The 72,089-nt window shown below is 39.3% G+C and overlaps 1 protein-coding gene and 2 pseudogenes across 1 annotated transcript; 2 read left to right on the forward strand and 1 right to left on the reverse strand.

Moving 5' to 3' along the window:
• Positions 1–5,707: 5,707 nt before the first annotated feature.
• LOC140628452 (CTD small phosphatase-like protein 2 pseudogene) lies at positions 5,708–6,260 on the reverse strand (annotated as a pseudogene).
• Positions 6,261–32,956: 26,696 nt separating this feature from the next.
• SERPINA7 (serpin family A member 7) lies at positions 32,957–51,287 on the forward strand. Its single transcript, XM_072815486.1, has 7 exons — positions 32,957–33,102; positions 33,419–33,461; positions 47,452–47,498; positions 47,623–48,258; positions 49,314–49,587; positions 50,325–50,472; positions 51,005–51,287. The coding sequence occupies exons 2-7, from the start codon at positions 33,451–33,453 to the stop codon at positions 51,206–51,208; spliced, it is 1,320 nt and encodes a 439-aa protein (XP_072671587.1). The 5' UTR covers positions 32,957–33,102; positions 33,419–33,450; the 3' UTR covers positions 51,209–51,287.
• Positions 51,288–57,133: 5,846 nt separating this feature from the next.
• On the forward strand, positions 57,134–57,230 carry LOC140628905 (U6 spliceosomal RNA; annotated as a pseudogene).
• Positions 57,231–72,089: the final 14,859 nt, after the last annotated feature.

Consider the following 72,089-nt stretch of genomic DNA (forward strand, 5'->3'; position numbering starts at 1 on the left):
CTTGGTTGACCCATTCATTATTTATTAGCATGTTATTTAACCTCCATGTATTTGTGCTCTTTCCAGATTTTTTCTTGTGGTTGATTTCTAATTTCATGATGTCGTAGCCATAAAAGATGTATGGTATGACTTTGATTTTTGTGAATTTGTTGAGATTTGACTGCTGCCTAGTATGTGATACATCCTGGAGAATATTTTGTGTGTGCTTGAGCAGAATGTATATTCTGGTGTTTTAGGATGGAATGTTCTGAATATATCTGTTAGATCCATCTGGTCCAAGGTGTCACTCAACTCCAATATCTCTTTCTCTTTTTTTAAGATTTTTATTTATTTATTCATGAGAGAGAGAGAGAGAGAGAGAGAGAGAGAGAGAGAGAGACGCAGGCAGAGGGAGAAGCAGGCTCCATGCAGGGAGCCTGACGTAGGACTCGATCCCGGGCTTCCAGGATCACGCCCCGGGCTGAAGGCAGCACTAAACAGCTGAGCCCCCGAGGCTGCCCTATTTCTTTTTTTTTTAAGATCTTATTTATTTATTCATGAGAGACACACACACACACACACACAGAGAGAGGCAGAGACACAGACAGAGGGAGAAGCAGGCTTCATGCAGGGAACCTAATGTGGGACTTGATCCCAGGACTCCAGGATCACTTCTTGAGCTGAAGGCAGATGCTCAACCTCTAGGCCACCCACAGGTGTCCCTAAATCCAATATCTCCTTGTTGATTTTCTGTATGGATGATTTGTCCATCAATGTAAGTGGGGTGTTAAAGTTCCCTAATATTTTTGCATTACTACCAGTTAGCTCCTTTACATTTGTTATTAACTGCTTTATGTATTTGTATGCTCCTATGTTAGGTGCATAAATATTTACAATTGTTATATCCTCTTTTTGGAGGGTTCTGTTTATGTTTATATAGTGTCCTTTGTCTCTTGTTATAGTTTTTGTTTGTTTTAAAATATATTTTGTCTGATATGCATATTGCGACTCTGGCTTTCTTTTCATATTCATTTGCATGATAAATGGCTTCTCTGTCCCTACACTTTCAAACTGCATGTATCTTTAGGTCTGAAACGAGCCTCTTGTAGACAGCATATAGATGGGTCTTGTTTTCTTTCATTCTGTCAGCCTATGTCTTGTGATTGGAGTGTTCAGTACATTTGCATTCAAGGTAATTATGATAGGTATGTATTTATTTCTGTTTTGTTACTTTTTTGTGGTTGCTTTTGTAATTCTCTTTTCCTTTCCTCAAATCCTCTTCTCTCATGAATAGGTGGCTTTCTTTAGTGGTATACATGGATTTCTTTCTCTTTATTTTTTGCATATATATTACGGGCTTTAAATTGTGGTTACCAGATTTGTATGAAAACTCTTCTGCATATAGCAGTCTATATTAAGCTGGCTTGAACCAAATCTTTCCCCTCCCCACATTTTAAGTATATGGTATCATACTTAATATCCTTTTATTTTGTGAGTCCCTTGACTGATTTTTACAAACATACTATTTTTATTGCTTTTGTGCTTTCTACTTTTCATACTCAGTTATGCTCTGTCCTTTACACTCAGAGTCCCCTTCAGCATTTCCTGAAGGGATGCTTTAGTGCTCAAATGTTACTTTAACTTTTGTGTGTATGGGAAATTCTTTTTCTTTCCTTCTATTCTGATGCATAGCCTTGCTGCATATAGTATTCTTGGTTAAAGATTTATTTTCATTTCAGCACTTTGAATATACCATGCCTCTTTATTCTGGCCTTCAAAGTTTCTGCAGAGACATCCACTGGTAGCCTTATAAGGTTTCCTTTGTATATAACTGTCTTCTCTTTTATTGCTGCTTTTAAAATGTTCTCTTTATCTCTACTTTTTGCCATTTTAATTACCATGTGCCTGGGTGTGGATTAATTTCGGTTGGTTTTGTTGGGGAATCTCTATACCTCATAGATCTGGATTTCTGTTTCCATCCCCAGATTTTGGAAGGTTTAAGCTATTCAATGAAATATTCATGAGGTGGGGGGCAAGGCAGAAGCATTAGCAAGATATGGGGCAGGCTTCTTGGCACTATGCGGTTTCCCACAGATGGCCATGTGTTTATGGTGGGGACAAGGGGAGCAAAATGTGCTGCCAGCTTCTCTGTTCATGGAGGCGTCTGCCAAGGATCTCTGTCCCTCCAGTATCTGTTGTGAGATGAGTGAACAACTTTCCCTCACATATGCCTAGGCATTTTTCAAAGTGTTACTTCTATACTTTATCTCCATGAGCTGTTTATTGTGGTATATTTTAGAGGGCAGGGAGTCAATTTCTTATCACCCTGCTGGCTCTCTTAGACTTGAGCCCCTTGGTTTTTAAAATTCCAGGTTTTAAGGCTCACCAGTTGTAAGAACTCATAAAATGTAACCTCTCTGTTTTTTTAAAGGCAGATGTTATGGGATTCATCTTTTCTGTGTTATGCTACTCAGTGTGATATATGTTTCTCTCCCCTCTCCATGCCTGCAGCATTCCTCCCTCCTAAGGACAGTCCCATGGGACTATTTAGCTCCATCAACTTGTCTCATCCCTTCCTACCCTTTCCATGTGGCTTTCTCTACCTTTAATTGTGGAGTTGTTCTGCTATCTATCTATCTATCTATCTATCTATCTATCTATTATTTATTTATTTATTTATTTATTTATTTAATTTATTTATTTATTATTTATGACAGAGGGCACAAGCACAGAGGAGTGAGAGAAGCAGGCTCCCCACTGAGCAGGGAGCCCAATGCAGGGCTTGATCCCAGGACCCTAGGATCATGACCTGAGCCAAAGGCAGACCCTTAACTGACAGCCACCCAGGTGCCCCAACAATCTTTTTTTGGATGAGGCATTGTCATCATACTTTTGTGTGTACTTTAATAGTGGTTCCTGGGCAGCCTGGGTGGCTCAGCGGTTTAGCGCCGCCTTCAGGCCAGGGCCTGATCCTGGACTCAGGATCGAGTCCCAGGTCGGGCTCCCTGCGTGGAGCTTGCTTCTCTCTCTGCCTGTGTCTCTGCCTCTCTCTCTCTCTCTCTGTGTCTCTCATGAATAAATAAATAAAATCTTTAAAAAATAGTGGATCTTTTAGTTTTTGAACATACAGTGGTTAATTTGTGATAACTATTTGTTAAATATGGCATCAGGTCAGTCTCACAAGCAGTCCCTTTATTTGAAACTATGAATTTTTTTTTTCTTCAGGAAAGATGGAGACTAAAAACATAAAGATGGCTAGATATCTTAACAAAAGTACATATCAATGATTATCATTAAAATAAATCTGTAATATTTCCAAAATACCTTGATGTAAATTTAAAAATGGCATTCTGAATTGCAAATGATTTCAATTATTTTTGAAGAAAATCTGCCATAATTATTTTTTAAATAAGAACTTTCTTCAAAATAAGCTTGCTGAAGTTGCTAATTTTTAAAAAAAGATTTTATTTATTTATTCATGAGAGACAGAGAAGCAGCCAGATGCGGAACTCGATAACAAGACTCTGAGATCACACCCTGAGCCAAAGTCAGATACTTAACCACTGAGCCACCCAGGCATCCTAAACTTGCTAATTTTTATACTTTAGTAAACATGCTGACTACATACACAACAGGTAATATAGTGAGAAAATGCTCAATCTGATGAAATGTGAAAATCTTAACATACTGATAATTGCTATAACTAGTGGTTTTAAAATAAATAATTCAAAGTTAAATGTTCTCCTTGTTTTAGGATTCATTTGATAACAAAGCTGCATCTAATATGTAAAAAGTACAAGTTTTATTAGTAAGCAATTAATATAAATAATAACTAGTTGAAATATTCAACTTCCACTTGTCCACTCTTAATTTCTAATACTATACTTTCTTAACAAGCATAGAAAATATCAAACTTCTCTCTAGAAAAAAGATTTTTTCTTTGACACTCTAAAGAAAAGCAGTCTGAGTCTGTGGCACCCATTATAGGAAAGCAGACTGAGCTTATGGCAAGTTAACTCAGTTAATAGGAAAACATTCTATTACATATTACACATTTGAGTTTCAAATAAAAACTCACTAAAAGCAGAATAAAAATTACTATAAAAGTATCAATCACTTATGGTAGCTCTACCAGAGAACTGAGCCTTAAAGACCACTTTCTTGTCACAGAGAAAACCACTGTAAAAGCATATTAAGTACGTTTATGGCTCGAATGTGTGCTATGCCACAAGATTATGTATAGAATAAGTTATAACCAGAACTGATGCACAGAGCTTTAACTAGATTACCACTGAGAACATAACAGAGGTACTCAGCCCATGCAAATTAAGTGAAAATATTGAGTCACTGTGCTGAATGCTTCATTCCTGGAGAAAGCTAAAGGGAGCAGCAATCAAATTAAATGCAAAAGGTGGCTGAATTCACTCTCCTTGAAGATTCCTGATGTCCGAGGCATACCTTCATCCATTAAATCTGTGTGCTGTTGGAAGATATTACCATTTGGGACATATGCCATCACAATGGTTTACATCTTATGAGTATTAGTCATTTATATATTCTTATCTACTCGATGTCTTCATTTCTGAAAAGATTTCAACTACAGTGAAATATTTAGGAAACAAAGTGTAAATGCGCATCTTTCTAAGTGAAACTTAGATGGACTGAAATTAGAGAGAATTTTAAAACAAATACACAATATGCAGGCAGGCAGAACAAGTAGGCAAATGGCATTCAAGTGTATTGTAAAAAGCAAAATTGACCATTTAAAAAAGGCTATGAAGTGCTTCAGCTAAAATACATAATGAAATTCTGACACAGGTCAATAAATGTAAAAAGAGTTATAAACCTTAACAGGAAAAATAAAACAACTTTTACTGGCAATTTCTATTAAGATGATAATCTTAAAGTAACAGAAAAATGGCTTTGAATCCACTGAGAACACCAAATGGTGAGAGAAATACAAGTCCATTTTCATCTTTTTTTATTATAAAATCTTTTATGACTACAGGTCAAAAGTACTTGTGGCAGAAGCATAATTCTATGTAAACTACATATGTTCTGTATGTAAAAAATTTCAGAGTTGCATGAATTCCAAGGACATTTTGCCTCAGCCTCTCTATGTATTGAATCTGAGATAAAGTCTCTTTCTGTAACCATTGATTATCACTGAACACCACAATTAAGAAATGCAAGATTTGCTAAAAATGAAAAATTTCAATAGTAATAACAATGTTTTGCCTTCATCCAATAGGGCCCTGTATTCTCTCTCCCTTAAGCGATTTGACAAGTCTTTGTATTTAATCTGAAGACAGCAAATCATGCAAGCAAAATTTTCCTCTGATGTGAGGTCGAAAATCTCCATTCAAGACTACAAGCTTCTACAAAAAAGGAATCACTTTTAGGAGTATATTGTAATATATTAACTACAAGCCTGCTTTTTGTAACAATTCCATTGAAAAGCTGATATGTAAAGGCTTGTGGTAGTTTGTCAACAATTACAATTTTGAAAGATGTCTTCTGAGGGTAAATACTTTGTATATGTTCCTTGTAAATTAAAATAATGTTCACAGAAAGGTTAGTGCCTGAGCAATTGCCTTTTAGGGTCTAACACTTTTAGGTGGTATTGCTAATGCTGTCTGAGGAATAATAAAAAGAACAACCTCATATTTTGAGATAAACTGATTTTCAGGATTCCTGGAAGCATAGTCTTAAACTAACCAAAATCTGATCAAGGATATCTTGCAAATGACTGGAAAGTAAGGTCAACATCTCCAAGGTCATTTAGACTACAGTGCATGTAGTGTTTTATACAGGTCTAAAATTAGGCAGAATTCTGGTGTGCTCCTTTCATTCAGGAGAAAAGCAGATTTACTATTTAGTTGTTCTTCTGTTAGTAGCAGAGCATATTTCATGACATAATAAAGGTCAAATACTTTCTAGTCTGACTCATAGGTGGCCTCTGCATGACCTGATGAATAACTGCTATCTAGAATTACTGGTGCTTAAAGGGTGAGATATCCCAAAGAACTGTTTCTTCCTCTTCTTCTAAACCATTATCAGTTGCCTCACTTGAACTGCTTGATTTGAATTAACTGCTCCATTAGTTGATTCAGCATTACCAGAAGCGGTCTCACCCACTTGTGCCATATCAAGTGGTTTTACCGTCTCTTCAGTTTTACAGCTTGTCCTGGAGAATCTAGGTCTGATGTGTCAGTTATTCAATGTTAAAAAAAGTGGAAGACATGAGAAAATACAGACCCAATAACATAGTCCACCAGAGATTGCCAGAGGGAAGATTATGTTCTATTTTCCATTTTGCTTTACATACTGATTTGTCATTTCATAACCACCAGCTTTCTAGATACTTGTTAGACTTTCTTCTGCTCTTGGTATTGATGTGATCAAAGTAATATCTATATCAAGTCCAATTCTACTTTGTTTCATGGATTTCTCTTTTGTGTTTATACTTCCTATAATTTAATAAATTGATGTCAACAATCCAGTTTCATTCTTTGGTGGATTTACTCCTCCTGAATGCAGGCTTTCATAAAATCTGAATATTTCCTTTTTGCTCTGGTAAGACATTGTGCTTGGATTTAGTTTGATTGCTAAGAAGCTTTCTTTCTCTTGGCCTCACCTTTTTTTTTAAGATTTTTATTTATCTATTCATGAGAGACACAGAGAGAAAGGTAGAGACATAGGCACAGGGAGAAGCAGGCTCCCTGTGGGGAACTCAATGTGGGACTCAATCCCAGGACCCCAGGATCAGAACCTGAGCTAAAGGCAGACACCCAACAACTGAGCCACCCAGGGACTCCCCGGCCTCATCTTTTATGAGTGCTTCATGTAACACTCTGATGCTAGAAATATACCCTCAGGCTCCTATGACAGTCCTGACTGCACAATCTTTGTTGTCTTTCCTACTTAGCCTGCAGCAGCCACTTCAACAATTCACAATTTCTCACTTACTGATCTGCAGTCCTTCACAAGCAGAGATCCACAGGGAAAGCCAGGCAGTTCCTTTTGATGAGTTTTTTCCCACTGTTTAGGTCTATATTGGAAGGCTTAAAAATCCATGTGCTACTTTGACATGTGGACTCAAAAGCCTAGCTGTGTGTCCTTCTGCTATTACCCAATATTGCCCCCCAGCCAGTGGGAAGACCTGTCTAGACAGACAGGTCCCCTAAGAGCCAGATCGCTATACTCCACCCAATCCTCAGCCTAATATTTTTCACTTCCTTGTCAGATTGCAAAACTATTCAAACCAATCACATCCTCCCATAAAATTAAGGGTCACATTAACCTCTTGTTTCTACAAAGCCTTTCCTCCTAAGCCCCTGCTTATTCACTCTGTTTCCAAGTACAACTCTCAAGTGGCCTTGGGTAGACTGCCATGATTTCCTTTGGAACTGTACAACTGATTAATAAACTTCTGTTTTATTTCATCTGTCTTGTGTTTGGCCATCCCATCCCATTTAGGGTGGAGCATCTCTTTCTTACCAGTGAGGTGGAAAGCAGTAAATCAAAACTGGGGTCAGACTTCCCTGTTTCTTTGCACATCTCTTAATTTTTTGTGGAAAACTGTGCATTTGAGATGATAATTGTAGCTATTCTGCTACTGGTTCCCCCTCTGGTGCTTGTTATTGTTCTTTGCTTTTTTATTTGTTTGAAGACTGGTTGGATTACTTGGGCAAAGCCTATTACCCCTCCTCTAAAGTGTGAAACCTCTGATTTTCCACCCCAGAGAACAAAGCACAGGATTTTATATGCCTGCAATCATCCTAGGTTGACTGTTTTTGAAAGGCTCCCTTTGATTGTCTCTTTCTCTGACCAGACTCAGCTGGTAAACTTCACCATTTACTGGATAAGGCACAAATTGCTCAGTAGACTGAGCCAGTTAAATTTGGGTTTCTTTGATGGGACAGTTTTGGGGTCAGTGTTTGAGATTTGTTCTCACCCCATAGGGCTCTCCTTAGCTGTCTCTTTCCCCGGTTCTCTCTGGTAAGCTACCTTTCCTACAGTTTAAATTTTAATTTGAATAATTCTACCAATTTGCTTATATTTGCACTTAACCACAAACTCCATTATTTTTGAGGGAGTCTCAGGCTTCAACTTCTTCATAGTCTGTTGCAAATTGATTCATTTCCATTGAGAAGAGATGCAGCACCCCTTGTTTAATGGCCTGCTTCTTCAAAGTAAGAAAAAAATCTCTGAGCTATACTTGTGAAGCTGGGAATGCTGAACTTTTCAATGAATGACACTCCTGCTTTAGAACCCGGGTATTCATTGGAGGGGTGCAGTAGTTTCAGGTCTTCTTGGCTTGCCTCCCCCAGTGTGGAATCTCTTACTAAATTGGGACCCCAATATTCTCAGCAGTGCTACAACCAAGGTTATCTTATATGTGGAGACTGAATGGAATATAGGAGACCCTACTTCTGGACTATTTTCACCTAGACTTAGTCCCAGGCAATAGGTAGTTTGGGGCAATATGAGAAAAACTGATGCTCTGCCTTTTTGGACAGATCACTCTGGGTGCTGCAAGGAGAAGGGACCTTGCATTTTGGCTGCACCAATCTGGAGTGGGGTTTCTGTCTTGTTGACTGGGCAGGGGAAGGGAAGGTATAGGCCTTGGCTAGAATGCCATAGATTCTCACTGTGGTTTCCAAATTTTAGTGAATATTCCTGAATAAATGTTTCTTTCCATGCTGTATGCTTTCAGGACGATTTCTACATAATTTAGTTTGATTTATTTACAATTATTTTTTACTAGTTTCATTGGGGAGGAGATTCATAGAACTCCTTAAGTTATGATGCCGCAAGTGGAACTTCTTGCAATCTTTGTCACCTATTTATTGTTTTTGCATATTATTTATTGGAGTTCAATTTGCCAACATACAGTATAACACCCAGTGTTCCTCCTGTTACGTGCCCCCTACGCCCCTCACCCAGTTGCCCCATCTCCCAGTCCACCTCCCTTTCCACCACCCCTTGTTCATTTCCCAGAGTTAGGAGTGTCTCATTTTCTGTCACTGTCTCCGATTTTTCCCACGCATTTTCTCTTCATTCCCTTATAATCCCTTTCAATATTTTTTTATAATCCCCATATGAGCGAAACCATATGAGGATTGTCTTTCTCCAATTGACTTACTTCACTCAGCATAATACCCTACAATTCCATCCATGTCGAAGCAAATGGTGGGTATTTGTCATTTCTAGTGGCTGAGTATTATTCCATTGAATACATATACCACATCTTCTTTATCCATTCACCTTTCGATGGACACTGAGGCTCCTTCCACAGTTTGGCTATTGTGGACATTGCTGCTATAAACATTGGGGTGCAGGTGTCTCAGCATTTTACTGCATCTGTATATTTGGAGTAAATCGCCAGTAGCACAATTGCTGGGTCATAGGGTACCTCTATTTTAACTCTGAGGAAACTCCACACAGTTTTCAAGAGTGGCTGTACCAGTTCACATTCCCACCAACAGTGCCAGAGGGTTCCCTTTTCTTCATATCCTCTCAGACATTTGTTGCTTCCCATTTTGTTAATTTTCACCATTCTCACTGGTGTGAGATGGTATCTCATTCTGGTTTTGATTTGTAGTTCCCTGATGGCAAGTGATGTGGAGCATTTTCTCATGTGCTTGTTGGCCATGTGTATGTCTTCTTTGGTGAAATTTCTGTTCATGTCTTTGGCCCATTTCATTATTGGATTGTTTGTTTCTTGGGTATTGAGTCTAATAGGTTCATTATAGACCTTGGATTCTGGCCCTTATCTGATATGTCATTTGCTAATATCTTCTCCCACTCTGTAGGTTGTCTTTTAGTTTTGTTGACTTTTTCTTTTGCTGTGCAGAAGCTATTTATCTTGATGAAGTCCCATAACTCATTTTTGCTTTGTTTCTCTTGCCTTCATGGATGTATCTTGCAAGAAGTTGCTGTGGCCAAGTTTAAAAAGGGTGTTGCCTGTGTTCTCCTCTAGGATTTTGATGGATTCTTGTCTCACACTTAGATCTTTCATCCTGCACTTGGCTGTCCAATTTTCCCAGCACCATTTAGTGAAGAGACTGTCCTTTTTCCAGTGGATAGTCTTTTCTGCCTTTGTCGAATATTGGTTGACTATAGAGTTGAGGGCCCATTTCTGGGTTCTCTGTTCTGTTTCATTGATCTATGTGTCTGTTTTTGTGCTAGTACCACACTGTCTTGATGACCATAGCTTTGTAGTACAATTTGAAATCCAGCATTGTGATGCCCCTGGCTCTGGTTTTCTTTTTCAATATTCCCCTGGATATTTGGGGTCATTTCTGATTCCACACAAATCTTAAGATGATTTGTTCCAACTCTCTGAAAAAAGTCCATAGTACTTTGATAGGGATTGCATTAAATGTGTACATTGCCCTGGGTAGCTTTGACATTTTCACAGTATTAATTCTTCCAATCCATGAGCATGGAATATTTTTCCATCTCTTTGTGTCTTCCTCAATTTCTTTCAGAAGTGTTCTGTAGTTTTTAGGGTATAGATCATTTACCTCCTTGGTTAGGTTTATTCCTAGGTATCTAAATGATCCCATCAAAAATGCAGGGTTTCCACTGGATAATAAAGCAAGACCCATCTATTTGCTGTCTACAAGAGACTCATCTTAAACCTAAGGATACCTATAGCCTGAAAATGAAAGGTTGGAGAACCATTTACTAATCCAGTGGTCCTCAAAAGAAAGCTGGGGTAGCAATCCTCATAGCAGATAAATTAAAGTTTATAATGAATACTGTAGGAAGAGATGAAAAGGGAAATTATATCATACATAAAGGGTTTATCCAACAAGAAGACCTAACAATCGTGAATATTTATGTCCCTAATGTGGGAGCTGCCAAGTATTCAATCAATTAATAAACAAAGTAAAGGCATACTTAGATAATAATACACTAATAGTAGGAGTCTTCACCACGGCACTTTCTGCAAGTGACAGATATTCTAAGCACAACATCACCAAAGAAAAAGAGCTTTAAATGATACACTGGACCAGATGGATTTCACAGATATTTACAGAACTTTGCATCCGAATGCAACTGAATATATATTCTTCCCAAGACCACATGGAACTTTCTCCAGAATAGAACACATACTGGGGCACAAATCAGGTCTCAACTGATTCCAAAAGATTGGGATTGTCCCTTGCATATTTTCAGAGGAAAATATTTGAAACTAGAACACAATCACAAGTAGAAATTTGGAAGAAAATCAAACACGTGGAGTTTAAAGAGCTTCCAACTAAAAAATGAATGGGTGAACCAGGAAATTGGAGAAGAATTAAAAAGATTCATGGAAACTAATGAAAATGAAGATACAACCGTTCAAAATCTTTGGGATACAGCAAAAGCAGTCCTAGGAGGGAAATACATCACACAGCAAGCATCCCTCAGAAAGTTGGAAAAAACTGAAATACACAAGCTAACCTCACACATTGGAGAAAGAACAGCAAGTAAAACCTACACCAAGCAGAAGAAGAGAGTTGATAAAGATTCTAGCAGAACTCAATGAAATAGAGACCACAAGAACTGTAGAACAGATCAACAAAACCAGGAGTTGGTTCTTTGAAAGAATTAATAAGATAGATAAACCATTAGCCAGCCTTATTAAAAACAAAAGGGAAAAGACTCAAATTAATAAAATCACAAATGAAAGAGGAGAGATTACAACCAATACCACGGAAATACAAACGATTTTAAATAGAAATTATGAGAAGCTATACGCCAATAAATACAGCCATCTAGAAGAAATGGATGCATTTCCGGAAACACAGAAATTACCAACACTGGAACAGGAAGAAATAAAAAACCTGAACTGGCCAATTACCAGTGAGTAAATTGAAGCAGTCATCAAAAACTTCCTAAGACACAAAATTCCAGGACTAGATGGCTTCCCACGGGAATTCTATGAAACATTTATAGAAGAAATATAATACCTATTCTACTAAAGCTGTTCCGAAGGATAGAGATGGACGGAACACTTCCAAATTCATTTTGAGGCCAGCATTACTTTGATTCCAAAATCAAACAAAGAACCCACCAAAATTTGAATATAGAAGAATATAGCTGATGAACACGGATGTAAAAATTCTCAGTAAGATACTAGCCAATAGGATCCAACAGTACATTAAGATGATTATTCACCATGACCAAGTGGGATTTATGTCCGGGATGCAAGGTTGGTTCAACACTCGTAAAAAAGACCATGTGATAGACCACATAAACAAGAGAAAAAACAAGAACCATATAATGCTCTCAGTAGATGCAGAGAAAGCATTTGACAAAATACAGCAACCGTTCTTGATCAAAACTCTTCTGAGTGGGGAGATAGAGGGAACATTCCTTAGAATCTTAAAACCCATCTAAAAAAAGCCTACAGTGAATACCATTCTCAATGAGGAAAAACTGAGAGCCTTTTCCCTAAGATCAGGAACATGACAGGGATGTCCACTCTCACCACACAACTATTCAACATAGTACTAGAAATCCTAGCCTCAGCAATTAGACAATAAAAAGAAATAAAAGGCATTCAAATGGGAAAAAAATTCAAACTCTTGCTCTTCATAGATGACATGATACTGTACCTAGAAAACCCAAAAGACTCCACCCAAGATTGCTAGAACTCATATAGCAATTCAGCAATGTTTCAGGGTACCATATCCATGCACAGAAATCAGTGGCCTTTCTGTACACTAATAATGATACTGAAGAAAGAGAAATTAAGAAATCAATCCCACTTCCTTCTGCATCCCAAAGCATAAGACACCTAGGAATGACCCTAACTAAAGATTAAAGTATCTGTACCCCAAACAGTACAGAACACTTCTAAAAAGAATTTGAGGAAGTCAGAAAGAGTTGGAAAAACATCCCAAAGTCATGGATTGGAAGAATAAATATTTTGAAAATGTCTATGCTACCCAGGGCAATTTATAAGTTCAATGGAATCCCTATAAAAATACCATGGAGTTTCTTCAGAGAGTTGGAACAAATCATTTAAGATGTGTATGGAATCAGAAAAGACATGAGTAGCCAGAGGAATGTTGAAAAAAGAAAACCAATGATGGTGGGATCTCAATGCTGGGTTCCAAGCTGTATTACAAAACTGTGATCATCAAAACAATATGGTACAGGCACAAAAACAGACACATAGCTCAATGGAACAGAAGAGAGAAGCCAAAAATAGACACTAAACTCTATGGTCAACTAATCTTTGACAAAGCAAGAAAGAATAGCCAATGGAAAATGGACAGTGTTTTCAATAAATGATGTTGGGAAAATTGGACAGCCACATGCAGAATAATGAAACTAGACAATTCTCTTACACCATACACAAAGATAAACTCAAAATGGTTGGAAGATCTACTTTTTTATTGTTTAAATTTTTATTTATGATAGTCACACAGAGAGAGAGAGAGGCAGAGACATAGGCAGAGGGAGAAGCAGGCTCCATGCACCGGGAGCCCGACGTGGGATTTGATCCCGGGTCTCCAGGATCGCGCCCTGGGCCAAAGGCAGGCGCTAAACCACTGCGCCACCCAGGGATCCCTGATTGGAAGATCTAAATGTGAGGCAAGAAGCCGTAAAAATCCTAGAGGAGAACACAGGCAGCAGCCTCTGTGAGGACCCTGGCCACAGCAACTTCTTGCTAGACACGTCTCCAAAGCCAAGGGAAACAAAAGTAAAAATGAACTATTGGGACTTCATCAAGATAAAGTCTTCTGCACAGCAAAGGAAACAGTCAACAAAGTAAAAGACAACCTATGGAATGGGAGAGGATATTTGCAAATGAAATATCAGATAAAGGGCTAGTATCCAAGATCTATAAAGAACTTCTCAAACTCCATGCCCAAAAATAAACAATCCATTCATGAAATGGCCAGAAGACATGGACAGACATTTCTCCAAATAAGACATGCAAATGGCCAACAGACACATGAAAAAATGCTCCATGTCACTTGCTATCAGGGAAATACAAATCCAAACCACAATGAGATTCCACATCACACTGGTGAGAATGGCTAAAGTTAACAAGACAGGAAACAACAAATCTTGGAGAAGGTGTGGAGAAAGGGGAACCCTCTTGCACTGTTGGTGGGAATGTGAACTGGTACAGCCACTCTGGAAAACAGTGTGGAGGTTCCTCAAGAAGTTAAAAATAGAGGGATCCCTGGGTGGCGCAGCGGTTTGGCGCCTGCCTTTGGCCCAGGGCGTGATCCTGGAGACCCGGGATCGAATCCCACGTCGGGCTCCCGGTGCATGGAGCCTGCTTCTCCCTCTGCCTATGTCTCTGCCTCTCTCTCTCTCTCTCTCTCTCTCTGTATGACTATCATAAATAAATAAAAATTAAAAAAAAATAGAGCTACCCTACGACCCAGCAATTGCACTGCTGGGTGTTTACCCCAAAGATACTGATGCACTGAAACCCTAGGACACCTATACCTCAATGTTCATAGCAGCAATGTCCACAACAGCCAAACTGTGGAAGGTGCCTTGATGTCCTTCAACAGAGGAATGGATAAAGAAGATGTGGTATATATAGACAGTGGAATATTGCTCAGCCATCAGAGAGGACAAATAACCACCATTTGCTTCGACATGGATGGAACTGGAGGGTGAGCCTAAACTCAATGACTAATATGACTGTAAGATAAAAGAGAAGGAAAATTAAGTCACAGACACACAGGGAAGGTCATATGAAAACGGAGGCAGATATTGGAGTTATGCTGCCACAAGCCAAAGAATTCCAGGAGTCACCAGAATCTGGAAGAGGCAAGGAATATTCTCTCCTTGACCTTCAAAGGAAATGTGGCTGTGTCCTCAACCTGATTTTACCTGAAAACAGAATTCCAGAAACAGAGAACTGCCAGTGTCAGCCCCCAGAGTGTGAGGGTATAAATTTCTGTTTTATACCAACTATTTTATGTAATTTGTTATGGCAGAAGTAGAAAACTAAGATATCCTATCCCCAATTTAATTATCCTCTAGCCATCTACACAAGACATAACCAGTATCCTAAAAAAGATCTTTATTGTTCCACTACATGCCTTTCTGCATGCTACATATTTGTGCATTGCTCCATCACTTTTTACTACATATATATGTATCCATAATCTATATGTTTATTTTGCATGTTTTGAAAGTTCATATACATGGTGTCATAGTGTTTGTGCATTTCTGCAATGAACTTGTTCCCTTATGCATTATTTTGCACTGCCATCATCTAATGTTTGTCCTTCTAAAATGTCGTTCTCTGTGTCCCAGGTCTTTGAGAATTCCATTCTCATTCCCAGCTCAGACCTTACAGTCTACCTGAACCAACCTCACATCACTGAATTAATGCTGTTCCTACCATAGATGCATTCATTGCTTGAAATGAGTGGTTCACAAACATCATTGAGATTCAGAATCACCTGGGGGACTTCTAAAACTATGACTGTGGCCCAGCATCAGAATTACCAATTGAGGCCTGAGTGAGGCCTGAGAATTTGCATTTCTGACAAGTTCCCAGGTGATGCTGCTGCCACCGGTCCACATCAGTGCAGTACAACCCAGCACCACTGGTCTCCAGGTAAGGTAGGTCATCCATCAGATAACTTTAAAAGAATGCAGTAGGGACAACATCCTTTATATAAGTTGTTTATAAGTTTTTAATTAATTGTAGTATATATAAAAGAACCTAAAACAACCAAATTGTTGAAAGTAGTTCCTTTCAGTAATAGTCAGGTGGGCCCAAACAAAAAGATACAAAGATAGATCTGAGTTGGTGTTATATATCTAAAAAATCTGCGGATTATTCATTTTAAACAAACATTTATTTTTAATGTGAACAACTGCTGTCATAATTCTGGAATATCTGAAGACATTGGAATAAAATGAATGGTGATAAAATTTCATGGACAAGTGAAAATTGGAAAATCTTGATTCCATGAAGAACAAACACATTGTTGCTTTCTTCATTCATGTCTTCTTCTATGCCTCCGAACTGTAGATGAAATAAGATACAATTAAAAATTGAACTTGACTAACATGCAACAGTGACTTTCTTAGTCTAAGAATAGGCAATCCTATGTACTTCTGAGCTAACAGGAGAAATCATGTTTTCCTCTTGTAACCCAGAACCCTGGGTATCAGGGCGCTCTTGCATAATCTAATGTCTTCAATTCTGTGACATGTCAACCTCATCTGTTATTTGCCAAACACCAAAAAGGCTTATTCATTTTGTTTTGAGGAAACATTCTGTATTTAGCCATTTCTTTGATTTTAAAAGCCTGTACTCTATCCATAAAGTATACTTGTTTACCTCCCAGAATCCAAGTTCCAACATCTGGGAAAGGAGAAATTTAAAGGAAAGGACAAAATATGTTGGACATAGATCAACTTGTGTACCAATCCAGTGATAAACAGTAATCTTGCCAGGACTATTTTCTTTCTTTTCACTGTCCCCTGAAATATAAAAATTATAACTGAACAAATGGCTAGGCATCACTCATTAAATGTGGTCCTACACACAATTCTTATGATACCTGTGTAAGTAGTCACATTCTCAAAGGAATTATCTCTACTTCATATAGGAGGTCACATTACTATAATTAAATGATGAAGGCGCAGCTAGTGTTCATATAGGCTGCTTTAGCCACCTGTTCTGGTAACCATGTTCTAAAGAAACATTGGTCTCTGCTACCAGGGCAGACACATTTCCCACCTGTAGAAGACTTACAGCTGTAACTGGAAGGACTTGTAGCTGTGAATGAAGTACATTTCAGAATATGCTGCATTCTATACAAATAGACATCATTAACATTACACTGGCTCACCGAACTACGTTTTAGACATAGATCTTGTGGTTTACTGAGAACGTTTAGAAGCACAACTGATGTATGTCAGGCATGGCTGGGTGATACACAAAACTACACACACATACCTGGGTTCTTAGCAACTGCTCTCTTCTGGGTCCAGATCTTTTCCAGCCCTTTTGTCAGGTTTTTCATTTCTGATCACTTCTTTCTTTTCCTCACTTCCAGCTTCTCGGGCATCATCGTCAGCACTTTCATAGTTATAATCTCTGGCTTCATTAGTGAAGAATAACACAGACTTCTGGACCAGAACTTCATGGAAAAAATAGCCCAATTTATAATCGGTGGCAACATCCATCTCTCTGACCTCAGGAGAATCAGGAGGATAGAAGTAGGTGAAGAAAGAAGAGCCAGAAAAAAAAAAAAAAAAGAAAGAAGAGCCAGGCATCTTCCTGGTGGTGGATGCAAAACTTCTGCGGACCTCACCTCTCTGCAGCTTGCTAGTTTTCATGGTGACATCTTTCCCCTCTTTCCAGTAGATCTTACACCCTGTGCTACTGATAATTTCTGGCCCTTTGGAGAAGAAGGGATCAGAATCACCTGGGTCTGATCGCAGTTGGTAGGTTTTCGTCAGGACTTTGTTGAAAAAGTATTCATTTGACTTGAAGATGAATTCTATGATGAAGCTCATTGGTTCCTCGAATCCTGAAATTTTAATTTTTACATCTTCCAGGTGCTCTAGTACAAGCTCATCACTTTTTTGGATCATCCTGCTGAGGATCTTCACGTTTTAAAAAGCCGTCAACCAAAAGTGAGGTATTCCATTTGTGTGCCCTTCTCCCACAGGCTCTCTTTCCATATCTCCGCATGTGCCTTCATGAACACCTACTTGCCACTGACATTCACCTTCTGTGGGCTCATGGATTGCATTGATGATCTCAGATCTCTTATCAAACAGAGGTTGGTAGAACGCAGCATACTTTTTCTCTAGATCGTGAAAATCTCTGTAGAATTGAGCTTCTACTTGGGCATACTGGGCCTGAAGGTTTTTGAGAGCTTTCACCTGCTGCTTAATGGCTAAAAGCAAGTGCTGAGTACTGCCTGCCTTTAAGCTGGGTGCCCCAGTGGGGGCTTCAAGGTCCTGAGGACTTGGCCGCCACTCACCATCTTGGAACTTGAAGGATACACAGTCCCCATCTTCCTAGGACTCAGAGGCATCTCCCAGGGCCTCTGCTGCAGGTTCCTCTGCCTTTTGGGATGCAGGGCCCTCTGTTGGTGCCTGTCGCCCTCAGGGTGGGGTGCCCTCTGCCTGGTATTCGCCCACCCAGACTTCTGCTTCCTCTCTCGGGTGCTCCTGATCCAGGACTCTTCCTGGCTCTTCCACATCTGGAGGCACCGGTCCCTCTCCACGGTCCTGGGCCTCCCAGGAGTGGCAGCTGATCACCATGCAGCATGTGTGGGGCCGGACCAGGACATGGTCATTATCATGGATACGGTGTAGCAGGGAATGAATCAAAACCCTGAAGAGGGACCAAAATCGAGTCATGGGGGCCTCAGGAGGCCCCGCAGCAATTTCTGCATGCTCTTGGCCTTGGCTGTTGCCTTCCTCTTGCTCAATCACTTCCTCTTCCTCCTCATTCTTTTCCTCGTTGGCCTCGCCCTCTTCTGACTCAGACTCCTCCTCATTCCCAAACTCATACTCGAAATCTGGCGACTGGTACTCATCGACTTCCTGGTCCCCGAACTCGAAATCAAACTCCTCTTCTTCCTCTTCCTCCTCCACTTCCCCCTCATGCTCCTCTTCTAGCATCTCTACATCCCAGATCTTTTCTGCGGCTTGGGCAGCGTCCCGCCCACCCTCCTTTTCAAGAAGGGCTCGGGAAAGCCCTTCAGAAGCTAGGAAGGCTGCACTCTCCCTGACTCCATCCACCCCTTCTGAAGGTGACAGTGGGACCCTGAGGGGCCTGGGGTCCTGGCCACCTGGCATCAGACTTGGATCCTCTGTGGCAGACATGGCAGGAGGGGCCCGCAGGTCTGTGCCTCAACTGGAGCTGTGATCAGGCCGCAGCGATAACTGCGGCGAAGATGGCACCTGTTGAAGTGACTTCCCCCAAGGGGAGGTTGTTGGCAGAAGCACCTGTCAGGAGGCTGTGGGGGCGGCAGAGAGGATGGCTTCAGAGGGCCCAACAGTCCATGAAGGTGCCTGTGGAAGCCCTGTCACAGCAGGCACAGAGGGGCACCCCAAGGAGCCCTCGAAGAAGATGGCGCCTGAGGTGGTTGTGGACAAGGCACGAAGGATTCCGTTGGCCTGAAGACGAGAGGTGGAACTTGGAGGAGTCAACAAAAGGCCACTTCCTCCACCATGAGCTCTAAGCTGATTTGCTGAGAAGGAATGATTGACATGGCTGGGGTCCAATGGTGAGCGAGGCCTCAGGTTACCCCTAGACCCGAGGGTACTACTATTTGAATTCTTCTTTAATCCCACAGTACTCCCCACCCTTATATTCTACCTTTGAGACAAATCAGTGTCCAGATATGAGAGCACTTTGGGGCATGCAAACTGATTTGTTTCCCAGTTACCTCCTGGGGTTGGTTCATGCCAATAGAGACCACTCATTATTATTATTTTTAATGGATATATCAAACAGCAGCAACGGTAGAAACCTCCCATAAGAGAGGGAGAGGGAATTTGGATATTTTCTCACCATTAAAACTACTTGGGACAGAGGAGGGAAGATGGTGGAAGAGTAAGGGACCCTCGTTTCATCCGATCACTTAAAGTCAGATAGATAGCTTTCAAATCATTTTGAACACTTGTGAACTCAAGCTGTTATCTAAGAAAAGAATTACTGCAATTCTACAAATAGAAAAGTGACCACTTTTTGCAAAGTACGAGGTGCAGAGAAGTGAATGAGGGGATATATTGGAAGATAAACTGAGGGGGGGAAGGGATCCTCCATATTCCAGCTACCAGTAAGTGATACAGCAGTGGAGTGCAAAATCAGAACTTTCAGAAGCTGCTCTGATGAGGGATGTTCCCACCTGAAAGGTGCTTAGCTGGCACAGTGGGGCAAAATCCTATGTGGGACAGTGTGGTCTCAGGATTCCCGGGGTCACAGAAAGAACAGGGTGCCTGAGTGTTGCAGAGTCCCCAAGCATTGGAGCAGGGAAGCTGGTTGTAATCAGGGAGCCTAGGCATGGGCTTTCAGCTTGGTGTTGCCATAAACTGTGAATTACCAGCAAGGTCAGGAGATCAAATTAATAAGACTGATAAACCCCTGGTCAGACTTATCAAAAAGAGAAGAGAAATGTCCCAAATTAATAAAATCATGAATGAGGGAGGGGCAAGATGGCGGAAGAGTAGGGTCCCCCAAGTAACCTGTCCCCACCAAATTACCTAGATAACCTTCAAATCATCCTGAAAATCTACGAATTCGGCCTGAGATTTAAAGAGAGAACAGCTGGAATGCTACAGTGAGAAGAGTTCACGCTTCTATCAAGTTTGGAAGACGGGGAAAAAGAAATAAAGAAACAAAAGGCATCCAAGGAGGAAGGGCCCCACGAGGAGCCTGGCTAAGGCCAGGGCGAGTGTCCCCAGGACGGGAGAGCCCCTTCCCGGAGAAGCAGGAGCTTCACAATCTTCCCGGACAGAAAGGGGCTCACAGGGAGTAAGAGCAGGACTGCGGGAGGGCGGGGATTCCCTTAGGCTCCCAGGGACACTAACAGACACCTGCGACCCAGGGAGGGTGTGCCAAGCTCCCTAAAGGGCTGCAGCGTGTGCCCGGCTTGACCCGGGAGCAGCTCGGAGGGGCTCAGGCGGCGGCTCTGCGGAGAGGGGGCTGCCAGGCCGGGAGCGTGAATCCAATAGCCCAGGCCCGGGAGCACAGGGCGCCAGGGACACAGCCCAGGATCCGACCTCCCCCTGGGACAGGCAGAGGCCAGGAGGGCCCAGGACAGCAAGGACGCTCCTGCCAGGAGCTGAGCAGATCAGCGGCCTCGCCCCCGGAGCATCCAGGCCCCTGCAGACTGAGAGCTCTGTAGTTCTGCGGGAGCTGAATCCAGGGTTCCAGAGCTGGCCGCCGCCACTGTAGTTGTTCCTCCTGGGGCCTCACGGGGTAAACAACCCCACTGAGCCCTGCACCAGGCAGGAGGCAGAGCAACTCCCCCAAGTGCTAACACCTGAAAATCAGCACAACAGCCCCCTCCCCCAGAAGACCAGCTAGACTGACAAGTTCCAGGGGAAGTCAAGGGACTTAAAGTATACAGAATCAGAAGGTATTCCCCCGTGTTTTTCTTTTCTTTTTGATTTCTGTTTGCTTCCCCAACCCTTTTTTCTTCTCTTTTTTTCTTTATTCTTCCTTTTTTCTTTTTCTCTTTTCTTTCCTTCTTTCTATCCTCTCTTTTTCTCCTTTTCCCAATACAACTTGGTTTTGGCCACTCTGCACTGAGCAAAATGACTAGAAGGAAACCCTCACCTCAAAAGAAAGAATCAGAAACAGTCCTCTCTCCCACAGAGTTACAAAATCTGGATTACAATTCAATGTCAGAAAGCCAATTCAGAAGCACTATTATAAAGCTACTGGTGGCTCTAGAAAAAAGCATAAAGGACTCAAGAGACTTCATGACTGCAGAATTTAGAGCTAATCAGGCAGAAATTAAAAATCAATTGAATGAGATGCAATCCAAACTAGAAGTCCTAACGACGAGGGTTTACGAGGTGGAAGAATGAGTGAGTGACATAGAAGACAAGTTGATGGCAAAGAGGGAAACTGAGAAAAAATAGACAAACAATTAAAAGACCATGAGGGGGATCCCTGGGTGGCACAGCGGTTTGGCGCCTGCCTTTGGCCCAGGGCACGATCCTGGACACCCGGAATTGAATCCCACATCGGGCTCCCGGTGCATGGAGCCTGCTTCTCCCTCTGCCTGTGTCTCTGCCTCTCTCTCTCTCTGTGTGTGTGACTATCATAAATAAAAAAAAATAAAAGACCATAAGGATAGATTTAGGGAAATAAATGACAGCCTGAGGAAGAAAAACCTGCGTTTAATTTGGGTTTCCAAGGGCGCCGAAAGGGACAGAGGTCCAGAATATGTATTTGAACAAATCATAGCTGAAAACTTTCCTAATCTGGGAAGGGAAACAGGCATTCAGATCCAGGAAATAGAGAGATCCCCCCTAAAATCAATAAAAACCTTTCAACATCTCAACATTTAATAGTAAAGCTTGCAAATTCCAAATATAAAGAGAAGATCCTTAAAGCAGCAAGAGACAAGAAATCCCTGACTTTTATGGGGAAGAGTATTAGGGTAACAGCAGACCTCTCCACAGAGACCTGGCAGGACAGAAAGGGCTGGCAGGATACATTCAGGGTCCTAAATGAGAAAAACATGCAACCAAGAAGACTTTATCCAGCAAGGCTCTCATTCAGAATGGAAGGAGAGATAAAGAGCTTCCAAGACAGGCAGGAACTGAAAGAATATGTGACCTCCAAACCAGCTCTGCAAGAACTTTTAAGGGAGACTCTCAAAATTCCCCTTTAAGAAGAAATCCAGTGGAACAATCCACAAAAACAGGGACTGAATAGATATCATGATGACACTAAACTCATATCTTTCAATAGTAACTCTGAACGTGAACAGGCTTAATGACCCCATCAAAAGGTGCAGGTTTTCAGACTGGATAAAAAAGCAGGACACATCTATTTGCTGTCTACAAGAGACTCATTTTATTTTTTTTATTTTTTTTTTATTTATGACAGTCACAGAGAGAGAGAGAGAGAGAGGCAGAGACACAGGCAGAGGGAGAAGCAGGCTCCATGCACCGGGAGCCCGATGTGGGATTCGATCCCGGGTCTCCAGGATCGCGCCCTGGGCCAAAGGCAGGCGCCAAACTGCTGGGCCACCCAGGGATCCCAAGAGACTCATTTTAGACAGAAGGACACATACAGCCTGAAAATAAAAGGTTGGAGAACCATTTATCATTCAAATGGTCCTTAAAACAAAGAAGGGGTAGCCATCCTTATATCAGATAAACTAAAATTTACCCCGAAGACTGTAGTGAGAGATGAAGAGGGACACTGTATCATACTTAAAGGATCTATTCAACAAGAGGACTTAACAATCCTCAATATATATGCCCCGAATGTGGGAGCTGCCAAATATATCAGTCAATTAATAACCAAAGTTAAGACATACTTAGATAATAATACACTTATACTTGGTGACTTCAATCTAGTGCTTTCTACACTTGATAGGTCTTCTAAACACAACATCTCCAAAGAAATGAGAGCTTTAAATGATACACTGGACCAGATGGATTTCACAGATATCTACAGAACTTTACATCCAAACTTAACTGAATACACATTCTTCTCAAGTGCACATGGAACTTTCTTCAGAATAGACCACATACTGGGACACAAATCGGGTCTGAACCGATGCCAAAAGATTGGGATCGTCCCCTGCATATTCTCAGACCATAATGCCTTGAAATTAGAACTAAATCACAACAAGAAGTTTGGAAGGACCACAAACACGTGGAGGTTAAGGACCATCCTGCTAAAAGATGAAAGGGTTAACCAGGAAATTAAGGAAGAATTAAAAAGATTCATGGAAACTAATGAGAATGAAGATACAACCGTTCAATATCTTTGGGATGCAGCAAAAGCAGTCCTGAGGGGGAAATACATCGCAATACAACATCCATTCAAAAACTGGAAAGAACCCAAGTACAAAAGCTAACCTTACACCTAAAGGAGCTAGAGAAAAAACAGCAAATAGATCCTACACCCAGCAGAAGAAGAGAGTTAATAAATATTTGAGCAGAACTCAACAATCGAGACCAGAAGAACTGTGGAACAGATCAAGAAAACCAGGTGTTGGTTCTTTGAAAGAATTAATAAGATAGATAAACCATTAGCCAGCCTTATTAAAAAGAAGAGAGAGAAGACTCAAATTATTAAAATCATGAATGAGAAAGGAGAGATCACTACCAACATCAAGGAAATACAAACGATTTTAAAAACATATTATGAACAGCTATACACCAATAAATTAGGCAATCAAGCAGAAATGGAGGCATTTCTGGGAAACCACAAACTACCAAAACTAGAACAGGAAGAAATAGAAAATCTGAACAGGCCAATAACCAGGGAGGAAATTGAAGCAGTCATCAAAAAACTCCCAAGACACAAAAGTCCAGGGCCAGATGGCTTCCCTGGGGAAGTCTATCAAACGTTTAAAGAAGAAACCATAACTATTCTCCTAAAGCTGTTTGGAAAGATAGACAGAGATGGAGTACTTCCAAATTCGTTCTATGAGGCCAGCATCACCTTAATTCCAAAACCAGACAAAGACCCCACCAAAAACGAGAATTACAGACCAATATCCCTGATGAACATGGATGCAAAAATTCTCAACAAGATACTAGCCAATAGGATCCAACAGTACATTAAGAAAATTATTCATCATGACCAAGTAGGATTTCTTCATGGGCCACAAGGCTGGTTCAACACTCGTAAAACACTCAATGTGATTCATCATATCAGCAAGAGAAAAACCAAGAACCATATGATTCTCTCATTAGATGCAGAGAAAGCATTTGACAAAATACAGCATCCATTTCTGATCAAAACTCTTCAGAGTGTAGGGATAGAGGGAACATTCCTTAATATCTTAAAGCCATCTATGAAAAGCCCACAGCAAATATCATTCTCAATGGGGAAGCACTGAGAGACTTTACCCTAAGATCAGGAGCAAGACAGGGATGTCCACTCTCACCACTGCTATTCAACATAGTACTGGAAGTCCTAGCTTCAGCAATCAGACAACAAAAAGACATTAAAGGCATTCAAATTGTCAGACTCTCCCTCTTCACCAATGACATGGTACTCTACATAGAAAACACAAAAGCCTCCACCCCAAGATTGCTAGAACTCATACAACAATTTGGCAGCGTGACAGGAAACAAAATCAATGCCCAGAAGTCAGTGACATTTCTATACACTAACAATGAGACTGAAGAAAGAGAAATTAAGGAGTCAATCCCATTTACAATTGCACCCAAAAGCATAAGATACCTCGGAATAAACTTAACCAAAGAGGTCAAGGATCTATACCCTAAAAACTATAGAACACTTCTGAAAGAAATTTTTTTTTTAAATTTTTATTTTATTTTTTATTTATTTATGATAGTCACACAGAGAGAGAGAGAGAGAGTCAGAGACACAGGCAGAGGGAGAAGCAGGCTCCATGCACCGGGAGCCCGACGTGGGATTCGATCCCGGGTCTCCAGGATCGCGCCCTGGGCCAAAGGCAGGCGCTAAACCGCTGCGCCACCCAGGGATCCCGACTTCTGAAAGAAATTGAGGAAGACACAAAGAGATGGAAAAATATTCCATGCTCATGGATTGGCAGAATTGATATTGTGAAAATGTCACTGTTACCCAGGGCGATTTACACGTTTAATGCAATCCCTATCAAAATACCATGGACTTTCTTCAGAGTGTTAGAATAAATTATTTTAAGATTTGTGTGGAATCAGAAAAGACCCCGAATAGCCAGGGGAATTAAAAAAGAAAACCATAGCTGGGGGCATCACAATGCCAGATTTCAGGTTGTACTACAAAGCTGTGGTCATCAAGACAGTGTGGTACTGGCACAAAAACAGACACATAGATCAATGGAACAGAATAGAGAATCCAGAAGTGGACCCTGAACTTTATGGTCAACAAATATTCGATAAATGAGGAAAGACTATCCACTGGTAGAAAGACAGTCTCTTCAATAAATGGTGCTGGGAAAATTGGACATCCACATGCAGAAGAATGAAACTAGACCACTCTCTTTCACCATACACAAAGAGAAACTCAAAATGGATGAACGATCTAAATGTGACAAGATTCCATCAAAATCCTAGAGGAGAACACAGACCCTTTTTGAACTCAGCCACAGTAACTTCTTGCAAGATACATCCACGAAGGCAAAATAAACAAAAGCAAAAAATGAACAATTGGGACTTCATCAAGATAAGAAGCTTTTGCACATCAAAGGATACAGTCAACAAAACTAAAAGACAACCTACAGAATGGGAGAAGATATTTGCAAATGACATATCAGATAAAGGGATAGTTTCCAAGATCTGTAAATAACTTATTAAACTCAACAACAAAGAAACAAAGAATCCAATCATAAAATGGGCAAAAGACATGAACAGAAATCTCACAGTGGAAGACATAGACATGGCCAACACGCACATGAGAAAATGCTTTGCATCACTTGCCATCAGGGAAATACAAATCAAAACCACAGTGAGATACCACCTCACACCAGTGAGAATGGGGAAAATTAACAAGGCAAGAAACCACAAATGTTGGAGAGGATGCAGAGAAAAGGGAACCCTCTTACACTGTGGGTGGGAATGTGAAATGGTCCAGCCACTCTGGAAAACTGTGTGGAGGTTCCTCAAAGAGTTAAAAATAGACCTGCCCTACGACCCAGCAATTGTACTGTTGGGGATTTACCCCAAAGATACAGATGCAATGAAATGCCTGGACACCTTCACCCTGGTGTTTATAGCAGCAATGTCCACAATAGCCAAACTGTGGAAGGAGCCTCGGTTCCATTGAAAGATGAATGGATAAAGAAGATGTGGTTTATGTATACAATGGAATATTACTCAGCTATTAGAAATGACAAATACCCACCATTTGCTTCAACGTGCATGGAACTGGAGGGTATTATGCTAGTGAGGTAAGTCAATTGGAGAAGGACAAACATTATATGTTCTCATTCATTTGGGAATATAAATAATAGTGAAAGGGAATATAAGGGAAGGGAGAGGAAATGTGTGGGAAATATCAGAAAGGGAGACAGAACATAAAGACTCCTAACTCTGGGAAACGAACTAGGGGTGGTGGAAGGGGAGGAGGGCAGGGGGTGGGGGTGTATGGGTGATGGGCACTGAGGGGGGCACTTGACGGGATAAGCCCTGGGTGTTATTCTGTATGTTGGTAAATTGAACAACAATAAAAAATAAATTTATTATATAAAAACAGACCCCACCAAAAAGGATAATTACCGACCAATAACCCCGATGAATATGAGTGCTGAAATTTTCACCAAGATACTAGCCATTTGGATCCAACAGTACATTGAAAGGTGGGGGGTTGGGGTAACTGGGTGATGGGCATTAAGGAGGGCATGTGATGTGATGAGGACTGAGTGTCAGACTATATATTGTCAAATTGAATTTAAAATAAAAAATAATTAAAACAGAACAAAAGAAAAAAAGGGGACAACAGGAATCTTTGGGGATGATGAAAATGTCTTTTATATTGATTATGGGAATGTTTTCAAAAGTATGTACAAGATACCTAGGAATAAACGTAACCAGGATCTGTACTCTAGAAACTACAGAACACTTATGAAAGAAATTGAGGAAGATACAAAGAAATGGAAAGACACTGCATGTTCATAGATTATAAGAACAAGTATTGTTAAAATGTCCATACTACCCAGAGCAATCTACACATTTAATGCAATTCCTGTCAAAATCTCATCAGCATTTTTCAGAAAGCTGGAACAAATAGTCCCAAAACTTGAATGAAATGAGAAAAGACCCCATATAGCCAGAGGAGTATTGAAAAAGAAAACCAATGCTGGTGGGATCTCAATGTTGGGTTCCAAGGTGTATTACAAAGCTGTGATCATCAAAACAATATGGTACAGGCACAAAAACAGACACATACTCAATGGAACAGAATAGAGAAGCCAAAAATAGACACTAAACTCTATGGTCGGGCAGCCCAGGTGGCTCAGTGGTTTGGCACTGCCTTCAGCCCAGGGCCTGATCCTGGAGACCCAGGATTGAGTCCCATGTCAGGCTCCCTGCATGGAGCCTGCTTCTCCCTCCACCTGTGTCTCTGTCCCTCTGTTTCTCATGAGTAAATAAATAAAATCTTAAAAAAAAACAAAGAAAAATAAACTCTATGGTCAACTAATCTTTCACATAGCAGGAAAGAATAGCCAATGGAAAATGGACAGTGTTTTCAATAAATGGTGTTGGTAAAATTGGACAGCCACATGCAGAATAATGAAACTGGACAATTCTCTTACACCATACACAAAGATAAACTCAAAGTGGTTGAAAGATCTAAATGTGTGGCAAGAAGCCGTCAAAATCCTAGAGGAGAACACAGGCAGCAGCCTCTGTGAGGACCCTGGCCACAGCAACTTCTTGCTAGACACGTCTCCAAAGCCAAGGGAAACAAAAGTAAAAATGAACTATTGGGACTTCATCAAGATAAAGTCTTCTGCACAGCAAAGGAAACAGTCAACAAAGTAAAAGACAACCTATGGAATGGGAGAGGATATTTGCAAATGAAATATCAGATAAAGGGCTAGTATCCAAGATCTATAAAGAACTTCTCAAACTCCATGCCCAAGAAATAAACAATCCAGTCATGAAATGGCCAGAAGACATGGACAGACATTTCTCCAAATAAGACATGCAAATGGCCAACAGACACATGAAAAAATGCTCCACATCACTTGCTATCAGGGAAATACAAATCCAAACCACAATGAGATACCACCTCACACCAGTCAGAAAGGCTAAAGTTAACAAGACAGGAAACAACAAACTTTTATGAGGCTTTGGAGAAAGGGGAACCCTCTTGCACTGTTGGTAGGAATGCAAGCTTGTACAGCTACTCTGAAAACAGTGGGGGTTCCTCAAAGAGTTAAATATAGAGCTACCCTATGACCCAGCAACTGCTGTACTTAATAGTATTTACCCCAAAGATACACATGTAGTGATCCGAATGGGCATCAGCACCCCAATGTTTATAGAGTAATGTCCACAATAGCAGACTATGGAAAGAGCTCAGACGTCCATCTACAGATAAATGGATAAAGATGATATCAGCTCCCAAAGCCAAAACTCAAGTATAAATAATTCTTAAAATTATGGAGAAACAAAACACTGTTTCATTCTTATTTTGGAAAATAAGTTGTTTTTTAACTGAAAATATTTTTTCGTAAAAAAAGAACAATAAATTATTTTTATATACCATATTTTAGAAAATAATTATTGATACAGTCCCTTCATCACTCCAAACAAATATCAATGATTTGTTAAAATATTTTCTTTTTTTATATGTATATTTTTTATTGGAGTTCGATTTGCCAACATATAGTATAACACCCAGTGCTCATCCCATCAAGTGCCCCCCTCAGTGCCTGTCACCCAGTCACCCCATCTCCCCATCCACCTCCCCTTCCACTACCCCTTGTTCGTTTCCCAGAGTTAGGAGTCTCTCAAGTTTTGTCACCCTCTAATTTTCCCACTCATTTTCTCTTCATTCCTATAATCCCTTTCACTATTTTTAAAAAGACATAAACAGAAATTTCACCAAAGAAGACATACACATGGCCAACAAGCACATGAGAAAATGCTCTGCATCACTTGCTATCAAGGAATACAAATCAAAACCACAATGAGATATCACCTCATACCAATGAGAATGGTGAAAATTAACAAGATAGGAAACGACAAATGTTGGAGAGGATGTGGAGAAAGGGGAACCCTCTTGCACTGTTGGTGGGAATGTGAACAGGTGCAGCCACTCTGGAAAACTGTGTGGAGGTTCCTCAAAGAGTTAAAAATAGAGTTACCCTGCGACCCAGCAATTACACTACTGGGATTTACCCCAAAGATACAGATGCAGTGAAAAGCTGAGACACCTGCATCCCAATGTTTATAGCAGCAATGTCCACAATAGCGAAACCGTGGAAGGAACCTTGGTGCCCATTGAAAGATGAATGGATAAAGAAGATGTGGTATATATTACTCAGCCATAAGAAATGATGAATACCCACCATTTGCTTCGACATGGATGCAACTGGAGGGTATTATGCTTACTGAAGTTAGTCAATAAGAGAAGGACAATCATTACATCGTTTCACTCCTACCGGGAATATCAATGATTTTAACTTTTCTCTGGTTTAAAAAGGAAGGAGTATAATATTGTCATAAATCATTGGTTTCAATCTGGAATGAAATGTAGAAATCTTCTAATCTACCTCCTTCATAAAGACCATAAAAGTGAGTCACAATCCCAATCTGAGGTCTCAAGTTGGTTTAATAAATGTCTCCCTGATGGGACTTTGTTGTGTTTCTTTCCATTTCTAGGCCTTGATTTTATCATCTATCAATTTAGAGAAATGTTACCCTAGTTACATCACAAGGGCTTTCTGAGGATCAGATAAAGTAATGGACACTTTTCAGGGTTTCCTGTGTTATACATGTATACATTATATCAATAACATCTTTGTCCCATTCTTGAATTATTTGAGAGAAAGTTTTGATTACTGTCTTGGGTTTTCAGAATAAACCTTCTAATTGGTTTTGGAGGAATCCATTTTTTTCTCAGATATATGGGGTTTAACCACTAATTCTCTTTATGGTTGTGTTAAAAATTATGTTTGGCTTTTATTTTAAGTAGTTTAGATGCTTATATACATATATCTCAAAGATATATTTGCACTCCCATGTTCATTGTAACATTTTTCAAAATAGTCCATATATGGAAACAACCTAGGTGTCCATCGATAGGTGGATAAAGAAAATGTAGTGCACATATGTATATGTTCCATGATGGGGAGTTATATGCAAAATGACCTACAGAGGCCAAAAGAACTGTATGAAGGAAGAAAAAAGCTAGTAATTGCACCTTCACAAAAATGGCTTATTAAAGTGACTTATGGACAGAAGTTTGTCTTAGGTGGCTGCAAAATGAGTTCATCTTTGTAAACTCCACCTCCTCTAAGATCTGCTTTTATAGCCTGAGTGGTTGGGAAGTAGTGCTGGAGACCACTAGGGAGGAAATGTTTGAGAAATAATTGTATACCATAGTCATATGTCAAAGCAGTCAAGGATGTTATGCCCTAAAGATATACTTAAGGGTTATTATGTGCGTTTATTTATTTTTTTTAAAGATTTTTATTTATTAATGAGAGACTCACACAGAGATTGAGAGAGAGAGAGACAGAGACAGAGAGAGACAGACACAGGCAGAGGGAGAAGCAGGCTCCATGTGGGAAGCCCAACATGGGACTCGATTCAAAGTCTCCAGGATCACACCCTGGGCTGAAGGCAACGCTAAACCGCTGAGCCACCAGGGCTGCCCTATTGTGTGCGTTTAGATAAAAAGAACGAATGGGGAGGGAGGGCTATGCTCAAAAAAGCCTTAAAGTCACAGAGTGCTCTTCATGATGGATTTATCCAAGATGGCATTAGTCTCATTCATACATTATATAATGGAATATTATTCAGCCATAAAAAGAAGGAAATCCTACCATTTGTGGCAACATGGTCAACCTTGGAGGGCATTATATATTTTTTATTTTAATTCCAATATAGTTAATACACAATACTATGTTAGTTTCAGGTGCATAATATAGTAATATAGTCACTCACCAATTCTATGTATTCCTCAGTGCTCATCAAGATAAGTGTACTCTTAATCCCCCTTCGCCTATTGCACCCATACTCTCATTCAACTCCCCTCTGGTAACCAACATTTGGTCTCTATAGTTAAGGGTCTATTTTTTGTTTGGTTTGTCTCTTTTATTTCCTTTGTTCATTTGTTTCATTTCTTATATATCTGTTTCTATATAAGAAAATCATATAGCATCTGTTTTTCTCTGACTGGCTTATTTCACTTAGCATTTTACTCTTTAGTTCCATCCAGGTTGTTGCAAATGGCAAGAATTCATTGTTTCTTATGGCTGAATACTTTTCAATTGTATACATATACCACATTTTCTTTATCCATTCATTGATCAATGGACACTTGAGCTGTTCTCTATCTTGACTATTGTAAACAATGCTGTAATAAACATGAGTGTGCATGTATCCCTTTGAATTAGTGTTTTCATATTTTTGGGGAAATATCCAGTAGTGCAATTACTGGATTATAGCATAGTTCTTTTTTTTTTAATTTTTTATTGGTGTTCAATTTACTAACATACAGAATAACCCCCAGTGCCTGTCACCCATTCACTCGCATAGTTCTATTTTTAATTGTTTTTAAACGTCTTTATTGAAGTTCTAGTTAGTTAACATACAGGGTAATATTAATTTCAGGTGTACAATATAGTGACTCAACACTTACATGCAATGCCTGGTGCCCATCACATGTGCACTCCTTAATCCCCATCACCCATTTAACCCATCCCTCTACCCATCTTCCTTCTGGTAACCATTAGTTTGTTCTTTATAGTTAAGAGTCTGTTTCTTGTTTTCTCTCTCTCACTTTTCCCCTTTGTTCCTTTGTTTTGCTTTTGAAATTCCACACACGAGTGAAATTACATGGTATTTGTCTTTTTCTGATTTATTTCAATTAGCATAATAATTTCTATCCATGTTGATGCAAATGGCAAGATTTCATTCTTTTTTATGGCCATGTAATATTATATATATACCATTTCTTCTTTATCCATCAGTCAGTAGATAATTGGGCTGTTTCCATAATGTGGCTATCATAATGCTGATATAAACATCGGTACATGTATCCCTTTGAATTAGTATTTTTTGTACTCTTTGGGCAAATATGCAGTAGTGCAATTACTGGATAATAGGGTTAGGGTTACACCATTTGCTTCAACGTGGATTGAACTGGAGGGTATTAAGTGTGAAATAAGTCAATCGGAGAAGGACAAAAATTATATGTTCTCATTCATTTGGGGAATATAAATAATAGTGAAAGGAATAGAAGGGAAGGGAGAAGAAATGGGTAGGAAATATCAGAAAGGGAGACAGAACATAAAGACTCCTAACTCTGGGAAACGAACTAGGGGTGGAGGAAGGAGAGGAGGGGGGGGGGTGGGGGTGAATGGGTGATGGGCACTGAGGGGGGCACTTGACGGGATGAGCACTGGGTGTTATTCTGTATGTTGGCAAATTGAACACCAATAAAAAATAAATTTATTATAAAAAATAATTAAAAAAATAAAAATTGTAAAAAAATAGGGTTAGGGTTAGGCTTTTTTAATTTAACTTAATTTTATTTTATTTTATTTTATTTTATTTTTATTTTTTAGGGTTAGGCTTTTGAGGAACTTCGATACTGTTTTCCACAGTGGCTGTACCAGTTTGAATTCCCAACAACAGTGCAAGAGGTTTCCTTTTCCTGCACATCCTCATCAACACCTGTTGTTTCTTGTGTTTTTCATTTTAGCTATTCTGACAGGTGTGAGGTGATAATTCATTGTACTTTTGATTTGCAGTTCCCTAATGGTAAGTGATGATGAGCATCTTTTCATGGGTGTATCTTTTTACCACTAAATTTCTTCTTTGGAGAAATGTCTGTTCATGTCTTCTGCCTATTTTTAAATTTTAAATTAGATTATTTGTGGGATTTTTTGGTGCTGAGCTGTGTAAATTTTTTAATATGTTTTGGATACTAACCCTTTATCAGATATGTCATCTGTAAAATTGCTCCCACTCCTTAGGTTGCCTTTTAGTTTTGTTGATTGTCCCCTGAGTTGTGCAGAAGGCTTTGTTTTGATGTAGTCCCAGTAGTTTATTTTTGCTTTTGTTTTCCTTGCCTCAGGAGACAGATCTAGGAAGAATTGGCCACAGCTGATGTCAAAGAGGTAACTGTTATGTATTCTCCTCTAGGATTTTTATGGCTTTATATCTCACACATAGGTGTTTCATCCATTTTGGATTTATTTTTGTGTATGGCATAAGAAAATGATCCAGTTTCATTGTTTTGCATGTAAATGTCTAGTTTTTCCAACACCATTTATTGAAGAGACTGTCTTTTCCCCATTGGATATTCTTTCCTGCTTTATCAAAGATTAATTGACCATATAGTTGTGGGTTAATTTCTGGGTTTTCTATTCTATTCTATTGATCTATGTGTCTATTTTGTGCCCAGTATCATACTGTTTTGATCGCTACTGCTTTGGAATATAACTTGAAGTCGGGAGTTGTGATGCCTCCAGCTCTGGGTTTCTTTTCCAAGATTGCTTTGGGTATTTGGGGGTCTTTCCTGGTCCATAAAAATGTTAGAATTTTTTGTTCTATATCTATGATAGATATTGTTGGTATTTTGATAAGTATTGCATTAAGTGTGCATATTGCTTTGGGTAATCTAGGCGTTTTAATAATATTTCTTCTTTCAATCCATTATCATGGAATGTTTTTCTATTTCTTTGTGTCATCTTCAATTTTCTTCATTAGTATTTTATATTTTTTAGAACACAGATCTTTCACATCCTTGGTTATATTTATTCCTAGTTATTTTATTGTTTCTGGTGTGATTGTAAATGGGACTGATTCCTAAATTTTTCTTTCTGTTGTTTAATTATTGTTGTATAGTAGTGCAACAGATTTCTATACATTGATTTTGTGTCCCGTGACTTTACTGAATTCAGGTATCAGTTCTAGCAGTTTTTTGGTGGAGTATTTGTGTTTTCTAAAGAGACTAGCATGTCATTTGCAAATAGTGAAATTTTACTTCTTCCTTGACAGTGTGGATGCCTTGTATTTCTTTTTTGTCTTAGCAGGGGCTAAGACTTCCAGTGCTATGTTGAAGAAAAGTGGTGAAAGTAGACATCCCTGTCTTAATCCTGATTGTAAAGGAAAAGCTCTCAGTTTTTCATCGAGTTATGATGTTAGCTGTGGGTTTTTCATATATGACCTTTATTATGCTGAGGTGTTTCCTCTAAACCTACTTTGTTGTATAATGAATGGATGTTTTACTTTGTTAAATGCTTTTTTGTGTTTATTGAAATGATCATATCACTTTTATACTTTATTTTAGTAATGTGATGCATCATGTTGATTGGTTTGCAAAAAAAAAGTCACCTTGCTTGCAACCTGGGAGTAACTGTCACTTGATTGTGGTGAATGATTTTTTTTGATGTATTGTTGGATTCAGTTTGCTAGTATTTTATTGAGAATTTTTGTATGCATGTTCACAAGGGATATTGGCCTGTAGTTCTCATTTTTCAGTGGAGTCTGTATCTGGTTTTGGTGTCAGAGTAATGCTAGTTTCAGAAAATGAGTTTAGAAGTTTTCCTTCTTATAGGTTTTGGAATAATTTGAAAAGAGTAAGTATTAACTCTTTAAATGCTTGGTAGAATGTGAAGCCATCTGGTCCTGGACTTTTGTTTGTTTGGGAATTGTTTGACTACTGATTCAATTTCTGTGCTGGTTATAGGTCTAGTTTTCTTTTCTTCCTGTTTCAGTTTTGCTAGGTTATATGTTTCTAGAAATTTATTGATTTCTTCTAGGTTCTCCAAATTGTTGGCATATAGGTTTTTTTAAAATAATATTTTCTTATATTTGTTTGCATTTCTCTGGTGTGGATTATTTCTCCTCTCTTATTTGTAATTTTATTTCTTTGAGTCCTTTTTGATAAGTCTGGCTAGTGGTTTATCAATTTTATTAATTTCTTCAAGAACCCACTCCTGGTATCTTTGTTCTATTCTACCGTTCATTTTTCACTTTCTATGTCATTTATTTCTGCTCTAATCTTTATTATTTCCAACCTTCTGCTGGATTTACGCTTTATTTGTTGTTTTTCTGGCTTCTTTAGGTGTAAGGTTAGGATGTTTATTTGAGGATTTTCTTCCTCCTTGAAATAAGCCTGAATTGTTATATACTTCGCTTTAGGACCATTTTGCTGCATCCCAAAGGTCTTGGAACATTGTGTTTTCATTTTCTTTGTGTGTGTGTGTGTGTGTGTGTGTGTGTGTTTTCATTTTCATTTTCATTTGTTTCCATGCCTTTTAAAAAAATTATTTTGTGATTTCCTTGTTGATCTATTCATTATTTAGTAGCACATTGTTAAATTTACATGAATTTGTTGTTTTTCCAAAGTTTTTCTTGTTGATTTCTAGTTTCACGGTGTGGTAGTCAGAAAAGGTGCATGGTATGATTTTAATCTTTCTGTATTTTTTGAGACCGGATTTGTGACCTAATATGTGATCTATTCTGGAGAATGTTTCATGTGTACTTGAAAAGAATGTGTATTCTGATGTTTCTGAATGGAATATTCTGAATATATCTGTTAAGTCCCTCTGGTCTAGTGTGTCATTCAAAGCCATTGTTTCATTGTTTATTTTCTGTTTAGATGATCCATCCATTGATGTATGTAAGTGGAGTGGTAAAGTTCCCTACTATTAATTATTCTTATCAATTACTTCTTTTATGCTGCTTATTAATTCTTTTATATATTTGGGTGCTTCTATGTTGAGTGCATCAATATTTACAATTGTTATGTATTCTTGCTGGATTGTACCCTTTATTGTGATATAGTGTCTTTCTTTGTCTCTTATTACAGTCTTGGTTTTATTTTTTATTTTCTTTTTTCTCCTTTTTTATTATTTATTTATTTTTTTTAATAATAAATTTATTTTTTATTGGTGTTCCAGGGCAGGTCAAGGGACTTACAGTATACAGAATCAGAGGATTTTATTATTTTTTTATTGGAGTTCAGTTTGCCAACATATAGCATAACATCCAGTGTCCATCCCGTCAAGTGCCCTCCTCAGTGCCAATCTCACAGTCACCCCAACCCCCCACCCACCTTCCTTTCCACCACCCCTTGTTCATTTCCCAGAGTTAGGTGTCTCTCAGGTTCTGTCACCCTCACTGATATTTCCCACTCATTTTCTCTCCTTTCCCTTTATTCACTTTCACTAATTTTTATATTCCCTAAAGGAATGAGACCATATAATGTTTGTCCTTCTCTGACTGACTTACTTCACTCAGCATAATACCCTCCAGTTCCATCCACTTCGAAGCAAATGGTGGGTATTTGTCATTTCTAATGGCTGAGTAATATTGCACTGTCTATATATACCACATCTTCTTTATCCATTCCTCTGACGAAGGACATCTAGGCTCCTTCCGCAGTTTGGCTATTGTGGACATTGCTGCTGTGAACATTGAGGTACAGGTGTCCTGGGGTTTCAGTGCATCAGTATCTTTGGGGTAAACACCCAGCAGTACAATTGCTGGGTTGTAGGGCAGTTCTATTTTTAACTCTGAGGAAGCTACACAGTTGTCCAGAGTGGCTGTACCAGTTCACATTGCAAGAGGGTTCCCCTTTCTCCACATCCTCTCCAACATATGGGTTTCCTATCTTGTTAATTTTCCCCATTCTCACTGGTGTGAGGTGGTATCTCATTGTGGTTTTGATTTGTATTTCCCTGATGGCAAGTGATGCGGAGCATTTTCTCATTTGCTTGTTGGCCATGTCTATGTCTTCGTCTGTGAAACTCAACAGCAAAGAAACAAACAATCCAATCATGAAATGGGCAAAAGACATGTGCAGTCTTGGTTTTAAAGTTTAGTTTGCTATAACTATTGCTCTACTGGCTTTCTTTTGCATGAATGATGTTTCTCCATCCCCTCACTTTCCATCTGCAGGTGTCTTTAGGTCTAAAATGAGTCTCTTTTAGGCAGCATATTGATGGGTATTGTTTTTTAAATATATTCTGAAATCCTATGTATTTTTTGTTTTTTAAAAAAGATTTTATTTGTTCATAAGAGACACACAGAGAGAGAGAGAGGCAGAGACATAGGCAGAGGGAGAAGCAGGCTCCATGCAGGGAGCCCAATATGGGACTCGATCCTAGGACTCCAGGATCATGCTCTGAGCCAAAGTCAGATGCTCAACCACTGAGCAACCCAGGCGTCCCTATCCTATGTCTTTTGATTGGAGCATTTAGTCTATTTACATTCAAATTATTTATTGATAGTTATCGTATTTCCTTCCATGTTATTACTTGTTTTGTCATTATTTCTGGAGATTTCTCTGAAACTTTCTTGTCCTTGTCACTTTTGGTCCTTTCTTTGTACTCAAAGAGTCTCTAATATTTCATGCAGGGCTGGTTTAGCGGCAATATCCTCCTTTAGTTTTTGTTTGTCTAGGAAACTCTTATCTCTCCTTCTATTCTGAATGATAGTCTTGCTGGATAGAGTATTCTTGGCAGCAGATTTTCCCCATTCGGCTCTTTTAATATATCATGCCACTCCCTTCTGGCTTGCCAAGGTTCTGTTGAGAAATCTCCAGCTAGCCTCATAGGTCTTCCCTTTTAAGTTAAGGACTTCTTTTGTCTTGCTACTTTCAAGGTTTTTTTCCTTATCACTATATTATTGCAAATTTAATTCCAATATGTTTTGGTGTTGGCCTGTTTTATTTATTTATTTATTTATTTATTTATTTATTTATTTATTTATTTTGATGGGAGTTCTCTGTGCCTTCCAGATCCGATGTCTGTTTCCTTCCCCAGATTAGGGAGGTTTTCAGCTATTATTCCCTCAAATAAATTTTCTGCCCCTTTTTCTCCCTCTTCTTCTTCTGGGACTCTTAAAATATGAATGTTATGTTTCATGGAGTATCTGAACTCCCTAAGATTATTCTCACGTTGCATAATTCTTCTTTGTCTATTTTGTTCAGCTTTCTTATTTTCCATTATTTTGTCTTCTAGGTCACTAATTCATTCCTCTGCTTGTTCCAACCCATTGTTCATTGCATCAAGCTGTTTCCAATCTCATTTATTGCATTCTTTGTTTCTGATTGATTCTTTTTTAAACTCTTTTATCTCTGTGGTAAAGGTCCCATTGATGTTTTCTTTTCTCAAGCCCAGTGAGTATCCTTATGATTGTTCCTTTAAATTCTCCCTTAGTCATGTTACTCATATGTGTTTTGCCTAGACTTCTGGATGTGGCCTTATCTTATTCTTTCATTTAGGATAAATTCCTCCATCTTCACATTCTGTCCAAGTCTCTACCTTCTTATTTGTGTTAGAAAAGCCACTTATGTGCCCTGTTCCTGAAAGTAATGGTCTTTTGCAAAAGAAATCTTGTAGTGCCCAGGGCCTGGAACCTCAGTGTGTGTCTCTAGTATGTGCTATGTGCTCTCTGCTGTTTTGTTGTGTCTTCTCTATCCTTCAGGCCAGTCATCTGCAGAGGCTATCCTTGCCAGGTATGGACAATGTTTGGTCCCTGGTCTGAATGTGTTGAGTTTTAAGTAGTTGTGGTCTGATGTACTTGTAAAGTGAGAACTGAGGCCTTGCAGAGCTCTCTGGTTGGGTGATGTGGTGGGGGTAGGGGTTTTTCCCAGTTTTCTGGGGGAGGTACCCACCACACTGGGCCTGAGGCAAACTTGCTTGAGAAGGGCAGTCCCACCAGAGTGCATAGGGGTGATGCTTGGTGTAGGCAAGTTAGGCTGTCAATATCAGCTCTGTGTTGTTTCTTGCAAGTGGCTCTGTGTTTATAGCCAGGAGAGAAATGTTGATAGTCAGTTCCTTTGTTCCCACAGAGTAGTCTCCATGAACACTGCTTCTCAGGGGTGTGCTCAGAGAAGAGCCAATAATCTCCCCACTGTGTGAAGCAGGCATCCTTCAAATTTCTGTTTCTACACAGTCTGCCCCCAGGTTATTTATGTATATTCTCTCCAGGAGCAGTGAATTCTCTATCCCAGTCAAGCCTGCTGACCTTTAAAACTCCAGGCTTTAATTCCCAGTAATTACAGGAACTCAGAAATTCATCCCTTCTCATTTTCCAATCCAGCAACTTTGAAGAAATGTTCTTCTGTGTTTCCCTGTGTGCTTCTCTCTTTCTTGCCATTCTCTGCAATCACAGCTCCCTCCCCTCTGAAGCACTCAGGATCTGTTTTTCTCCTAAACTAGTCTCCACACTTCCTACTGTCTTTGATGAGGAGTCTTCTTTCCTTTTAGTTATGGAGTTTGTCCTGTCAGTCTTCAGGTTGAAATCTGATATATCAAGGATGATTTAATAGTTATCTAGTTGTGTTTGTGGGTTAATAGTTATCTTGTTGTGTTTGTGGGACAAGATGAGCCTAGGGTCCTCCTACTCTTCTGCCATCTTCCTCTTCTCTGTACTATTTTTAATTTTTTGAATATGCTCCACACTATTTACCTCAGTGGTTGTACTGGTTTGCATTCCCACCAACAGTGCAAGAATGCTCTGTTTTCTCCACATATTTGTCAATGCTTGTTTTTTTCTCGAAATTTTTATTTTAGCCATCTGACAGGTGTGAGGTAATATATCATTGTGGTTTTCATTTGCATTTCCCTGATGATGAGTGACTTAGAGCATCTTTTACTCTATTGGCCATTTGGATCTCTGGAGAAATATCTGTTCATATCTTCTGCCCATTTTTTAAAATTTTATTTTATTTTTATTTTTTATAATAAATTTATTTTTTATTGGTGTTCAATTTGCCAACATACAGAATAACACTCAGTGCTCATCCCAAGTGCCCCCCTCAGTGCCCGTCACCCATTCACCCCGCCTGTGTTTTATTATTTATCCATGAAAGACAGAGGGGGAGAGAGAGAGAGACAGAGAGAGAGGCAGAGACACAGGCAGAGGGAGAAGCAGGCTCCATGCAGGGAGCCTGATGTGGCACTCGATCCCAGGACCTGAGGATCGCACCATGGACTGAAGGCAGCGCCAAACCACTGAGCCACCAGGTTGCCCTAATGCTGGTTTTTGACAACTGGTTATCAGTCTGTTTATATATAATATCTTCTGCATATAGCAGTCTATATTAAGTTGGTGGTTGCCTAAGTTTGAACTCATTCTTTACTCCGCCTTCCCAACATTTTAGGTATATGGTGTTATATCTTATATCCTTTTATTTTGGGAGTCCTTTTATTTCTTTAGATATGCTTTTGTGATTCCTACTTTTCCTACTCCTACTTATGGTCTTTCCTTTCCACTCAAAGAGTCTTTAACATTTTTTACAGTGCTGGGGTAGTGGTCATAAATTCCTTTAACTTTTGTTAGTCTGGGAAACCCTATTTCTCCTATTCTGAGTGGTTCCCTTTCTGGATAGTGTTCTTGGCATCAGATTTTTCCCTTTCAGTGCTTTGAATATATCATGCCACATTCTTCTGACCTGCAAAGTTTCTGCTGGAAAATCTGCTGATAGGCTTTTGGAGGTTCCCTTGTATGTAAGCATTTTCAGTTTTCCTACTACTTTTAAAATTCACTAGCACTACTTTTTTTCATTCTAATTACTCTTTGTTTGGTGTGAACCTCCTTTTGTTGACTTTGTTGGGGGTTCTCCCCCTTGATCTGGATATCTCTTTCCTTCTCCCAGATTTGGAACATTTTCTTCTATTATTTCCTCAAATAACTTTTCTGCCCTCTTTTCTCTCTCTTCTCCTTCTAGGATCCCTATAATGCAAATGTGATTACACTTGATATTGGCCTTGAGTTCCCTAAGTCTGTTTTCATTTTGTGTTATTATATTTTCTCTCACCTGCTCAGATTGCTTGCTTTCCAGTATTGTGTTCTCCATGTGGCTGTTTCATTCATCTGCTTTCTCTAGCTTACTATTTATTTAATGTAGTATATTTTTAATTTCACTTATTTTGTTCTTAATATCTGATTGGTTCTCTTTGATCTCATTGTTAAGGGTCTCACTGATGTCCTCCTCTTTTCTCAAATCCACTATCTTTATGATCATTGCTTTCATTTCTCTATCAGGCATATTAGTTATCTCCGTTTCATTTAGGTCTCTTGCTGTGGTTTTGTACTGTTCTTTCATTTGTGAATACTCCTCTTTCTCCTCACTTTGTCTAGCTCTCTGTGTTTGTTTCTAAGTATTAGGAAAATCAGCTACATCCTCTGAACTTGAAAGTAATTACGTTATGAGTAACAGGTCCTGTGGTTCCTTGTAACACAATGTTCTCTGTTCACCAGAACATTATGTTTAAGGTGTGTCTTCTCTGTGTGTTGTGTACATCCTACTATTATGTCTGACCTGCATTTGATTTTAGTCCAGCCAACTCCAATGTCCCTATTTGCCTGTTGTGGGCACAATGGGAAGAGTTTGGTTTCTGTGCTATTAAGGGGCCAGTCTGGAGTTGCTGTGGTGTTATAGTTGGTCAGTGCCAGGAATTAGATCACATGCCTGTCCTTAGCCCATCTGCCAGGACTACAGATGCATCAAACTTCAGATCTTTCTCCCTGTGCTGTACATGAGAGTTTTTTGTTGGTCAGTAGGATGACACTCAGATCAGATTCCTGCCCCGCAGATCATCTACTGGGGCTGCAGTTGCACTGATCAGAGGGCACTCTGTCTGCACTGACAGTTATAAGGTTTGGCTGCAGGCACTGGAGTTGCACTGGTATATACAGTTATCTTTCCCTATCTTCAGGGCAGGAGTGGTGGCAGTCTGTGCTGATGCTGATTGAAAGGTGTGTTATGGCAAGAGCTGCTTTGGAGGCATGCCTGCCAGGTAGGGCTGTATGATGGGGCAGGTCTGCAAAAGAATGTGGGGGTAGGGTGTGCAGTGTTAGGAAAATAGGTGGAGAATGTTTAGGTTGGTTCCTATAAGTGTCTGGCTATCAAAGCATGGGAGGAGTGTGAGAAATGACATAGGTCAGCTGTTTTTTTCTTGGAGAAGTCTCCTAAAGATCCCTTCCCCCTCAACTCAAGTTCTGAGATAAATAATTTAATCTCCTCATATACTCGAGGCACTTTTTAAACTGCTGCTTCTGTGCTGTATCCTCGTGGTTTATTTGCTGTGCTGGCTCTTTAAGAGCAGGGGCTTGTTTTCCTATTGCCCCCTGGTTCTTCTGGAGCTAAGGTGACTGATTTTTAAAGTACTTGGAGTTAATCCCTGTTGATTGTAAAAACTCACAAAGTTAAGGCCCATATTTTGGTTTTCAAAGTCAAATATCATGAAGATTCATTTTACCAGTGCAAGTCCCCCATGCCTGGGGTGCCTGGTGTGGGGACTGATCTCACTTCTCTTTGCTTGTGGTGTCCTTCCCATTTGTGGTTGGTCTCACCTTAGGGCTTGTTGCTAACCATGTCTCTGCCCCTCCTACTCTTTTCAATGTGGTCTCTTCTTTAGGATTTTTTTTTTAGGTTTTATTTATTTATTTGAGACACACAGAGAGAGAGAGAGAGAGAGAGAGAGAGGCAGAGGGAGAAGCAGGCCCTACGCAGGGAGCCTGACGTGGGACTCGATCCCGGGTCTCCAGGATCACGCCCTGGGCTGAAGGCGGCACTAAACCGCTGAGCCACCGGGGCTGCCCTCTTCTTTAGGATTAACTGTGGAAAGTCTTCGTGTTGTTTTCTGACTTGCACTGATGTGTCTGTTATCTTTGTGTATCCATAGGATGAGGTGAATTTAGGATTCTCGTACTCTGCCAACCTAGAATTTCTTACCTAATGGAGCTAGAAGGCTAAATTAGCACTTGATCTTGTGAATTATTAAGTTACAGAATAATATTTAGTTCCCAGCATTGACAGGTCATATTTGTCAGTTAGTCACTGAAATAAAAATAATAAGAACTTAAGAATAAGTAAATTGAGAGAACTAAAAAATACCTCAGGCTCAAAATACCCATTCAGCTCCCCTTGACTATAGAAACATTCCTTCTCTTTGTTCAGTGTGGCTCCCTTTTGTGTAAATACACAGTACTTCATAAAATTTCAATTGTGAGAAGGAGCCCATTTTTCTACTGCCACCACCCCACACTCATTAATGTCTCCAGACTTACAACTAGACTAAGACACCATCATTTACCCCAAAACTAGGATATAGGATCAAATATCAACTCAAAAGTAGGAGAAAAATGTTTATGCATTAAAAGATTTGTGAAACTAGGGGCACCTGGGTGGCTCAGTAGGCTGAGCATCTGACTCTTGATTTCAACTTAAGTCATGATCTCACAGTTGTTGGATCAAGCCTCACCTTGGGCTCTGCACTGGACATGGAGCCTCCTTGGGATTCTCCTTCTCCCTATCCCTCTGCCACTCTCTTCCACCTTGCATGTGTACACATTCTCTCTTAAAAAAACAACTCTGAAACTGTAGAATTTTGAATTGTGAAATTTCCAAAGTAAAATTCTGAGCAAGTTGTGTGAAAATGGATTGTTATGGTGTTCATCCAAAGAGGGAGAAACTTAATTTTAGAACTGATTGAATTTATTGATATGGTTACACTTCCTAGAGATTCTATATTCAATGTGCTAGCCTCAGCAGCTTTACACAAGATTAAATTATTGTTTTAAATATAAGTTTCAAAAAAGATCTTATACATTCATAGTCAATCAATCACTTCATCTTAGTGAGAATGTATTTCCAGAAAGCAGAACGAAACAGCAGTTAGGAATGGAGGAAGTGGAATACAGGGCCTGTGGAGACTTTGGGTAGGGGGAGAGAATCAAGGCCAGTAGATGAAAGAGAAGAGAATTAATAGCTGCTGAATCCTGGTTATATGCCAGGCACTATATAGAAGCTTTTGGACAGCACCTCTACATTTCACTTGATACTAGTGATATCTATATGATAACCACATGATGTGGGGATTGTTATCATTTCACTATAGAAGTGAAGAAACTAGGTTCTAGGACATTAAGAAACTTGCCACAAATTACATTACTACATAGGAAGGACATGATAGGATAGAACTCCAGAGCACAAAATGGGTGAGTCTGCAAGGAGAGGGCTGCCCTTCTTATGTGCCAGAAACAGATCCTGCAGTTACTACCTGCCAGCAAAGCTTAGCTGAATCAGATGCATCAGATAAAAAGCTGTATCATTGTTTGACTATGCCACCAGAGGGCACAGGTTTAGAAGTTTTCTTTCTGGATAGTCTTTTGCCTGTTTCTTCTGTAGTGACTGGCTATAGTTGAGAGAGGATATATGTGTTTATACCAGAAGTGATCATGGACTGACCTCAGTGTCTGGAGATCTGATGTTTCCACTGCCTTGGAGTGGAACACATGAAACTGTGACCATCCCATATGTGAGGTAGGCCCTTTCCTTTTAAAATGGGTAATTAGAAAGATCCTTTGGATTCAGGGCTGATATTTAGCATTTACCTCTGAAATCCCACTTTTCAGTGGGGAGTTTTTTAGTGTGGTACTTTTCACAGGAACTCTGTATGTTTGAGAAGAAACAATGTTACAGCAAAATCATCCTCTATCTAGTCACTGCCTTGCCAAAATCCCCCAGTGGTTTTTTTTAATGACCTCAATGTGAACTATTTTACCTGGTTTCTACATCCCCTCATAGACTGTAATCAGACTTCTCTCAAATTAGCCTCTATTTTCCTAATGTCCAACCTTCACTTAGCATATGCATATCCTTAATGTCTTGAAACAGTGTCTGGAATTAGATGCTTCACATCATGCCCTGCGTATGGTAAATACTCAATAAACAAGAGTTGTTACTACTACTACTACTACTACTACTACTACTACTACTACTACTATTACTACTGCTACCACCAGACCTAGAAAATGGCAGAGACAGGATGGAAATTAGGTCTCCTGAGTCTAGTGTTTTTTGCTCCCACTGCTACTTTGTATCACACAGCTCAGTACACAGCTAATACTGGACAGTGAAATCTTTCATTCTACTCTCCTTGTCTCCTTCTGCATCCTCTTTTATTCTTGTGACCCAGGAGATGGCACAGGGGGTTTTAGAGACCAGAGGATAGGACTGGTTTCCCCTGAGCAGACATATGTGTGCAGCATCAGAAGTCTAGAGTTGGAAGCTACTTTGACATCATCTCCTCCGTGCCAATGCACAAATAATTTGTATAGCACCAGTTAGAGAGGCCCATCCAGCCTCTGCCTTTATGCAACTTTCCCTCAAAAGATCGCCAGTCCCAACACTAGTCCTGATGCATAAAACAGTCTTTATCCTTCTGCATTTTCCCATGGTCCTCATCCTGCCTGGTGAAAAGACACATTTCCTAGCATGAATCTGGGCCTGCCACCTCTGATAATTATCTTTCTCTTTTGTTATAGATGAAGGATTTGGCAGCTAAAGCAATCATTCAGAGTTCTATCCTTATCATTTTTCACTTTGTTCTTATTGGCCTTGGTTTTGTGCATCAGCTTTGAAAATATCATCCCAGGGTTAATGCTGGGGTTAATGAGTAACTAAGAGTGCTCTACTTTTGCAATACAGGGCATGTTATAAAGATGGAAAGATTTTGCTTTCTGAGAGATACAAGTAGCTTCTTGGACATGTGCTGTAAGTAATCTTTTTCTCTCTTTGGGAATTTTGGACATTTCTATCAGCAAGTCAAAATCCCAGATAACTGTGTGCCCCAAATTCCTAGCTCCAGAGGCCAAGGTCTAAGTGTGGTCGTCTGATAATTGACCTCTTACCAGCTTCTGCAATTTTTACAGAGGGAGGATTCTAACAACATGTAGAGATTGGATAAAGGTGTAAATGCAGGGGGTTGGGGTGGAAGAAATTGGAGATAGTGTGACTTGCTAGGAGCTAGTGAAGTAGTTCAGGCCATGAGCTTAGGCTGTGGCAGGAGAAAGGAGATGTTTTCAGAGACATTTAGTATGTATTACTCAGAAGGCATCGTGACTCAATAGATGTAGGGAATGAGAATGAAGGAAGCCCCTAGGATGGCACCCAGGCTTCTGGCATGGGAGTCTCAGTTGATAGTGATATAGAATGAAGATGTAGGAGCAGGACTGAGAGCTAAGGAGATGTTATATTTACCTTTGGAAACTTTAAAACTTCCAAATCGAAACTGAAGTATGTGTGGAACATTCTGGTGGCTATACCAGTAGACAGTTGGAAAAATGTCTGGTAATATAAGATAGTCATCTGTATTAGAGAATGTAGTTTTGTGTGGTGGCAGATGAGTTCCTAGGAATGGATGAGACTACTCAGAGGAAGGTTGGAGGACTGAGAACTCCTGTCCTGACTCCATGGATCTTTTTCTTTTGATCACTTATGTCCGTGGTCACTGGATTCCACAGCCAAATTCCTTATTCCCATGCCTTGTACCTTTCCAGGCTCAGAGAATACTACACTATATTTTTTGGCTTCTGTTCTAATATAATTTAAAAAAAGAACCTGAGTGTAAGAATAATAGTGTTAAGATGTCATGTAACTTAGAAATGACTCTTTAGATAATGCTGCTGATGAAGGACATCTAAACTGCAAAAAGTTGGGGCACCTGGGTAGCTCAGTGGTTGAGTATCTGCCTTTGGCTCAGGTTGTGATCCTGGGGTCCTGGAATCAAGTCCTGTATGGGGGTCCCCTCAGGGAGCCTGCTTCTCCCTCTGCCTATGTCTTGGCTTCTCTCTGGTCTCTCATGAATAATAAATAAAATCTTAAAAAATAAACTGCAAAAAGTTATACTTTCATCTTTCTGTTGTTTGGAGATACTTCTGTGGCTTCTGTGTGTTGCATGAATGTTTTAATTTCAGCTCATGACCTTGTACCTGGCTCCATTAACCTTCCATCTCAACCAAACATATCTTGTGAAAATTATTCTCCTTTGTATGTTATCCAAAGGAATGTAAAGATAATTCTCTCATCTCATTTCTTGAAGATTTTCTCTTAAGAAAAATGCTAAATTAAAAAAAATCCAAAATTCTAATCTACAAAAATTAACATAAGCAGAGGGAGTGCTAGTTTTATCAAAGGATACCTCACTCTCTGAAAAGCTGCTTCTTATTGAAATAAAAAGTAATTTAATTTTCATAAATGTAATTTCCTCACAAAGTTTTCATATGTTGTTATTACATTTGAAAGACTGTCCATGCCATTGATGGCCCCCACAAGCTACCTTTCCTACTCTCTGTCCCTATTAGATGTATCTTCAGTTGTTCAGAGGAGAGAGGCCTCCACACAGACTCTGGTGAGCACACCATTAAATATTTTCTATTGTTTTACTAGTCATGATGGACAATTATTATGTTTCTGACTAAGATTTTTCATCCAGCTAAGATCCCCCAATGGTTCTCTCATCTCATTTCTTATAGATCACTTTCCTTCCAAAATGCCACTATTCCTCTATCTGGCTCTCTTGGTACTTGAGCTTCATTGTGCATCATCTATCAGATCTGAAGGCAAAGTAATCACCTGCAATTCCCCCCAAAAAAATGCCACTTTCTATAAGATGTCATCCATCAATGCTGACTTTGCATTTAACCTGTACCGGAGATTCACTGTGGAGACCCCAGATCGGAACATCTTCTTTTCCCCTGTGAGCATTTCTGCAGCTTTGGCCATGCTCTCCTTTGGGGCCTGCTACAGCACCCAAATTCAAATCCTGGAAAGCTTGGGGTTTAACCTCACAGACACCCCAATGGCAGAGATCCAGCAGGGCTTTCAGCACCTGATCTGTTCACTGAATATTCCAAAGAAGGAGTTAGAATTACAAATGGGAAATACCCTCTTCATTGGGAAGCAGCTGAAGCCACTGGCACAGTTCTTGGATGATGTCAAGAACCTCTATGCAACTGAGGTATTTTCTACCGACTTCTCCAATGTTTCTGCAGCCCAGCAGTTAATCAACAGTCATGTGGAGAAGCAAACCAAAGGGGAAGTTGTAGGCCTCATCCAAGACCTCAAACCAAACACCATCATGGTCCTGGTGAACTATATTCACTTTAAAGGTAAGGCCCTAAGATATGCATTCCTAGATCAGTGTTCCCATAATTTGATGGGATTCTCTGGGGAGCTCATAGTCTCTTCACATTGGCATCAGGTGTCCCTCATACCACAGTGACTTGATCTACTGTACATAGCTGTGTATAGTTTTGAATCTTCCAGGAGGGATACATAGTTCCTTGAATGAATCCAGAGAATTTCTAGGGAGAGGGCACTTTCAATGAGTGACAATGGTATGAACATCTTGCTCACATCTAGCTAGAGAATCATGGTTTCTAAAAGATTTTGTGAGGTTGGACGAGCTTGTGCTTGGAAGGTAAATAGACTTGGGTTTAACCTCTACTGTGACCCTCACTTGCTGTGCATTCTTGGGCATGTTACATAAATATTTCTATCATGTACAATGCACCCACTATGTGTTTAGCACCATGCTACATGTGTGGTTTGCATACATTGTCTCATCTACTCCTTACAAGGGCCCATGTTCACAGCTAATAAGTTTCAGAGCTGGCATTCCCACCCAGGTTTGTCTGATTCTAAAGCTCGTGCTTGTAACAACAAGAAACATGTGACTCTTTTCTGAAGGTGCTGTGCCCAAATGATTTCTCCTGGTTCTACAGCACATGTCAGCCATGTTTGGTGGAGGAGTGAACAATTCTTGGCCACAAACCACACACTTGTAGACGGATAAAACGGCAGAACAGATCTGTTGTCTCATTTCACCCTGTGTGTTGGATGTGCTTATACCTTTATACGGAAGAAGAAACTGTGGCTCTGATGGGTTTAGTGTAAGTATAGTGGTTTTGAACATAGATGGAACAGCAGTTGAGCATGGAGTCCAACAGTCCTGGGTGTGACTCCTGGCTCTGCCATGGGCTAGCTGGAAGAGCATGTAAAGTCACTTTCTCTCCCTGGTTCTCACTCACTTGTGAAACTGGTTAACAGCAGATACCTACCTCTGTGGTGGTCTTAATTACCAGATAAGATGACTGATGGAAAAATTTATACTGGCATTAATACTGGTTTTAAAAAAGGAACTCTTTTCTCTCTGTACTTTAAGCCCAGTGGGCAAATCCTTTCGATCCATCCAAGACAGAAGAGGGTTTCAGCTTCTCAGTGGACAAGACCACAACAGTGAAAGTGCCCATGATGCACCAGATGGAGCAATACTATCACCTGGTGGATACGGAGTTGAACTGCACAGTGCTTCAAATGGACTACAGCAAGAATGCTCTGGCACTCTTTGTCCTTCCCAAAGAGGGTCAGATTGAGTGGGTGGAAGGGGCCATGTCATCTAAAACACTGAAGAAGTGGAACCGCTTACTGCAGAAGGGGTAAACACTTTAGATGATGTGAGAAGTAGAGGGTGGGCATAATGTTACAGGTGAAACAGAGTTCAGCAGAAACCCAGAGGCAGGAGAATTACCCCGAACCACTTAACAATTGTGTGATGACTACTAAAGTATACCAAGGTGATACTTTGTGTCAGTCCCTTTACCAAGTGCTTTACATACTTCATCATTTCATTTCATTCAAAGCACATCAACAAACCTACAAAGGATATAGTATCATAGGGATTTTTCAAGTGAAGAGTTAGGGCTAGAGAGAAAATGAAGTCTTCAAAGCCAGTCAGTGAGCAAATTGATGTCTTCCCAGAAGCCAACTAGAATTTAGGGGGTGGGTAGGATTTTGACATTAAGAGGTAGATAAATAGCCATATTATCTGGGAGTGCTAAATGGAAAACCATGAAAATTTCCAAGTGCTACCAATTGTCATTCATGTTGTTGACTCCCCAACCTTGGCTAACACCCCAGAGATGTTTCTTTTTTACTATAAATGAGACACAGCTCCCTGCTTTCAGTGCTGTCACCCACATTGGCCAAACCATAGTTCATTTATTTCAGGATAACTCCTGAGGTGCAGAAACCATGTATTGATCTGAATATCAATGGTTGACAATACTTAGGGGAGGAGCAGAGCCCAATATAATACAATGGTGACCGACAGAGGAGGAGAATCATGAGCTTGGTGTGCTGATAGCCATGTGTTACCTCTCCCTTTCCCCTACAGGTGGATTGACTTGTTTGTTCCAAAGTTTTCCATTTCTGCCACACATGACCTTGGAGCCACCATTCTGAAGATGGGCATTCAGGATGCCTTTGCTGATAATGCCAATTTTCGTGGACTCATGGGGAACAATGGTCTTAAATTTTCCAAGGTAAGTTGGTTGATTAGAGTTCCTTGAATGTATAAGTTGGAATAGCCGTTAAGGTCAATTAATTAAATTCTCTCATTTTATTAATGAGGATTCTGAAACCCAGAGAGGCAGAATGACTCCTCTTATGCCAGATTCACTCTAGAGTCATTCTCATTACCCCCAAAAAAGTAACTGTGACAGTTAATTCAATCCTCAACTTTCATGTCCTAAAACAATTCTGATAGATAAACTTAGTGATTACAATCAACTCTGGTGAGATAGAGCTCTGGAGGAGGTGGCAGGGTAAGGAAAAAGCATAAAAATGTGATTTCTGGAGGCAGAAAGCCATGGAGTAAGTGGTTCCCTGACAGCTAACTCTAAAATCACCAGAGATTCAATAACCACACTTAGCCAAATAGCCTCCATATTAAAGCACCATCAACAGTGCAATAAAGAGATAGCCCTGTCCTTTCTTTTCTTTCCCTACTTCCAAACTGTTCCAAAGACTTTTCCTGTTTGTGATCAGTACTATTTGTTCCTTCCCTCTCCGCAGGCTGCTCACAAGGCTGTGCTGCACATTGGTGAAAAGGGAACTGAAGCTCTACTTGTCCCTGAAGTCAGGTTCCTGGATCAGCCTGAGATAACTCTCCTTCACCCTATCATCCAATTTGATAGATCCTTTCTGTTGTTGATTTTGGAGAAAAGCACCAGGAGCATTCTCTTTCTAGGGAAAGTTGTGAACCCAATGGAAGTATAATTGGGAAATAGGCTGTTGGCTAATTGCATGTGCTTGTTGCAATAGGAAATAAATAAATAGTATGGCTTTATGTGATCGACATGGGCTTGGACATGCTTTCCTTTATACAGGGATGAAGACTGGACCCTATCTAAAACTGCATTGGGTGCGAATGAGGCCACCTATAACCAAATATTCAGATAGTCAATGAATGACTCATTACTCAAAGCACAAAAAATACCATGTCAGTGCATTCCTTTTGGTCAAAATGCCTGTCCCCCATAACACCACAAGTTAGTTAGCTCCAAGGAATTTTACTGAGTTGGCAAGTGCATCCTCTTCTGCCCTTTGGAGAATAGTTAAAATTCAGGTTAAATATTCATACTCCATTATTCTAACAGGATTCTAATAATGATTCTTGCTGGAACTGCCATTGTTCAGTTATAGAAAGGTGCTTCCAATCCAGAGATGAGTAACTGACAACTACTGCTAGGGATCTGACATTTGTGACCTAACAAGTATGGGACAAAAGAGAAAAAGAGACAGAGATAAATTTCCCTCTCCAAACCCACCTCCCCCCACACACACCAAATGTTTCCTTGTTGCTAATTTACAAACTTGGACTGGGGAAGGAAAGTCATTCATTCATACCATATATCATAGCCCTTCATCTTCTGTATCCTAGTAAGACTCCTTTCCAAATATTGCATTGCTGTCTCACTTGCTCAAATACAAATCTCTTGGTTAGTCTGTATTTTTGTCTTGGTTCTTACTGAAATTTGATATTTCCCTATCTCCAGATTCTTCCCCTTACCTGTGTAGTCCATCCTACCCCTATTCACCAAACTAGATTTCATCTTAGACAATATCTACTCAAAGCCCCAGTAGAATTCAGTACACATTAATGGCATGGTGAGTGTTAATGATGTAGCATCTGAAATTCTTGCCCTAAGGTGAAACTATTCAGCGGCAGGGAAATAATAACAAATGCATAAGTGCTTTCACAGATATTATGCTTCCAGGCCGAAATAAATATTTCTGTTTAGAAAAGTATGTAGCCCACAAACATTCTGGTGTTTTCTTATTAGACCCATTTGCATGGAGATTTGCTTACTCTTGGTATAGTTTACAAATTGATTTTGTGTATAAACAATTGAAAGCTCAGAGAGGGAAAGTGACTTGTGGTACAGAAAACTTATTGCTAACATGGAGTTTAGTTTCACTGAATTAACACAGCAACTGGCTCTGATACTTACACTCTTTTGTAAACTTGGACAGGATACTTAAACCTACACCTTATTTTCCTCATTTGTAAAATTGAAACACATAATATCCATGTCATCAGGATTTTGTGAACATTCCATGCTACAACATATGTAATGTGCTCATTACAGAGCCAGGTGCCTGATAAAAATTCTTGTAAATATTATTTTTTATTACTATTGGTCAACATGAGACAGTGAGCTGGATCAGAACCAAAGTTGTAGTGTGGATTTCTTGGTTTGCAGATTCATGTTACCTAACTCAGGCCCTACTTCCAGAGGCTATAGTAAATGCCGTACCAACCCCTTCCTAAACCTCCCAAGATGTGTTTAATCAGAGGTTGCTCATTTTTTCTAGAGGGAAGTCAGGAATTACCAAGACACCATCTCTCAAGTAATTTATGTATCTCATTAGAGACTAAACCTCATTCAAGTCATTCATTCTTGTGGCCCAATAATGAAAGCTACCACTATTTACCTTGTAAATCTCAGCTCTTTATAGCAAACTAGGAATAGAAGATAACTTCTTTAACCTCATAAGGGTTACCCATAAAATGCCTATAGGAAATATCTCAATTAATAGTGAAAGTTTTTAGCAGAATTTCTACTAAATTGGGATCAAGACAAGAATTATCTATAGTACTGCTTCTATTTATCATTTTTCTGGAGATCTTAGACAATACAGCAAGACAAGAAAAAGAAAGATTATAAAGGATGAGATAGAAAGGAGGAAACAAATCTATCTACACAGACAAACAGAATCTATGGATAAAATTTTAAAACAAAAGGGAGAAAATTTATTCAAGAATGAAGTACAGGAAGATGATGTTATGGATCACATGGAATTCACTAACTTTATTTACCATTCTCTATTGTGATAGAATCACATGGCTTTTCTGATATACTGTATTTCCTAGCCACCTTTGCAGTTATGTGTAGCCATAAAGCTAAGTCCTCACTGATGAAACATGAGTGTAAGTGACATGTGACATATCCTGACCAAGACATTACATCAGTTGGGTACCTCCTTTCTTTCCTTGTCCTTTGATCTGGATTGTGGACTTACTTATGATCCAAGCAGATGAAGAGCTCTATGGCAGTATGGTGTAATATATGTGCTTCTTTTTAGGATAATATTTTAAATGCCAAAATAATTTAGGATTACAAAGGCCATGGCCATCAGTAATATTAAAATATAATTATAAAAATAATCCAATTAATATTACTGATATGTGCTTTCAAAACATATTAACTAATAAGATTTTGTGACAGTTTTAGTAAGTACATTACTTCCAAAATAGTATTTCAAGATATCTGCAACACTAATAATATACTTTGAAATTATATGAATTTTACATGTGACAAGATTACAGGTATAGCTGCCACTACTTTGGTTTGTGGCCCACATTCATAAATAAATAAAATATTAGATTACAGTTGGAAGTTGGAAAAAATTAAAGAGGAAGTTTTTCATAAACAAACTTGTAAATCCCCTAAGGATTTATAGGTCCTTAGACTTCCTTGAAAGTTCTATGGATTCTAGGTTAAAATCTCTGCCTTGACAGAAAAATGAGGTGGAAGAGACCTTGATATCTAAATACCATCATGAAGGAGAACTGCCCATTGACCTAAGATGCTTATTCCAGATGATTAGGTGAAGAGAAGTAAACTTCTATCTTCTTCAAGAATATAATTTATTGCTGAGTCTATTTACTAAATGAGCCTGGCTATTAGTCTAATCAGGCTGCCATAACAAAATGCCACAAGCTGATTGGCTTAAACAAGAGAAATTTATTTTCTCAACAGTCTCAGTCTAGAAGTCTATGATTGAGGCACTGGAAAATTTCATTTCTAGTGAGATTTCTCTTCCTGGTTGCAGCCTCCACACTAGGTCCTCATATAGCCTTTCCTCCTATGTGTGTGTGTGTGTGTGTGTGTGTGTGTGTGTGTGTGTAGAGAGAGAGAGAGAGAGAGAGAGTGAGCTCCAGGTGTCTCTTTTTGCAAAGATGTGTATCTTATCAGATTTGAGCCCCACTCTTATGACCTTGTTTAACCTTGATTATTTCCTCATTCCAAATATAGCCACACTGGCTTTAGGGCTTCAACATATCAATTGGGAGGGGGCACAAGCATTCAGAACATAACACTAGCCTTATTCCATGTAATACAGAAATTGATACAACTAGTTGGGATGTTTCAGGTTATACTCTCCAGGAAGCACTTTGAAACAGATTTTATTGTACAGAATGTTTATTGGAAAGTATCTTTTGGATACATGTAACGGTTGGGCCTTTACATACCCATCTCAATTAGTCATTGGATATGGGTCAGATGATTCTCTGCAACTAAGGCTGTCCTTGAAGGGGCTAAAAGATGAGGACTTTCTGCTAATAAGAACCCTAGATTCTGGAACAAGTCCTTTCTTTTTTTTTTTAAGCTTTTATTTATTTATTCATGAGATACACCATGTCAATAATGTCCACTCTTTATGCTGCTAAAATCTGCTTCTTCATTTAAGTCTAGAAAGAAGATCCTCCAGGGTTCTCCACTATCCATTCTAGATTCCTTTTCCTCTCACCTGGTCTGTGTGGACTGCAACTGTCAGCCCTGATAAGGGCTGGTTGCCATGCTCTTCTCTGGCCAAAGTTATTGCACATGTCCATTTCCCACCAAAATTGGGCAGAAGAGTACCAAGAGGTACCCATGTGGATTGCTTGGGAGTCAAGCATATTCAACTTGCTCCCATGATCTAACAACATTTCTTCCTCCTGATGACCAAGGTTAATTACCCCATGCAAATGGCATAATAGAATCTGACACCATTTTTTGATGTTTGACTGCTGACATCTTCTAAATATCACCTCCATTTTTTCCCCTTGTACTCCACATCTGGGAAAGCTTATAAGAAAGTCAAGGTACTCCTTTCTTTGGTGCCAATGGGAGGTTCAAACCATGCAAGCCTCTACCTGCACAAAGGAATTCTCGTCCCCTAATCACCATAAAAACTCCAAGCCAGTTTCCTTTCCCTGATTTCTCAAGCCATTTTTGGACTAGCTCAGGAAGCTTGTCCTGCTTTCTTGAAAAAGCCTCATTATATAAGTATGAACACTCTTGGTGTGTCTGTGTGGCATCACCACTTGACTTCTGAACCCAATTTGGGGCAGGGATCCATCCTGTGTCTATAGGACAGTGACAATAGATGGTGATTCTGGCTATCCCCTGAACAAAAGAATCCTGCATGTCTAGGAAGAATCTATAACTTACAGTTCAATATGATTTTTGCTGAGTTTTGTGGCAGAAGTGTTTGCCCTTTGGTGATTATGAACTGCAATTCTACAGATATCAGAATTGTGGGGACAGGAAGAATAAACTGCCCTCAAACTGACTCTGAACATGAGACTACAATATCAACTCTTCTTTGGCTTTCCATTCTGCCAGCCTTCCTTATAGATTTCAGACTTGTCAATTTCTAAAATCATGTGAGCCAATACCCTAAAATAAATAAATAAATAAATCTCATATTATTATATTTGTAGTATTTATATAAATAGGGGTTCTCTTTCTCTTGAGAACCCTGATAGAGGATATTCCCTGAAGTAGCTTATAGAAGTTAAAAATGTTGCTTTATTTTCTGATAAGGTTACTGAACTTTGCACTTGACCACTCTGTTTTTATATAGCACAGAAATGTATCTGGTCACAATAGGGCAAGTTCAGTCATGTATAAACTTTTCCTCTCTCTCTCTCTCTCTCTCTCTCTCTCTCTCTCGGTGAACACATTTCTAAACCCACGGCTTTCTACCACCTTTTCTCTCTTTCCCAACGCCCACAATTACTTAACTAACATAGAAGAAGGGGGGCTTAGTCATGTATTTCCTTGAATAACAGGGGAGAGACTTCTTGTATGAAGTGGTTAGTGTCTGTCCATATTAGCTTCTGCTGATGTTCTCCTTACACACTGGCTCCTGTTTATCCCTATAGACATCTGTTGAGTTGTTTCCTGTCCTGCCATGACCTTTGGTTTACAGGGATTCCTTTACGCATTGTCTTGTTGCCAATTTCAAATTCTCTTTTGACCTCTTGGTCCTCCTTCAACCTTTTAGGTGTACCCCCTCCCCCAGAGACATGAAAGCCATTCTCTTCACACCATACAAGGCTACCAGGGTTTTTATGAGGTTGTCCTCACGCATGTGCATCATAACATTTCTCAGCCATTATTGTTCTCCTGCAACAGAATCATGATGTTTGGCTTATCCACCCAGCTCTCAGATTTCCATGATGAGAATTGAGACAAAGTCCCTATAATTTTTATGGAGTTTCTTTTATCCTTTCTACCTGGAGCTCAGTCAAAACAGGTAGAAAAAGAAAGGTAAGAGCAGGGTGTGGGTTCCTTTTCAAAGGCTGGTGTATCTGCTAAGCTCTGTTACCCAGAGAGGACATTACAGAAAAAATAATTTATATACTCAGTCTGGTATCTCCTGGAATATGGGGAAATAGTCTGTTCTGGAGAACCAAGCTTAAGGGAGTCTCTGATGTACCTTAGTGGAAACCATGCCTGAGATTTATGGATGAAAGGACAGGGTACTTAGACAAAAATGAAGGATTTTCCAGAATAATAGACCTGACCTGAGGATGCTTGCATTATAGGTCACAGTCAATACTAATGTGTACATATGCCATAGAGAAACTGAGTTATTAGAACAGCCACTAGTGATACAGAGAAGATTAGCATGGCCTCTGTGCAAGACTGACAGGCAAATTCAAGAAGTGCTCCATATTTTTTTTTTAAAAGAACAACCACCAAGAGGGTATTTGTGTGAAGAATGCATGGCATTCTGGGACAATAGAGTGAAAGTAACTTTGGAGTTGATGATTAGGACTTGGATCATGAAGACCAAGGCCTCCAAAGAGAGGACACAAAGGCTTTTCTGGCCTTTGGGGCAAAGGTCTTTGGTGTGAAAAAAATATCCTAAGTTTAAGAATTGAGTAAGTAACCCCTTATTTAGGGGAGCCAATTTAACTTGGCTTTTTGTGGTACTCTTACAATGTTTGGAATCTGGTCTTTAGAAAATAGTTCCAAATTCCTCAACAAGCAGGGTTATTTAAGTAGTCTGAGAAAGTACTATACCATTCTAATGCAGGACTACCCAATTTGGGTGAAACATGAGTTTTTGAAAATATTTCCCAAGATTAATCTTGACTCCAAAGAGTCAAGAACAAATCAGTAAGGGAGAGAGTGGGTAAGTGGTAGTGAAAGAGGAGTAGTACAAATGAACAACAGGAGTGAACAGCATAATAGATGATACACTTTATCAAGGGTTTACTATATGCAAGGGTTGAATATTTACATATATTATTACACAAGGCATTTTTCATATATTAGCTCAATTAATTTTTGTGATAACCCTATGCAAGACTGTGACTGAGTCAGCTAGCTCTGCTGTTTTCACTTCCACAGTGAAGGGTTATTTATTTATTTATTTATTTATTTATTTATTTTTTAGTGAAGGGTTATTTTAGGCAAGTGACAACCCAGTGAGGGGCTACATATTTCACCCAAACTTTTGTAGTTAAATGGAGTAATGTGATTAGTTTCTGTGGTAGACTGAATAATGGCCCTGAAATTTATCTACATCCTAATCTATAGAACCTATAAATATTAATTTTGCATGGCAAAAGGGACTTTGCTGATATGAAAAAGTTAAGAAGCTTATGATGGGGAATTTATCCTAGATTACCCAAATGGGCTATAAATGCAATCACAAGTGTCCCTTTAAAAGAGACACAGAGGGAGATTTGACCACAAGAGAAGGTGATGTGATAATGGAAGCAAGGAGAAATTTGAAGATATGTTGCTGGCTTTGAAGATGGAGGAAGGGGCTATGAGCCAAAGAATGCAGAGAATAACAGCACTAAAAACTGGAAAAGGCAAGGAAATATATTCTCTCCTACATCCTGTGGATAAAGCACAGCCCTGCTCTTTTTTTTTTCCAGGAAAATTGATTTTATTTTATTTTTTTAATAATAAATTTATTTTTTATTGGTGTTCAATTTACCAACATACAGAATAACACCCAGTGCCCATCCCATCAAGTGCCCCCCTCAGTGCCCGTCACCCATTCACCCCCACCACCCGCCCTCCTCCCCTTCCTCCACCCCTAGTTCGTTTCCCAGAGTTAGGAGTCTTTATGCTCTGTCTCCCTTTCTGATATTTCCCACACATTTCTTCTCCCTTCCCTTCTTTCCCTTTCACTATTATTTATATTCCCCAAATGAATGAGAACATATAATGTTTGTCCTTCTCCGATTGACTTACTTCACTCAGCATAATACCCTCCAGTTCCATCCACGTTGAAGCAAATGGTGGGTATTTGTCGTTTCTAATGGCTGAGTAATATTCCATTGTATACATAAACCACATCTTCTTTATCCATTCATCTTTCGACGGACACCAAGGCTCCTTCCACAGTTTGGCTATTGTGGACATTACTGCTATAAACATCGGGGTACAGGTGTCCCGACATTTCATTGCATCTGTATCTTTGAGGTAAATCCCCAAGAGTGCAATTGCTGGGTCTGAGGGCAGGTCTATTTTTAACTCTTTGAGGAACCTCCACACAGTTTTCCAGAGTGGATGCACCAGTTCACATTCCCACCAACAGTGTAAGAGGGTTCCCTTTTCTCTGCATCCTCTCCAACATTTATGTTTTCCTGCCTTGTTAATTTTCCCCATTCTCACTGGTGTGAGGTGGTATCTCATTGCGGTTTTGATTTGTATTTCCCTGATGGCAAGTGATGCAGAGCATTTTCTCATGTGCATGTTGGCCATGTCTATGTCTTCCTCTGTGAGATTTCTCTTCATGTCTTTTGCCCATTTCATGATTGGATTGTTTGTTTCTTTGGTGTTGAGTTTAAGAAGTTCTTTATAGATCTTGGAAACAAGCCCTTTATCTGATACGTCATTTGCAAATATCTTCTCCCATTCTGTAGGTTGCCTTTTATTTTGTTGAAAGTATCCTTTGCTGTGCAAAAGCTTCTTATCTTGATGAAGTCCCAATAGTTCATTTTTGCTTTTGTTTCTTTTGCCTTCATGGATGTATCTTGCAAGAAGTTACTGTGGCTGAGTTCAAAAAGGGTGTTGCCTGTGTTCTCCTCTAGGATTTTGATGGAATCTTTTTTTTTTTATTTTGATGGAATCTTGGATCACATTTAGATCTTTCATCCATTTTGAGTTTATCTTTGCATATGGTGAACTCATACAGCAATTTGGTAGCGTGGCAGGATACAAAATCAATGCCCAGAAATCAATGGCATTTCTATACACTAACAATGAGACTGAAGAAAGAGAAATTAAGGAATCAATCCCATTTACAATTGCACCCAAAAGCATAAGATACCTAGGAATAAACCTAACCAAAGAGGTCAAGGATCTATACCCTAAAAACTATAGAACACTTCTGAAAGAAATTGTGGAAGACACAAAGAGATTTAAAAATATTCCATGCTCATGGATTGGCAGAATTAATATTATGAAAATGTCAATGTTACCCAGGGCAATTTACACGTTTAATGCAATCCCTATCAAAATACCATGGACTTTCTTCAGAGAGTTGGAACAAATTATTTTAAGATTTGTGTGGAATCAGAAAAGACCCCAAATAGCCAGGGGAATTTTAAAAAAGAAAACCATAGCTGGGGGCATCACAATGCCAGATTTCAGGTTGTACTACAAAGCTGTGGTCATCAAGACAGTGTGGTACTGGCACAAAAACAGACACATAGTTCGTTTCCCAGAGTTAAGGGGAGGAGGGCGGGGGGTGGGAGTGAATGGGTGACGGGCACTGGGTGTTATTCTGTATGTTAGTAAATTGAACACCAATTAAAAAAAAATAAAAATAAAAAAAGAAAAAAAGGAAAAAAAATAAAATAAAAATAAAAATAAAAATAAAAATGAAAAAAAAATTAATATTTATGTAAAAAAAAAAAAAAACAAAAAAAAAAAACAAAGCCATAAATAAAATTACTTCATAAAGAAAAAAAAAAAAAAAAAAAAAAAAAAAAAAAAAAAAAAAAAAAAAAAAAAAAAAAAACAGACACATAGATCAATGGAACAGAATAGAGAATCCAGAAGTGGACCCTCAACTTTATGGTCAACTAATATTCGATAAAGGAGGAAAGACTATCCACTGGAGAAAGACAGTCTCTTCAATAAATGGTGCTGGGAAAATTGGACATCCACATGCAGAAGAATGAAACTAAACCACTCTCTGACACTTGGTTTTGAATCAGTAAAACTATTTTGGTTTTCTGGCCTCCAGAGCTGTAAGCAAATTAATTTCTGTTGTTTTAAGCCACTAAATTTGTGGCAATTTTTTGCAGCAGCCATAGAAAACTAATACAATTTTCACCAATGAAATATGAATAAAACGTCACCAGGACCACGTTGTATTTTGTAAAGGCCCTTGGTGCTTTAAATGTCCTGGGCCATTTACTCCATAAAAATATATATATTTTATGAATGCATTGGTATACATATAAATATAATGCAGGTTTAATTCATTTTTGTGTGTTAATTATTATTATATTTTATCTTCTGATTTTAAAAGAAATTAAGTGCTTTTTTAATGAGCCCCCTAAAAGTATCATGAACCCTAGGCCCTGACAAATAGGTCAGTGATGTGTGTCACTTCTGAACCATGGAGGTTATAGAGTCAGTATTCCTTCTCTACTTTCTCTCTCTCTCTCTCTCTCTCTCAACAAAGGAGATAGAAGTTTATTATTATCACAAGGGAACAGCAGGCTGGACAGAAAGGGAGAGACTGTCTGCCACAAGGCAGTGGTGGAGGGCTGTAGTTAAGGAGAAAAGAGAGGATGTATGGGGACATATGGAATTTTCCTCTTTTGGTATTTATGTCTGGATGTAAGTAATCCATTGATCAGCTAAGGTTTATGGATACTTTTGAGGTAGGCCACCTAATGGGCTGGTATATATTCAGCCAGGGGGTAAGGGGTCACTGTGGGCCCTTTTAACTTACTCAGGTTTCTGTTGTTCAAGTTGGTTGCCTAAAAGCAGCATCTACATTCTGCCCTGACAGATTGACAATGGCAAATTTTTGCCATTTGGACAGAGGTCTCATCTTCAGTACCTGCTTCATGCTGATAGGGGTGTAGAGATGTCCCTACCTATGGGTCAACATTGTACAGTTGGGAATTTAATAGCTGTTACAGAAAGCCAACACAGCTGTGTCTAGAGTTCATAACATATGGGAGTCTCCTTGAGCAGAGAGGATCCTCTGTTGGCTTGAAGTTATGGCAGTGAAGGAGTCTCTGCATTAGGTGGAGAGGCATGGGGAAAAAACAGCAAAACATGATTAGAATAACAAGAAGGAAAAAAAGGTCAAATAAGAGTCCTTTGATAGTTGACAAAATTCCTCCTCCTGTCCAGGGGTTTAACCAGTCAGTAAAAGAAAGGAGGGGTCTTTTAGAGCACCAATTTGAGTGGGTTTCATGTCAGCTAGAAACCCAGAAATATTTTTCTGGTAATCTGGATTGCATGCACAGCATTCTGTCTTTATTATAGCACAAGTTCCACCTTGTGCAGCAGTTAAAATATCTAATGCCGTTCTATTTTGTAAGACTGCCTTATGCATTTGAGTTATTTCAGTGTTAAATAATGGAATGCCACTTTGAGAGTCATTTAAGGACTTAATTGTGTAGCAGGCGGTGTTGTCCATCATATGCTTTGAGTTGTTTAGTAAGTAATCAGTTAATTAATAAGAGGCACCTTTATGGAAACAAAAGAAAAAATATAAGTTAATGGAGCAAGCTACAAACTCAGTGTCTGAGTCTTGAGTGCTGTCAGTGAGGTTTTTAGAGGTCAGGCTTGAAGCATCCTCAGATGGAGTGGGGACAGGCAGTGGGAATCAGATGGGTATTTCTGGTTTATAATTCTAATGTCCCTGATGATCCTTTTCAATGGCCATTAGAGCAACAGGCACGAAGATTGTTCATATGAGTTTTGTAGCAAATTCTCCGAAGTTTACCTCATGTTGTCTCTCAGATGCAGGAGTGTGTTTAGCCACAGATCAAGGTGGTGGCTGGATCTGTGGGGACAAAGGAATAAAGGGGAGGGAGCTGAGAGAAGTAAGGCGGCTATGAGTTAGCCAGTGTCAGATAAGGGTTCCAACGGAGTCCATAATGTGTGTGGATTTACCCTGAATGAGCTGCTGCTGCCTACTGTGCCACATGTTGGGAATGGAGGCCTCATGGAAATATAGTGAGAGAACAAAGGAAAAAGAGTCCTTCACCTTCACAGGTACAGACAGTTTAACCTATTCACTCTCAGACCTTCAGACCACACCGGGGAGCTGCCCTGGCCAGATATCTTCAATTGTCTGAGAAATACTAGGGTTAGGTTGTTGAAGGGCCAAAAGAGAAAGAAAGGTGAGAGAAGGATCCCTCCAAAAGGCAAGAGGGAAAATCTCTAACTCTTTCAGGCAAAGGTGGTTGAGTTAGTTCCCCCCTGGGGTTTCAGATCCTTGCTGAGGAGTAAACTCAGCCAGAGGTCATCAGTTCCCCAAGGAATACTATAGTCAATCCACTGAGGGAAAGTCTCAAGAAACTCCCAGTTAATCTGGGGAGAACTCTGGGCCAGGAAGGTTCCTTGTGTAGGGTCCACCAAATGTGGGGTAACCCAGTCAGGTGGAGGTCAGTGGTGTAGGTGATGAAAGTGATGAAATAATTCACCCAAGGCAGAACAAAGGAGATAGAAGTTATTCAATATGTATGCTGCAAGGAAGCAGTGGTCAGGACAGCAAGGGAGAGACTGTCTACCTACTTTCCTTTTTTTAAGAAGAGCTCTCTCAGATCCCAGCAGCTTGCACTAAGAAAAAATACTCTGTTTTCTTTGAGTCACCATGTGAAGGAAAGTTGCCTTCTGCCAATTTCACTCTTACATGGGTGAAAAATAAACTTTTATTGTTTAAAGTCACAGAAATGTTGGGATAATTTGTAACAGTAGCTAACATTATACTGGAGTATATAGAGATTGGAACTTGGAACTGGGATTAACCCATAATAAAAATATATATGTGACTCTGGTTTAGTGGTCAAATTGTATGTAGCAAGGAAGTTGAAACTGGCAACTGGAGATGGAAAACCAAGAATAGTGGCAAACATTGTGTGAATGTATCAGCCATGATCACTTGGAAGTCAGGACAAAGACCTACTAAGCCTGAAGCTCTAGAAGGAGAGATTGGATAATAGAATGTTGATAATGTGCATTGATTGTTATTTGCTGTGCTTAACAAGATGTGTCAAGAAAGGATATTATTATAAGAATTATCTGGTTTGAGATTAAAGACAAAGCAATAGAAAGTCTTAGTCTTCTCAGGTGCCATAACCATATAAAGTCTCAGATCAACTTGCAGCAAGGTTGATGTCTGTTGAGTATTCTCTCTTTGACTACTTTTGTTTGTTTGTTTGTTTCTTTCTTTCTTTCTTTCTTTCCGAGAAAGAGGGAGACAGAAGAGGAGCAGGAGAAGGAGTAGAGGGAGAGGGACATGTAGACTGTGCTGAGCACAGAGCCTGATGTGGGGCTCCATCACATAACCCTGAAATCATGACCCAAGCCAAAATCAAGAGTTGGGTGCTTAACTGAGTCACCCAGGCACCCCTTTTTGACTTCTTTTCTTGACAGATGGCTTCATACTGTGTTCTAGCATGGTCTTCCCTTGATGCATGCACATAAATTTTTCTCTCTTCTTTTTCTTCCTCCTCCTCCTCCTTCCATCTGTTCTATTAGACTAAGACTCCAGCCCTATTATTTCATTTTACCTTAACTACTTTCTAAGAACCCTCTCTCCAAATATAATTTTGTTGGATATTAAGCCTTCAATATATGAATTTTGAAAGGAACATGATTTAATCCATAGAATTCCACCCAGTCTCCCTAAAATTTATGTCTTCATGCACGCAAAATTCATTCAGTCTCAACAGTTCCCAAAGTCATAATTCATTCTAGCATCAATTCTAAAGTCTAAAGCCCCAAATCTCTCCTAAATATTATTTAAATCAGATATAAATGAGATCCAAGGTGTAATTCATCCTGAAGCAAAACGCCTCTTCAGTTGTGACTGTGAAACCAGACAATTTCTGTGCTTCCAAAATACAGCAGTGGGACAGGCATAGAATAGACATTTTCATTTCAAAAAGGACAAATTAGAAGGGGTTTCAAAGGGATGATGGGTCCCATGCAAGTCCAAAACCTAGTAAAACAAATGTCATTAGGTTTTTTTTATAATAAATTTATTTTTTATTGGTGTTCACTTTGCCAACATACGGAATAACACCCAGTGCTCATCCCCTCAAGTGCCCCCCTCAGTGCCCGTCACCCATTCACCCCACCCCCCGTCCTCCTCCCGTTCCACCACCCCTAGTTCGTTTCCCAGAGTTAGGAGTCTCTCATGTTCTGTCTCCATTTCTGATATTTCCCACACATTTCTTCTCCCTACCCTTATATTCCCTTTCACTATTATTTATATTCCCCAAATGAATGAGAACATATAATGTTTGTCCTTCTCCGATTGACTTACTTCACTCACTCAGCATAATACCCTCCAGTTCCATCCACGTTGAAGCAAATGGTGGGTATTTGTCGTTTCTAATGGCTGAGTAATATTCCATTGTATACATAAACCACATCTTCTTTATCCATTCATCTTTCGATGGACACCGAGGCTCCTTCCACAGTTTGGCTATTGTGGACATTGCTGCTAGAAACAATCCACAAAAACAAGGACTGAATAGATATCATGATGACACTAAACTCATATCTGTCAGTAGTAACTCTGAATGTGAAAGGGCTTAATGACCCCATCAAAAGATGCAGGGTTTCAGACTGGATAAAAAAGCAGGACCCATCTATTTGCTGTCTACAAGAGACTCATTTTAAACAGAAGGACAAAAAAAAAATTAACAGAAGGACACCTACATCCTGAAAATAAAAGGTTGGAGAACCATTTACCATTCAAATGGTCCTCAAAAGAAAGCAGGGGTAGCCATCCTCATATCAGATAAACTAAAATTTACCCCGAAGACTGTAGTGAGAGATGAAGAGGGACACTATATCATACTTAAAGGATCTATCCAACAAGAGGGCTTAACAATCCTCAATATATATGCCCTGAATGTGGGAGCTGCCAAATATTTAAATCAATTAATAACCAAAATGAAGAAATACTTAGATAATAATACACTTATACTTGGTGACTTTAATGTAGCTCTTTCTATACTTGATAGGTCTTCTAAGCAAAACATCTCCAAAGAAACGAGAGCTTTAAATGATACACTGGACCAGATGGATTTCACAGATATCTACAGAACTTTACATCCAAACTCAACTGAATACACATTCTTGTCATTAGGTTTTAAGGCTCAAAAACAATCTTCTCAGGGCAGCCTGAGTGGCTCAGTGGTTTAGCGCCACCTTTGGCCCAGGGTTTGATCCTGGAGACCCAGGATTGAGTCCCATGTCATGCTCCCTGCATGGAGCCTGCTTCTTCCTCTGCCTGTGTCTCTGCCTCGGTGTGTGTGTGTCTCTCGTGAATAAATAAGCAAAATCTTAAAAAAATAAAAAACAATCCTCTCAGTTCAATACTCTGTCCTCCAAGTCCACTGGGGTGGCAGCATCACCTTTGTAGTTCTAGGTGGAGGGTTGTGCTCCCACAACTCTGCTAAGTCAGGTGCCTATCCACAAGGTTCCACATAATCCTATTCCCAAGGCTTTGGGGAGAAGCCATTTTGCATGTTGAAACTGAGGCAATGGCTCTGATGATTTCTGAATCACTCTCAGGGTCATTTTTCTCTCTTCTTGAAGAATATAGCACATATTCACAACCAGATAGCTCTATTGTCCCATTCCATCAAATCCAATAAGAAGCTTTCCTTCATTTTTGTCTCTTATCTATTCTAAACCCTTCAGTTTAAACTGACAATGTTTCTATTAATATAACCTCATAAACTTTTTATCTCGTGATAGTCTAGCCAAATAACCTCTTTTTTTGAAATATAGATAAGCTTAGAATTTTCCAAATCTTTAACTTCTGGCTCCTTTTGCTTAACAATTCCTTCTTTAATTTATCTCTTCTTTTGTATCTTATGATAAGCAATCATGAAGAACCAAACCACTTTTTAAAAACTTTAATTAGGGATCCCTGGGTGGCGCAGCGGTTTGGCGCCTGCCTTTGGCCCAGGGCGCGATCCTGGAGACCCGGGATCGAATCCCACGTCGGGCTCCCGGTGCATGGAGCCTGCTTCTCCCTCTGCCTGTGTCTCTGCCTCTCTCTCTCTCTCTCTGTGACTATCATGAATAAATAAAAAAAAAATTTAAAAAATAAAAATAAAAAAAATAAAAACTTTAATTAGAAACCTCCTCAGAAAAATATTCAACTTAATCACTTGTAAGTTATACTTTCCACAAAACTAGAACACAATTAAGCCAAGGTCTCTCTACTTTATAACAAGGATCTCCTTTCCTCCAGTTTCCAATAATACGGTTCTCATTTCCAGCTGAGGCCTCACTAGAATCACCCTAATGTCCATTTGTTTAAATTACACACTAAAACTCTCCTAGCTCCTACCCATTACTCAGTTCCAAAACCACTTCCACATTTTTAAGGTATTTGCTAGAGCAGTGCTCTACTTCTCAGTAAGAAAACATGTTTTAATCTGCTTGTGTTCCCATAACAAAATAACATAGATTGGGTGGCTTAACTGATAGAAATGCATTTTCTCAGTTATGTAAGTTACAGGTTCCAGATCAAGATGCAGCAGGACTGGTTTCTAGTGAGTTATCTACTCTTGGCTTATGAACAATCACTTTCTCACTCTATCTTGACATGGCCTTTCTTCAGTGCACATGTAGAGAGAGAGAGAGGGGAAGATAGAAGGATATTGAGTGTGAAATCTTCTTGTAAAGCCACCAATCTTATCAGATTAGGACTCCATCCTATGGCCTCATTTTACCGTAAATATATCCTAAAAGCCCTATCTCCAAACACAGTCACATTGAGTGCTAGCGTTTCAACATATACATTTTGGAGGGGCACACTCAACCCATAGGAATGGCCTTGCAGAATTTAAAATATTGTATTATAATGAGAAAGACTTCAGGCTGAAAAACTCTTTAAGCAAAAAGGCTCCTTAAGTTTCCTCAGAGAGCATGTCAGAATAGAAAGCTCTAAAAACCCATTCCTTCACAAAATAACTAATAAATTGTCAAAACATATTAGAATAAGGTTTTCCTAACTTTGGAAACTAACCAAAAGCTTATGGCAACCAGAGAAATGCTTAATTAAGAAAAACATAGCTGAGGAAGAGTTAAGATGGTGGGGGACTAGGAGGACCCTAAGCTTGACCTGTCCCTCAAACACATATAGATAATTATCAAACCATTCTGAACACCCAAGAAAGTAATCTGAGGTCTGAGAGAATGAAACTACAAGTCCACAAGTAGAAAAGCAATCACCTCCTAGAAGGTAGGAGGTGCAGAGTCGATCTGCAGGAGCTATAACTATGGATACCGCAGACTAGAGGGAACCATGTTTATGGAGGCTGCCACAAAGTAGTGGAGTGGAAAATCTGAAATTTTAGAAGTCTGCCACCACCAGGGTCATGCCTGGCTTAAAGGTATCAGGTAGAGAAGTAGGGCAGAGAACCAGGAGTGAACAGTGTGGTCTGAGGATCCCCTGAGTTGCAGGATGAACAGGTGGTACCAACGTGTTGCACTATTCCCAGGCATAGGAGTGGGGGCTCAAGCTGAAGTCAGTGAGCCTGGGTGCTGGCTCTCTGCTCCACCTTGCCACAAACTCTGAACCACTGAACAGTTGTGTGACCACTATCCTGAAACAGGACATCAAATGGCAAAAGCATGGCCAGACCCTCCCCCAGAGGATCAACATGGGTCCAGGCCAGGGGAGTCCCCAAATTTGGAGTTTTGAAACCCAATTATGTGTCTCAGACAAAAACAGTTCAGACAGGGGCAGGATGAAGGCAAGGATCTGACAGAAGCTGGGGACACAAGAGGAGTGACCAATTGCTCTTCTGTGAGGGCTTCCTGAAGAGTGGGGGGTGCAAACTCTCAGCTCCCAGTCTAAAGAGAAGTGTGCTCCATTTTCATCCCACTTACCAGAGTTGAAAGATTTCAAGGAGCAAAACAGCACCACCTAGTGGAAGGCACAATCACTTACATGAAGTCCTGCCCTCCCTACACCCTGAAGGCACATCTCCACTAGGGCAAGTCCACCTGAAAAATCAATGCAACAAACCCTTCCCCCAGAAGACCAGCACAAACACCTCACATACACCAAGTCTATTGATCACAGAGTGCTGCAAAGTTTAAGCTCTAGGCGAAATAGGATCTAGCTTCTTTTTCACTTTTTTTTACTTTTTATTTTAATATTTTTCTTATTTTTAACTGTTTTTCATTTTTTATCATTATTTTCTTAACTTTTATTTATATATATTTATATATTATTTTTATAAAAATTTTTTTGTTTTATTTATTTTTGGATCTAGCTCCTTTTAACAAGCAGACCAAAACATACCTAAGAACTAGTTCTTTTCTACTCTCTCTCTCTCTCTCTCTCTCTCTTTTTTTTCCTTTTCTCTTCTGGGAAAAATAATAAGATGGAGAAACTTGCCTCAAAAGATAGAACAGGAAGCAGAATTCATGGCCAGGTATTTAATCAATAGAGATATAAGATGTCTGAAACAGATAGTAAAACAGCAATTATAATTACCTTCCCCTGTGTTCATCTATCTTGTTTCTTAAATTCCACATATAAGTGAAATCTTATGGTATTTGTCTTTCTCTGACTGTCTTATTTCGCTTAGCATAATACATTTTAACTCTATCCACTTGTTGCAAATGGCAAAATTTCATTATTTTTGGTAACCGAGTAATCATCTTTTTTATCCATTCATCAGACAGTGGACATCTGGGCTCTAAAAGAAGATATGATATAAACAGGGAGTCAAACAACAAGAGAATTTTAACCCTAGGGAACAAACTGAGGGAGAGTTTTTCAGAGAGTAGGTGGGTCAGGGGCTGGGGTAATTTGGTGATAGGTATTAAGGGGGGCACTTGATGTAATGAGCACTGGGTGTTATATGTAATGTAGAATAACTAAATTCTAACTCTAAATCTAATAATACACTATATATTAACTAAATTTAATTTAAATAAATTAAAAACCACTCACACACACACACACACACACACAAAACACACAAAATAAAACAGCAGTTGTATGGATACTAGCTGGGTTTGATAAAAGCATAGAAGACAATAAAGAATCTCTTACTGCAGAGATAAAAGAAATAAAAACTAGTCAGGACAAAATTAAAAATGCAATAACCGAGACGTAAACGCAACTAGATTCCATGGCAATGAGGATGGATGAAGCAGAGGAATGAATCAGTGATGTAGAAGATAAAATTATGGAAAATAACAAAGCTGAAAAACAAAAGGAGAGAGAGAGGTAATGGATCAGGAAGGTAAACTTAGGGAACACAGTGACTTATTAAAATGTAATAACATTCGTATCATAGAAGTCCCAGAAGATGAGGTGAGGGGAAAAGGGGTAGAAGATTTATTTAGGCAAATTATAGCTGAAAACTTTCTTACTCTGGGGAATGTCACAGCCATCAAAATTCAAGAAATGCAGAGAACTCCCATTAAATTCAACAAAAGCCGACCATCACCAAGGCGTATCATGGTCAAATTCACAAAATAAAGAGAAAAGGAAAGAATTCTGAAAGCGTCAAGGGAAAAAAGTCCTTAAACTACAAGGGAAGATAGATAAGGTTCTCAGCAGACCTGTCCACAGAAACTTGACAGGCTAGAAGTGAGTGGCAAGATATATTAACGTGCTGAATGGGAAAAACATGCAGCTAAGAATACTTTATCCAGGAAGGGTATCATTCAGAATAGAAGGAGAAATAAACAGTTTCCAAGACAACAAAAACTAAAGGAGTTCATGACTGCTAAACCAGTACTGCAAGAAATTTTAAGGAGGACATTTTGAATGGAGGGCAAAAGACCCAAAGCAAGAAAGATTAGAAAGGATCAGAGAATATCACCAGAAATGCTAACTTAACATGTAACACAATGGCACTAAACTCGTATCTTTCAATAATCACTCTTATGTAAATGCACTAAATGCTCAAATCAAAGGACATAGGGTATCAAAATGGATTAAAAAAAAGATCCATCTATATTATGCCAATAAGAGACTCATTTTAGACCGAAAGATATCTGCAGATTGAAGGTGAGGAGATGGAGAACTATCTATCATGCTAATTAATGTCAAAAGAAAGCTGGAGTAGCCATACTTATATATATCATACAAACTAGATTTTAAAACAAAGACTGTAACAATGGATGAAGAAGTGCATTATGTCATAATTAAGGGGTCTATCCATCAAGAAACCCTAAAAATTGTAATTTATGCCCCTAACTTTGAAGTACCCAAATATGTAAACCAACAAGTAATAAACATAAAGTAGATCATTGATAACAAGAAAATAATAGTAGGAGAAACTATTAGAACTAATAAGTTCAGCAGTGTTTAGCATACAAAATCAACACACAAAAATTCAATGAACAATATGAAAGTAAACAATTTCATTTACAATAGAATCATAAAGATCAAAATATGTAGAAGTAAATTTAACCATAGAAATACAAGACCTGTATTCTGAAACTACAAAATATTGTTGAAGATAATTAAAGAAGACATAAATAAATGGAAAGTCATCTTAGGTTCATGGAATAGAAGACTTGATATTAAGATGACATTACTCCTCATATTGATCTACAGATTCAATCAAATCTTTATCAAAATTCTAATGAACATTCTTTGCAGAAACAGCAAAGCTAATCCTGAAATTCATAAAGAAGTGCAAGGAGCCCTGAATAGCCCAAATAGTCTTAAAAAGAACAAAGTTTAGGACTTATACTTCTCAATTTCTTTTTTTTTAAAAGATTTTATTTATTTATTCATGATAGACACAGAGAGAGAGAGGCAGAGACACACGCAGAGGGAGAAGCAGGCTCCATGCACCGGGAGCCTGACGTGGGATTCAATCCTGGGTCTCCAGGATCGTGCCCTGGGCCAAAGGCAGGCGCCAAACCGCTGCGCCACCCAGGGATCCCTACTTCTCAATTTCTAAACCTATGTCAAGCTACAGTAATCAAAGCAGTGCACTACTGGCATTTGTTAGATCAATGGAGTAGAATTGTAAGTCTATAAACAAATTCATACATCTATGGTGAATTGATTTTTGACATTGGTCTTAATGATCCCAAGACCATTCAATCAAAAATTATGATCTGTTTAAAACATGCTGCTATGGCAACTGAATATCAGCAGGCAAAAGAATAAAGTTGTACCCTTACCTGACATCACATACAAAAATTAACCCAAATAGAAAAAAAATTCTAATTAACTCAAGTAGAAAAAGTCTTTGAACAAAACATTCTTATTAAGAGTCCTCATTTAAACAGCTGTATTCATTCATTTTCGCCCAATGTAACAGATTCAGGTGGCCTAAATTAATAAAAGAGAGCAGTAAAAGGTG

This window comes from Canis lupus, chromosome X, assembly GCF_048164855.1.
Source record: "Canis lupus baileyi chromosome X, mCanLup2.hap1, whole genome shotgun sequence".
Classification (NCBI taxonomy): Eukaryota; Metazoa; Chordata; class Mammalia; order Carnivora; family Canidae; genus Canis; species Canis lupus.

What these genes read in the sequence shown, in the direction of transcription:
- SERPINA7 (XM_072815486.1), top strand. An exon ending in GAACTATATTCACTTTAAAG is followed by an intron (nt 48,259 to 49,313) that starts GTAAGGCCCTAA and finishes CTGTACTTTAAG; the next exon opens with CCCAGTGGGCAAATCCTTTC. An exon ending in ATGGTCTTAAATTTTCCAAG is followed by an intron (nt 50,473 to 51,004) that starts GTAAGTTGGTTG and finishes CCCTCTCCGCAG; the next exon opens with GCTGCTCACAAGGCTGTGCT.